This window comes from Helianthus annuus, chromosome 3 (assembly GCF_002127325.2).
Source record: "Helianthus annuus cultivar XRQ/B chromosome 3, HanXRQr2.0-SUNRISE, whole genome shotgun sequence".
NCBI lineage: Eukaryota > Viridiplantae > Streptophyta > Magnoliopsida > Asterales > Asteraceae > Helianthus > Helianthus annuus.
Window position 1 is genome coordinate 138,390,568 of NC_035435.2, and position 55,867 is coordinate 138,446,434.

Genomic DNA, 55,867 nt, shown 5'->3' on the forward strand with positions numbered 1-55,867 from the left:
ATCTTGTTCAGGAGGTATTCTTTGAACTCTCTCACTCTCTCACACTAAAAAATCCCCCAAACACCACCACCGTATTTGGACCACCACCATCAACACCCTCATTATCACCGGAATCAAGCCTTAGGTCACCTAATATGAACATACAACAGACAATCTACCTCCGGTGTCGTACACCATCACCATCCACCCAACCACGGTCGTCCACTATCACCCTCCACCACATCCACAGTCAAAACCCATAGCCATCCACCCTCACCTGCAACCACCTACCGTCACCCATAACTCCAACCATCACTCTCACCTTCACCTTCACCGTCCACCCAACCATCACCATCCACCCAAAACGGGGTTTGGCTCAGATTAACCGATAATCAAAAGGCTGCAAAAGAGGGGTTGCAGGTTTAAAAAACCTACCCTCCGTCGTCCTTGCCGCGCCATCGTCATCAAAACCGGAGTTTTTTTTTCATCATCGCCAGATAAACAAAGATCAAAATCGCCACATCCAAACATATCAAACCCACAAAAGTCCACTGATCAAAATCACCAGATAAACAAAGAACACAGGCAAAAAATCAAAGAAACCCAACCAAAAAATCAAACCATCAAACCCACATAGTCCACAGAGTTCATCAGACCCACATAGTCACACAGAGTTCATCGGACAAAAAATCAAAGAAAGACATAGACAAATCCCAAAACATTATCATCTTCGTCCTCAAACATCGCTACCATCATCATTTTACCAACGTGAAAAACAACACCCCCTCTTTAGGAGTAACTCGGATCTGACTGCTGTAAGAAAAAAAAAATAGAAAAGTGAAGAAAGATTGGTGAAGGAGGTTTACCGAGGGTTCCATTTGCCGTCGACGGTCTGCCGCCGGCCCCATTCTTCCTCTCCGGTTCTCTCCCTCATTCCCGTTCTCTCCTCCCTTGATCTCTCTCACTCTCTTCAGCTTCTTTCTCCGCCACAAATAACCACGCCGCAGCCACCAGGGGGTGGGTGACGGTAAAAAGCGACACCGGTGACCGGCTCCGATCACCTGTAATCGGACAAGAGAGAGAGACAGAGTGTGTTGGAGAGAGAGTGGGTTACGGTGTCTGAGTGTGAGAAAGGTAGAAGGAGCTCCATGCGGGGGGGGGGGGGGGGTGACGGCAAAAAGCAACGTCGGAGCGCCGGTAACCGGCTCCGATCACTTGTAATCTGACAAGAGAGAGGCAGGGTGTGTTGTATAAAAATGAAGATCTTTTGAAATGGAGAATGTGTTGTATAAAAATGAAGTCAGGGGAAGTCAGGGGATTTATGAAGAGAGAGAACCACAATGTGAGAGGAGAGAGATTTTGAAAAGGTCAGGGGGATTTAATGAAGAGAGAGATAGATTGGACATTTGAAGAAAATGACCAAAATACCCTTTATTCTGATTGGTGGAGAGTGGTTCTCGCGGTTCTTACAACTAGGGGTGGTTTCTATTTTAGCGGCTCCCATATGATAAATAAGATTATATATTTATATAGATAAATAAACTAAAAATCTTAAGATCATGAATTAAGAAACAAGGTGATTTGAGATTGCGATTGATCCATGAGAAGCTCATAAATATACAATCTTATAGTTTCAAAAAAAAAATAATCTTATTGAAATTGAAAGTTGTTACATAGATGAAAAAATCCTTAATTTTAATGAAAAATGAATTTTAAGTTACCTGATTGGAACACTTTGAAACTTGAATAACCTAATTGGAACACTTTTAAAATTTAGTTATTATTCTACAAAGTTACCCCTAAAAAATTGTGTTACACTCATCCATGAGTTATGTGAAGCTTATTTATGGAAATTGTTGCAAATATATATAACAATATTTATGAAACTAAAATAACATCAATATTTTTAAATAAAAAGTAACATGTGAATTATCGTAGATAAATTGCAATAATATAATTTATATTAACTGTTTTTATCGTTAATTCTAATTCGGAATATTTTGTTATTCATGGCGAAAATCTTAAATATTTTTAGTATCCGAATAAAACAAATAAAAATATACATATGTTCATAATATGTATTATAATGGAGATATTTATATATAATATGAAAATTAGGAGAAGAGATTTGATGATATTTTTGAAAACGTTTATTATAATATAATAGGGATTAAGATAAGTCTAAGTGATATTTATAAATTAAATTAAATTAAAAAAATTGTAAGATTAAGGGGGCAAATGCATGTGGCATTATTTATAATCCTTTCTTAGTATTAGATGCCATGTGGTATTATTTACACTCTTTTATTAGTATTAGATAATCTCGATCAAAATACATCTTATGTTACATTTAGCAAATTTAATCAACGTTTTTAAACGTGCAAATGAGATTAACGTACTTCAAATCAAATTAACAGAATAATATAAAAAATTACTCATCTCTCCCCACCCAAGTCGCCATTGTAAGCCCTTCTACATCGACGAGTGTCTCGTTGTTACACAACTCCAGCGAAATCCTTCCAGCGGACTGGTCCATGTCGACCATGGGCGAGCTCAACATGCAACATTGAAGAAGGTCGTAGTATTTTGAGTTTTTACTGTAAGAAATCTGAAAATCTAGTTGTTGTACAACTCCAGTAAGGCTTCGTTCTCCTCCTCAACCGATGTGGGACTTACAGACCGATTCAATTCAAAAATCAATTGTCTGGTAGTTGTAGAAGGTAAATAATTGCTTTTTCATTAATTTAATCTAACTTTTATTAATTTCATCGATTTCCACGGATTCACTTAAAATCAGCTAGTTTTGCCGATCTTCGAACTTAATTTTTTTATAAACATGTTATTTTTATGCAAACATAGTTAATGTGTTTTGTTTTAATCAAATCACCTAACCTATTATAAAGGATTTATCACAATGTATACAACCTATTTGTCTGTCAATACGTACAAAGCAAAAAGCTACGGTCTTTCATAAATATTTCATTTAGGATAATATTGATCAAATTGACTGTCATTATTACATTTAAATATAACGTAATTAGTTCTAAAAATAACAACAAACTTTATCCAAGTTATAAAAAATAATATTATAAAAAACAATTTACTTTCTTGTTTTGTACAAAAAAATATCAGGCTTTTTTTTTGAACGACTAATTTCTTTCATCTCAAGTCGTCTATGGGACTTGAACCCAAGACCTTCCCCTTCCCAACCTAGGTATTTTAAAGATTTTGCCTTTATCAATGCCATGGACCACCACCCATGGTTGTAAAAATCCCGACTAGTCTCCGATTAGTCGCCGATTAATCAATAATCGGAGGTTCACTGATTAATGGCCGATTAATAGCTAGGAACTCAATGGTGGTCTTATTCTGGCCAAATTTTAGCTAGATGCCGACCAAATTTTGACCAAGCCATATAAATTCCTTCCAATTACTTAAAAAAATGGGTTAATGAGTGGTTAAAACATGCCTACTTTAAAAAACTACATATAAAAATGTGTGTGTACATGTAACTAAAAATTACATATAAAAATCTCAATCTGATTAATTTCGATTAATCCCTATTAATCTCGATTAATCGCTAGTCAGTACCCCACCGCCCGACTAGCGCCTAGCGATTCTTACAACACTGCCACCACCCTATTGGTACAATCCAGGCTAATTACTATATATTAAATTTGCTAAACTAGTAAAACATATATTAAAAAAAGTCAATAAAACTAATTTCATATATTAAAGTTACAGTTGTCTAATGCAAGTAAATTAAGAAAAATAAAATAAAATGATGACTTCTAACCTCTTGGTCAAAAAGAAAAATAAAATAAAATAAAAGATGACTTCTAACCTCTTGGTCAAAATAAGATGCAATAAAAGGTGATAAATCATTATTTAAAAAAAATGCAAAAGTACGGTATTTTAGACAATTTTAAAGACTACGTTAATACACCAAAATTATCTTTTACAAGCCTAGACACTTTATTAGTATATATAACAAAAATTAGATTGTATTATCTATTATAACAATAAAATACAAATTTATACAAAGTTCAACCTTTTTTTTGTTAATTTTTAAACTTTGATGGACAAATAGATAATACAACCAATAAGTCAAAATTCGTTCACCATTATTTGTACGGTATTTTTGACAAATTTAAAGACTATTTCTTTAATATACCAAAATTATCTTTTACAAGCTTATCAACTTTACGATATAACAAAACTAGATTTAGTGAATAAACAAAAAAATATATTAGTAATAAACTTATACAAAGTTAAACCTTTATTTTGTTAATTTTTAAACTTTGATGCCCCAAGAGTGCTCCTAGAGGTGTACAAATCGGTTTTTTTTTTAAAACCCGGTTTCGGCTATTAAACGAACCGGTATTTTTCATCCAAAATGAAAACCTGTTTTTTTAATAACCGGTTTCGGTTACTAACCGGTTTTTCAAGTCGAAAACAATAACCGGTGTAACCGGTTGGGATCGGTTTTTAACCGGTTCTTTTAAAACCGGTTTTTCATACCAAGAATCCTAACCGATCTATAACCGGCGGTTTGGTTATAAAACCGATTTGGTTATTAAAAAACCGGTTAAAAAAAACCGGTTTCGGTTCTAAAACCGGTTTTTTGTACACCTCTAAGTGCTCCGGATTGATTCTGTTGATCGTTCGGGAAAAAAAATCAAAATTCGATTACCATTAATTGTACCTATTCCATTTTTAGACAAAAAATAAATTAAAAAACAGAATAGAAAAAGACATGTTAAATAAAATCTTGTTAAAAGAAAATTTAAAAAAGCTTGATTTTTCCGCCATTAATTCCATAAGTATAAGTGCAAACGCATGTCAACTACCTCTTCAATCTTCATACTCACACCCCCATCATCCTCATCATCATCTGGGTTGATGGAGGGTATAATAAATTTATCAAATTTGCAGTTTTAATAATAAAGTTTTGTTTTTTAACATCAAGATTAATCTCCAAGAAAATGGTGATCATAACCCAAGATATGATCCAGCAGTTCCAGAATCTAATGGAAGCATGTCAGTGTTTCTTTTTCATAAACCCTAGTTTTTGTTTTTGATTTAGTTTTTTTTTTTTTTTCATTTTTTTAAAATATTTTGTTCATATCTGTTGTTGCAGCTGATGAGCCACTCAAGATCACATTTGAGGTTTGATTTCTATTGTCTTTATCTTAGATTTGTTGATCTGAACTTGAAAGATTAGATCCCCTTTTGATTTCCAGTTGATTTTCTTGATCTAAATCCATTAATTTCAAATCTGAAGTCAAATTTAAATGTTAAATTTGCTTGGGGTATATTCGGGACACCAAGTGTTTGATGTAATGTCTGCTTACCAGTTGTAGCTCGATTCGTTTCGTAATCATGGTGTTGAATGAGTGTTAATAGGGATATTAAATTGATTCTGCAGAACTTGCATCAAGGATATCCAACCGAGACTATGATCCGGTTTCTTAAAGCGCGAGACGGAAACATCTCCAAAGCACATAGCATGGTTATATCAAACTCATTCAGGTTGAAACTTGAAACCCATTATCGCATTAGATGACTGCTGATGCATCTTCTCTTTTCAGCTTGTTGATTGTCTAAAATGGAGAACTGAAAACGAGATCGACAAAATATTATCGGTGAGTTTTGTTCACAGGATTTTACTTGTTCTAATGTTGTTTTCATGGCTAACTTTCTGTTTATATGTGCAGAAACCTATAATTCCTGCAGAGTTTTATAGATCGGTGAGGGACTCGCAGCTTATCGGGATGTCGGGTTACACAAAAGATGTATGTCTACTATGTGTTTACATTGAGTCCATTATGTGAGTTCTAGATCTAAAGACATCAATGTGATCTCAACTGATTCTTTTGGTTACTATTTAGGGGCGACCGGTTATTGCTGTTGGTGTCGGGCTCAGCACATATGACAAAGCATCTGTAAGTAAAGTTTTTGGACTCAGTATTCTTGAATTTATGATGTGTGTTTGTTTTTAGTTTTCGGTTAAGTGATTACTAATCCGATTTTAGATTGATCATATGATATTTCTTGGTGTGTATATTATAGATTCATTACTATGTTCAATCGCACATCCAGATAAATGAATACAGAGACCGTGTAATATTGGTGAGTTCGAAGTTTGATAATAGTTGCAAGTTGCAACCACATAAATATAAGCCAACTCTCTTTTTTTTTTTTTTTTTTTTTTTTTATTCTAGCCATCTGCAACAAAAAAGTTCGAGCGACACATAAGCACATGTGTCAAAGTTCTTGATATGACTGGACTCAAACTATCGCATCTCAATCAAATCAAGGTAAGATTTTGTAGTCTATTGAACCGGTTTTATCGACTGAAGCAATCACTGTGAAAGTGATACATCTTAGTTTGAAATGTGTTGCAGTTATTGACAGTTATATCTAGCATTGATGACTTGAACTACCCAGAGAAAACCGACACTTATTATATTGTCAACGCCCCGTATGTTTTTTCAGCATGTTGGAAGGTTAGCCATTTCTCTTCACCATTGATAAAAGATTACGCGTTTTTTTTTCTGTACACCGTAACTTTTGAATCTTTGCAGGTTGTGAAACCTCTACTGCAAGAAAGAACAAGAAAAAAGGTTCAGGTGCTTTCAGGCTGCGGTAAAGATGACTTGTTGAAGGTAACACAGGGGGTGTTTGGTTTGAGGATACATGTTTGATCGTGTTTGCGTATTTAACTATGAATGAAGAGAGGGTATGTGTTTGATACCCGTAAATTATGGAATGTTTTAACAAGATCTACATTTATATGTTCTGGACAGATAATGGATTACGAATCTCTACCGCATTTTTGTAGAAGACAAGGGTCCGGATCATCACGTTATTCTAGAAACTCAACGGATGAAGATTGCTGTTTCTCACTGGACCACGGGTTTCACCGGCAGCTCTACAATTACATAAATCAGCAAGCTGCAGGCATTAAGCCTCGAGCCCCGCTCAAACAAGCATCATTTCATGTGGGTTTCCCTGAACCCAACCCTACCGGCTGTAAAATCGTCCAAACTATAGAGACCGAGTTCCATAAACTGGAGAACCAGAATCAGTTTACTGGTGAACAAAATGAAGTCAAGACCAATGGATATGAACATCAAAAGGAAACGAATGCGTAGAAGCTGATGCGCGCCTTACATATACGATAACTATTCAGATATTTTGTAAGTTTGATTTATAGTACTATAAACCTGTCGCGTTCGAAACAGGAAAATAGTCTTTTTGATATCAAAAGTATTGAACAATGCACAATAAAGTATCAACATTTACCATCTCCATTGCTTACTTCTGGAATGTATCGCTGCTATATACTTGTTTATATATATATTTTTAGAGATGTTCAACAAAACCCGTCATACAGATGTATTATGCGATTCTCGTAGTTCTTTACTCAAAATTAGTTTAGCGACCACATATATAACAAAATAACTATGCAGTTAATCTCGCCTATATTGGTTATCGGTCCCCTGATGAGATATTGCTGCAAATATCGGTACCGATATTATCGGCGATATTGGACCGATATATCACCCATTTTCCTGACATCAGTACCTTTTTTCTTAGTTTTACCATTCGTCTTTATTCGTCTTTTTTCTTATTGCTGCTATTAGTGTTTTAAGTCTTAATTGTTAGTGTTGAGAATATTAGTGTTTTATGTCTTAATCGGTCCCTACTTGCTACAATTGTTAGTGTTTTGCAAGTTGCAAAAGGTTAATTTGTTAATGGTATGAGAATATACTGAATTGTTAGTATTAGTTTGCTATATATTTCAGCATGATATTAAAATTACCGATATCCCATTGCGATAACCAATATCTGCCGCATTAACTGCATAGCAAAATAATAATGGTCCATGTTTATGGTTCAAAACTGAAGCTCTAATACACACAGATCAAGTAGGTTTATTCAAATTGCAAAAGACACAAGCAAGCAAAGGAATCAGGAACAAAACACCTGAGTCCTGATAGCATTTCATAAAACAAAATTACAAGATGCAATAAGCAATTAACCCAACTGTCTGTAGCAGTTATAGGCAACTGCAACCGAAACTGCAGCACCAATAAGAGCCAGAGCCGCATACACATCTTCTCTCTCCCACGTCTCGAGCCATGTTGGCATGGTGACAACTTTGTGTGGTGTAGGTGCACCTTTGTTACCGATACTGATAGAAATCTGATTCTTGATACCCTTTTTCTTTTCACCGTTAATCTTCGATTCCAGATTGAAATTCACTGCATTTTCAGGTGGGTTCGAAACCCGACAACAGGCGGAACCACCATTTGCCTGACAACAACTGCCATCCGCCACCGGCGATTCATCTTCTATGCTTCTTTCCATGTCATCACCGTTTGCCATAACCCTTTGTTCTTGAGCTTTCATTTGGTCTTCTTCTGATAACCCCATTTGCCCCCTAGAGAAAATAAACTCTTTTAACAATCATCGACGATTTTAATCAATAAAAAGATCGATCTGTCACTTGAAATGCATCAGTCTGTCTGTCTATCTATACCCAACTACAGAAAGTACAAAAAACACCAATCCAGATATGTATCGCTTCACATGGTCATCACATTTCTTTGTCTATTTACCCATGTTCATATGTATAGTACACAACTGAATGATTACTAATAAAATTGCTATCAGCCTAACTATAACTAATTGTAATCGTAACTCCAAAACACACTGAAACAGAACATAATTACCTCCAAAGGCGGTCTACAATTTCACCTTTCTCAATGTGTTGGTCAAACAACACGGGTACATCATCAGGCATAACATATCCATACCTGTAAAAAAGATTATAACCCATTACGTTTCAAAATGAGTACGTGCTCACACGGGTAAACAGATACTTTACCAATGACCCGTGACTTTCTGACAGTTACTCGACCCAAATATGATCACATTTCCAGCATACTTATGGCCACCAATATGCGAACACGGACGAACAAACACTTTACTTTGATACCCACGCAACTCTATCTCATCTTTAAATCTAGAAACGAGCGCAGGCCCACAAACGCCACATCGTTTATCCCTCGCACCATGAGCACACACAAATATATACGATCCACTAAGCGGCTCAGGACTTCCAGGAAGCCATTCACCATCTTTAACAAGAACTTCTTCCACAAATGTGTCAACATCAAAATGAGTCAACCTCCTGCACAACAACATCCAACCGTCAAAACCAATCATTAATCACACGTAACACGCGAGTTACGCGATGATAGTATACAACTAATCACCTGTATCTGATCATGTCTGGAAAGATTAACACATCTCCATTTGAAGTTTCAGTTCCATCATGTCCCTCACATATAGTCAACCGAGTCTTCAAACAACGTTTGACCAAATAATAATCAGTCATCCGTAAGCAAGAAACACATAATTAACATGTTCTAAAACCCTAGGAACCCTGAAAACCCTAAAATGCACAAATAACAAACCCTAGAAACAGACCTGCCGCTTCAATTCACTCTTTCTAGACGAAAGTGCAGCCGACAACAACCTCGGCAACCGATCAAACTCAGCGGCTTCGATACGAGGAGGCCACACTTGCGGTTTCTTGTAGCATAAGAACACGTGTCGTTGGTAGTATTTGACGGTTCCTACGAGTGGACTTTGTTTGAAGTCGGATCGAGAGAATCCGAAGTCTTCATCGCCGCCGTCGAAACCGCCGAGAAACCCTTCGTTCTGGAAGCTTCCAGAAGCGCTGCCGATCTGAGAACTGTCTCCTTCACCTAAGGAAGATGATGTTGATGCGTTCAGGAACGTTAGGGGCTCGTCTCTGTTACTTGCCATCAAGGTGTTCGATGAAATTCCCCAAAGAAAATGACTCCGTGTTTTATTATTATTTATGTTGTCTTCAGTCTTCACTAGTTCACTGTGATTTAAATATCTTGTTACATGTTTAAGTAGTAACGCCCCGAATGCGGCATCCTCATGTGATCTATATATGTGTGGGTGTTCGAGGGACAAAAGTGAAAGTGCACTAATTTTAATGTTATTTTGCTAATTTCATGAAAACAACGTTAAAAGAGGGGATGGTTAATCATGCATCATGTGGTGGCGTTGATAGCCGAAAGACAAGTGAGTACATACACTAATCGGCTTTTGTCTTAATTGATGAGTGTTATGTGTCTTATGTCCAAGGCTTGATACAAAACTACTATCGAGCCGGGGGTCTCACTGGAAGCAGTCTCTCTATTTTTCTATAGGGTAGAGGTAAGGCTGTCTACATCTTACCCTTCTCAGACCCTATGTTAGCGTTGCTATTGGTGGGATTCATGATGACGACGACGAAAACGACGACGACGACGACGATGATGATGATGATGATGTTGTTGTTGTTGTTTAACTATTATTTTAACCCAGTCACACATCACGGCGGCAGTGTTGAAACTTAAAGTAGTTCGAATTCATACTGTCAGAAAACAACCTGACTTGTTTCTGAATGAAATCACACATAAAAATAAACACGAAAACTTGTAATATTGGACCTGACTCATTACTGAGAAAAATTTACGTCGAAATGTAAACCATGTTTGATTTATACGAAAAGTACTTAAAAATAAGCACACAAGAAAATAGTGTTTTTAAGTTAAATAATGGTATCGCGCGTTGCGGCGACACCGAAACGTAAAGTAACTCGAACTTTTACCGATTACTGAAAACGTAGACCAACTATTATATTTTACCAAGTATATAAAAATAAGTGTGTAAAATTCGCGTGGGTCAGAATAACATTTACAAAACTTTTACAACGTTAACTGGGTGTAAGTGTCTATGCTAAAAGGTAAAGTAAAAAAGAAAAAAATAGCAAAAAAAAAAAAAAAAACATTTGATTGAATTTCGCTAGAGTACTTTTCCCTTTGTGAATTGTTATATTTATAAATTAGGGTTGTAAACGAACCGAACGAGCCCATGTTCGTGTTCATTTGTTAAGGAAATGCAGGTGTTCGCGAACATATGTCGAACAAAAGTTTATGTTTATGTTTGTTTGTTAAGAAATTTAAGTTGTTCGCGAATGGTCACGAACACAAATAAACACAAACGAACATAAGTTAAAGACAAGGGTTTACATTTTTACAATTTTTTAAATATAATTATAAACTAATGTTTATGGGTGAATAATATAAAACGTAAGAGGGATGGTGAAATATTAAAAAAAACATTAAAAACTTTTAACAAATTAATATAAACAAACGAATGTAAATGAGTGTACATGAACGGACATAAACGAACATATTACCGAACGTTCACAAACACATTCGCACGAACAAGACCTTTGTTTGTGTTCGTTCATTTAGTAAATCGAAGAAAAATATCTTGTACGTGTTCGTTCATTAACTAAACGAACGAACATAAACGAACTTCACGCCAAACGTTTCAGAAATTCAGTTCGTTTACAGCCCTAGTTTTAGTTTTAATGTATAAAAACATTTTTTTTTTGTTTCAATAATTGGAATAATTTTATAGTTCAATGATTGATTTTAAAGATTTATTGAACTTGAATGTTTTCTCTAAATAATGTTTGCCCGAAATCGGTTAAAACGCGATGACATTCTCATTGTTAGTTGTTTATACAGGATTATGACTCTTAAAACGAAAAGATTTAACATCGCGTATCGAAACTTATTATAATATGTAATATCATAATCTAATGATCCCGGAGTTGCGAAAAGTTTCAGTCATTTGGGTGTCGTTTTCGGGTTATTTAAGAAAATAAACTCAGATTTGGTTGGACATATATACTGTACAAACCAACCAACCACACATAAATACTATAGTTTAGACAGGCTTCTCGCCGGGCAAATATGAAGGCGACGAGCCAGCGTCGACTTGTGCTTTCTTCCTGTGAAATATGCCGCTGAGATTGCTGATGAGAACCTTCTTCATCTTCTGTCTCGGGGATGAAGTCTGCTTGTGATTTGGGGTTGACGGTAAAGACTGTGTTTGCTGCATTTGTGTTTCTTGAAGTATGAGTGCCACTGCTTCTGCAGCCTTCTTCTGTTCCCTCTCTCGCCACCTTTTCAGCTCGCCTTCTGCCGCTTTCTTGCATGTCTCCGCCGCCTCTGCACGCTTCATTGCCGTCTCTGTTGCCGCCTTTAAATCAAGAATCTCCTTTTGGGTTGCTTCTAGTTTCTCTGATTCAATCACTTTCCTACTCAACGCCTCAAATTCTTCTCGGGAAATCACGATTTTAGATCCTGATGATTCGGAAGATGATGCATGTGCAGCATCAGTTCGTTCGGAAATTACCTTTATTTCGGCTTTTTTGGCTTCATCGGCTTCCGTTAAAGCAATCTTAAGCTTACTTTCAGCTTCTTCCAAAGCAACCCTCATGGCTTCTGCTTCTTTCTTCAACTCTTCAGCTTTCTTCTTCATTTCTTCTGATTCCCGTTTTGCATTTTCATTCTCCGAAATCATCTGTTGAAAAGTCAACATCGTTTCATTAGAAGCATCCGGTAACTTTGAGTTCCGATTCCCCACAACAGATTCGGTTTCGGTTTCTTTCTCTTTCAATTCTTTGTGCTCTTTCCTAATGTTCTCAAGCTCAGTCTTTAAACATTCCAACAACTTCTTTAACCAACTTTCTTCTTCAAACACTTTCTGCAATGAATCTTTAGCACCGTCAAGCCCTAATGTCACAGTTTTCAAAGAATCAAGATCCAAAGCCCTCGCATTTTCCATTTCCCTTTGTAACCTTTCGGTTCCAAGATCTTTTGACTTTTCTGGGTTGACCTGTTCCCGTAAAGCAAGTAATTTCTTCGCAGATTCTTTGAGTGCAGCTTTATGTGCCAACTTTTGAACGTTTTTCTCCGCAAATGCCTTTTCTTGTTCTTGCTCATTAGTTTCTTGAACCGACATAATCTCCTTCGAATCATGTTGTTCTTTAATAGCTGTCTCATGATCATGACGGATTCTTCTTAACTCATGTTTGGCAGCATCGAGTTCTGTAAACACAGCAGCATACTGTTGTTTGGTGTTTTCCAAATCTTGTTTTAATCCGTCATTAATGTTTGTTACTCCGCTTTCAAATTGCTTTGCTTGATTCATTGCGGCCTTCATTGCCGCCTCTTTTGCTTTGTTAGTAACCTCGAGCTGTTCTGTCAGATCATCGACTGTTCTTTTAGCCTGTTCGAGCTCAGTTAGTGCACCGGTTTTTGTAGTTTCGGCACTCTTTAACTGTTCCTTTAACTTGTAGATCTCTTTTTGTGCTAAATGGAACTTCGTTTCCTTCAACACCCTCTACGTTCATAAACAAAAAATTGTTACAGAAATTAGCCGTATTTTTGAATAATAAAACAGGCTAAATAGTGTTCGGATCACATGCCCCCTAATTACAAAATAATAAAAAATAGAAAAAAACTACTGCTTACATCAGCAGAACGAGCCTTTGTTTTCTTGATGGTGATTCTTTCACCTGAAAAAGCACCTTCACCGAAAAGAGTTACGGCATCCTTGACAGATCGGATTGGTGAACTAGTGTCAATCTCTCCAACCTCCACTTTTGGAGAATCGGTTTTGTTTTGACGGCCTTGCGCGGCCATACTGTTTATCAATTGAAACGAGAACAACAATACATTTACATTGAAATAAAATTGGAAAAAAATACTAAAACATATGCAGTAGCTACAAATCTTTCAAAAATCATCTTTATCACCTTTTTAAGGTCTTTCGCAGCCATACCTTTATTTTGTTTTTTTTCTTTTTCAGAATATGCAGTTATGAATATGTATAATTTTCACGAACCATCTTTATCATGTTTAGAAGTTTAATGTAAACTTGCAAATTTGAAATTTTTTAAACCGGTTCAAACTTCAAACCACCAAATCGAACCCTTTTTCGAAACTGTATTAGCCATCAAGCCTAGAATTTCTGTTAAGACCGGCAAACCAAACAAAGACCGCCCCGTGTGTTTATACGTCTTAGCAAACATCTAAGTAAGAATAATAGGCAGCAAAAACTAATATTTTCACCAATGGGGCCCACACAATGTAAACAAAATACTAGGATGTTTATGCTAGTCCTATGTTAATAAAACATAACTGAATATTGACATCAGTTTTGCCTTGTAACTTAAATACATTCATTCATTCCTCTCATTAATACAAAAAAGAAACTGTAAATCATCAACAATTTGTGTTTTTCAAGCCAATATTCAAACAATTTAACCAGATACATACGATGTAGACACAGAAAACAGCCATGGGAAAACCATACCTGATTAATTAGGAATAATCTTCAGTCAAATCAGCTGTTAATGACAATCAAGCAAGCTCAAGCACCCTGAAAATTAAAAAAAAAAAAAAAAAACATATTAGCAAGTGTACATGTTCAAAAAAAATACTTTAAAAAAAGTAAACATTATTACATAAAAGAAACCAGCCACATGAACTTTAAAAACTTTAAGAAAGACTTTTTAATAAATCATCATAAAAAAACAAAAACTTGAAAACCCTGAAAGCAAACAGAAAGATGATATAATTATATGAACCCTAGGAAGGAGTGTGACTGATGATGAAATACGAGTTTCAAGAAGTCTTTAATGTTAAATAAATGCAAACACTGTCATGATCAATAACCATTGTTCAGTCATCAACTTATTATATATGAAAAAAAAAAAACCTTTTTGATTCCAAATTAAAATAAACCCCACCAGCATATGATAACGCAAGATTGCAGCAAATGGCTACAATATTGTTCGAAACCGATTGTGCAGTGATAAATAATAAAAAAGATGATATTTTTAATCACCCAATGACGAGAAAATGCATAGGGGTGGAGAGATTACCGACGAAAAATCAAGGGTTTGGTAGCAGGGGAAAATGTGTGTGAATTTTCGAATAAATAGTGAGAGTGGAAAGTGGAAAATGAAAACAGAAATTTATCAAGTCAGAGTGAGAGAGCGAAATCAGGTTGAATCAATAGGAGGATAATGACAGAAGGGTTGTACCATATGCATTATTCATTGTACAGTGGAGCTTAGGTCTTTTTGAGGTTTGCCTAGGCATTTGTTCATTATTATTCGTACTACAAGGCAGTCACCGACGAGACTATTTTTGAATTATGGTATTTTTTTGGTTCCCAATGTTTCAATACTTCCAAAATTTTATTCTCATATTCCTAAGACCATTGGGTATGGGGGAGGATAGTCTCCAAAGGACTATCCTCCACATAAACGCCACGTAGGCAAAGGAGAAGGATCTTCCCCTTGGAGACTATCCAAGGGTGTGGGGATGCTCCTCCTTCATATTTTTTATTATTATTATTTATTTGATTTAATTAATTAATGAAAACAAAGTAAATAAAAATAAAAAAAGTTACATTTAAATAAAACCTAAAAAAAATAACCTAAAGTTACATTAAATAAAACCTAAAAAAAACCTAAAGTTACATTTAAATTAAAAAAAACACATTTAAAAAAACCTAAAGTTACATTTAAATTAAAACTACACTCCCCCACTCCATTTTTTCCTAATTTTGTCCTTCATCATTTGTAAAATAGGACGGTCTTCCGGTGGATAGGAGCTAAGGTCGGTGGTCATTATTTTCCATTCCTCTAACTCCTGCGCTTCTTGTTGCTTTTTTAGCTTCTCCTCGGCTAGTTTTTTTTTAATATTTACCTTCTCGGTTTGCCTGTCGTTAAAGATTTCCTTGAATGATTTTAACTCCGCCATAACACCTTCCAACCTCGAACCACCACCACTTCCTGATGCGGCTTGTTTCCTTTTTTCAGCCGCTATTTTTTTACTTTTGTCCCTTCCTGGGGGACGTTCTCCATCTTCAATCGGCTCCTCCTCATAGTCGGGCTCGTCGTTGATATTTATTTGGCAACGACCGGTTGATCCTCCAACGCTATAACTTCCTGACTCGGAAGTTTTAGACCGTTTCGCTGCTCGTTTCGCTTGTGCAACCTCATTTTGACATCCCTTCCATTTTGGGTGATCCTTTACAACTAGCCAAGCACGGACATGTGGGAAAGAAGCTTTGTTCTCATTTTCGTATAAACGCACCGCTTCATTGAAAACATTTTCGTGGTTCCACCCACTCGGTTTGTTGGCGCGCGTTGTGTTATAAAACCCACAAAAGCGGTTGATCAACGTATTCATCTTGCGCCACTTCGAGCTGATAGAATCAATGGTTCTGTACTCGCCTTGTTCCATAAGCCCGTGGAATGTATCAAGGGCTTCTTGCCAAAACGAATCGCTTAGTTGATTGTTACCTACAAGTTAGTAACAATAATAATAATATTTTGTAAGAAAAATATAGTGTACAAATAAATATTTAACAAACAACAATAAAAATATACATATAATATTTAATAATAACAATAAAAATATAATGTACAAATAATATTTAATAACAATAATAATATAAGAATAATAATATTTTACCGACTATAGGAGACGTTCCAGAGTTAATAAATGCTTTCGCCAACGCCTCTTCCTCAATTTTTGTCCATTGTTGCATTTGTTTGCCCGGTGCGTCTTCCTTTTTACCCTTTCCCTTTTTATTTTTCTTTTTTGAAGGTTCAGGTTGTGTTTCTGGCACAACCTCTATCTCATCATCTTGTTCCTCGATTTGTGTTTGAGGTGCTTGTGGCATGTTGGGTTGTTGCATTTGATATGGGTTGAACGACATGTTGGGTTGTTGCATTTGATATGGGTTGAACGACATGTTGGGTTGCATTTGCATTGGGTTGAACGGGTATTGGTTGAAAGCGTTTGACATTTGTTGGTAACCCGCAAAAGCGTTGTCCATTACGGGTGTGTAGCCGGATGACGAAAATGGGTGTGAACTTGAGTTGAGATTATTTGGGTTGTAGGGATCCATAATTTTTTTAAAGGTTGAGAGAGGTTTTTTTTATAAAAATGAGAGAAAAGTGGGAGTAGTTTGGTAAAAAAAAGTGGGGTGAAAAGGGGTTGAATTTATAGTGGTGGGGTAATTTTTTTTTTTTTTTTAAAATGTTGCAAGTTACCGTTTGAAGGGCCCACCACATTCAAAATTGCCGGCCCGTCTCCAACGTCCAAATATGGACGGAAATGCCATGCCGGGCCCCAAGGGGGCAGTGTTTGACGGACCTAAAGGGGTGGGACGGCCCACTGCCGTTCCCCACACCCAATGGTCTAAGAGTATGTGTAGTGATTTAGCCAAATAATACCCCTACTGTAAGGACCTTCAAAAATGTCCCTAAATAACCCATAAATGCAAACTCGGACCCCTGAAACCTTAGTGTACATGAAAAATCAAGAAAATCAAGAAAACTGGGTTTCAGGCAGGCCGCGTAAGGGTTAAGCATGTCCTTACGCGGGCCGCGTCAACTTGAAATTCATCCGGATAAGTATCCAGGCCACGTATAACCCATCTGTCAACCCTAAACCCATGACCCATGCAGCCTATACGTAGACTAGGCGGCCACGCGGGCCGCGTAAGATTTAACTAATGGTTTACGCGGGCCGTGTAAAACCCAAATTCAGGCTATAAATAGCCCAGCTCAGGAGCTTTCATTCTGTTGTCGAAACATTTTCAATTATAAACGAATTCTCACTGTTAAAGCTATAATTTCATAATAGCGAGGTGCTGCTACGATACCGGGTATTAACTCGATCGCTATTACGATTCAACATCCGATGGATTGAAACTATCCAACGAATGTTTAAGTGCTGCTCAAATTGAGTTTATACTTTGTCATTCGTCGTTAATTCGATGGATGTTTAAGTATCGCACTTTGTCATTTGTTGTGAAGGTTTAATCTCGTGAATTGTCGTAAATGTTGTATTAGTTACTAACCCAATTCGTGTGCATTATTATTTAAATTAGGTTAAACAGGCTAATCAGTAGATTAAACTCCGTCCGTATAAATCTGCAAGGTGAGTCATTCTCTTTTTTTTCAAATTATTCCCAAAACTATATTTATTTCAAAGTTATAATTATAGGGATTAAGTCTTTGTAATCACAAAGTTACAGCCGGTATGTGGGGTTTTGTATACATTACTTGATAACCGTCACTATTGGACAACGGGTTAGCCAAGGGGTGATATGACCATAGTCACAGACACCAATTGGACAACGAGATAGCCACTAGGTGGTCGAGTGACAATACCGTGGGTATATGGTTGATAAACAGAAACATTGTAATCGCTCTTAATACTGTAAAATTATAACAAAATGTCGTTTTAACAAAAAGAATGATTCAATCAGTATTTCCCGCTGACAAAACCTTTTTCAAACATGTTTCAGGTGATCTGTTGTGATCCAAGAAAAGTGACGTGAAGCACTACAAGCTTAAGGAAGTGGCTCAATATAAATAAATAAAGAAACATGTTTGTGAAATAAAGATTTCCCAGTGAAATCACTTTATTGTAAATTACATGGTTTTATCCCTAAATTATGTAATAAAGTAAACGGGCATTTTTAGTATTAAAAGATCCTGTATTAAAGACTTCCGTTGTCGCCTAAATTAAATACCACGGGGTTCCTGTCCCGCGGCTCTTGACCCGGTCAAACCGGGTCTAGGGCCGTGACAGGAAAATGTGGTATCAGAGCCACTAATTTAAGCCTATTAAAGTATTTGGGGAATACTTAAAATTTATGATTGCCATTCTGTGATTATGTGTTTTATTAACTGACTATGTTTTAGTTACAGTATGGGTAAACAAAAACTTTCAGCTATCTATCATAAATTAGATACTTCACCTAAAGAAAAAGGAACTTCCTCAAAATACCCAGCAGATATGGAGGAAGGAATATTTGTCCGTAAGGCACAGTTTGAAAAGTCACTTTCTCCCAATAAAAGAAGTTTAATTATTAGGAAAAGTCAGGAGAAAGGAAAGAAATCACAACCAAAGGAAGTGAGGTTTAATCCGGAAACCCAGGAAATAGGCAATAATCCACCTTGGGAAGACAAATTAGATGAAAAATGGGTAGATCTTTATATGTTAGCAACAGTAGCAGCAAATACCAACCTTTAAAACTATCAGGACCCTGAATCAGTATTAGCACCTATATTACCTACAAGCCAGAAGCTCTAAAGAAAAGTTATCCCGTAAATAAATAAATCACGATAAACCCTAGTGTGTTTTAAATTTCAGTTGTCCTTTGTATTAAATTAATCACCCGGTATGCAATAATACTTAAATGTTTATTTGGGAAATTTTGTTATAAAATTTTTAACTTAGCATTTGGTGTATATGCTAAACAGCATGAATGAGTTATCTGAAGCCCTTCAGAATCTCAATCTCTATCCTGTACCAATAGAAGTTTCCAACGACTTCACTGGTTACATTGCTGATTTGGAGGAACCTATGGAATTTCAAGCTCCACCTCTGGAGAAAGCAAAGCCTAAGAAAAGAAGAAGATATGTAGGATGGAGGAAAGTGCGCAGGAGGAAACCAGCAACTAGGAAAATTCCCAAAATAGAAAATCCTATGGATAAAAGAAAAGGGATCGAGATCGGAGAGAGTTCTAGGCCAGCAGAGATAGAAATCGGGGAAAATGTTAGGCAAACAAAAATAAAAATCGGGGAAAGTTCTAAGCAAAGTGAAGAATTTCCATTCCAGGAGGAATTAGATCTTCTACTGGCAAGCTGTGATATCACTAGACCTATCACCAACAATCTCTACCCTTATCCTGCTAAAACCCAACTTCCAATGAACTTGGAACCAACTATTCTAGACCCTCTAATCCATACCCAGCCTTTAGGAGAAATGGACGAATGGTGGACTAACGACTGGCAGTTTCAAAACCTTCTTAATAATCCTTATACCTTTTTCCCACAGTTCGACCCAGAACCTATACCAAACCCACCGATGAGTAATGAGAACCTAGCCGAACTCCGCCATTTTGGCGAGGAGCTGATAGGTACAGGGAATAGGATCCGGGAAATGGGAGAACAAATCTCCTGGAAATACGACGAGAGGGAATGTCGTTACTAAATTACCACCTAACAGGGATAGCATGAGGTGGTGTGGTGATAGTGTATAATAATAATAATAATAATAATAATAATAATAATAATAATAATAATAATAATAATAATAATAATAATAATAATAATAACAATCTTGTAAAATGGAAATAAAACGTTATAAGATAACAAGTGTGTACGGATGCCTAATATAATCTATAGAAAATGGAAATCGAGAAATCGACAACTTTGGCTATACGTGTGTTGTAAAAATTTATGTGCTTACGTGCAATTGTTTTGTTTAATTATCGATTATTTGACACTAATAATTTACACCTATAATAATTACCAGATGGAAAACGCTGGTAATAAACCAGTTAATGAAGTAAATCAATCTGAGCAAAATCAGGAAAATCAATTTATGACTAGACAAGATATCGAGAATATCGTTGCTCAAGGGATAGCCAATGCTATTCCAGCAATTCTGGCTGCTGCCCAGAAACCTGCTGAACCTCAACAAATCATTCCTAGTAAACGTACTCAAGAAGATAACTTCAGTAACAGCATAAACGGAGGCGGCAATCATGATAATCACGACAATGATCCACGGCAGGCCCCACTCCTTAAGAAAATGAAAGCTGCAACGCCTGGTTGCACTTACAAAGAATTTCTTGCTTGTAAACCAGCTGAATTTGCAGGCAATGAATGGGCGACTGCAACACTGCGTTGGTTGGAGAAAACCGAAGCAGTAATTATGATAAGCAAATGTGCTGAAGATGACAAGGTTATGTATGCGTCACATCTTTTCAAAGAAGGGGCACTAGAGTGGTGGAATACGGTACTTCAAGCTAAAGGAAGAAATATGGCCTACGCCATGAATTGGGAATAATTTAAGCAGTTAATGGAAAGAAAATTCTGTTCTGAATATGAAAAGGAACAAATGGCAAATAAATTCCTAACCCATAGAATGGGGGTGTAGATTGTCGAGGATATACATCGACCTTCTTCGAATATGCTAGAGTGGTACCAACACTGGCTTTGCCAGAACCGGTACTCATTTCTCGTTATATTTGGGGATTAATTGGCGAAATCCGTAATATCGTTAAAGCTGTGAGACCTCGCACTATTGACGATGCGGTAGAATTAGCTAACACCCTAACTGATGAGCTGGTACGCACAAGAGAAGAAAATCGGAAGAAGGAGTTGGCTCAGGAAATTTCCCAAGGATTTCGTATGGGTAATAATAATAACAAGTTTAAGAAAAAGAGGAACCGGGCAATCTTCCACTCCGCCTTTCTGCAGGAATTGCAGAAAGAAACATTTTGGAAAATGTAATGAAGCCTGCAACTTTTGCAAAGTTGTAGGACATCGTGAGGAAGATTGTAGAAAGAAAACCAGAATCTGTTATAACTGTGGAGAAGCTGGGCATTTCAAAACTGAATGTCCCAAATTGGTCAAACCAGCAGACAACAAAGTCAAGACAACTGATGGAACTGCTAAAAAGAATGCGAGAGCATTCCAGCTGAGTACACAAGAAGCAGAACTTATTCCCGATGTGATCACTGGTATGTTCCTGGTTCACAACGTGTATGCAAAAGTATTATTTGACTCTGGTGCAAACCAAAGTGTTATCAATACTTCATTCTGCCAAGTTCTTAATTTACCCTTAACCAATCTTAGGCAGATTTTTACAGTCGAAACGGCAGATGGAAATTCTGTTAACATAGATAAAGTTTTGCAAGAAGGGAAGATAGAACTTTTAGGCCATAAATTTTCTGCAAACCTGTTACCTATGAAATTAGCCAGATTCGATGTCGTGTTAGGAATGGATTGGTTAGTAGCCAACCATGCTCGAATCCTTTGTGATAAGAATTCTGTAGAAATTCGTACCCCCACATGAGAAGTTAATTACAGGAGATAGACATCGAAAGCCACTGAAATTCATTTCAGTAATGAAGTTGGCTAGTTATTCAAGAAAACAAGGAATGGTGTATATGATTTCCGTAATCATTAACACTAAGAGTAAGGAACTTCAGGAAATCCCAGTAGTCTCAGAATACCTCGATGTATTCCCAGAAGAACTACCTGGATTACCACCCAACAGGGAAGTAGAATTTAGGATTCATCTAATTCCTGGAACTACACCGATAGCCAAGACACCTTATCGATTAGCACCCACAGAAATGCTAGAATTGAAAAAGCAGTTAGATGAATTGCTAAGTAAAAGATTCATACAACCTAGTTCATCCCCATGGGGAGCACCAGTGTTGTTTGTGAAAAAGAAAGATGGATCGATGAGAATGTGTATCGACTATAGGGAACTGAATAAGGTTACAATTAAGAATCGATATCCATTACCTAGGATCGATGATCTTTTTGATCAACTCCAAGGAGCTAGATATTTCTCTAAGATTGAATTACGCTCCGGATATCACCAATTGAAAGTACAAGAAGAAGACATACCTAAAACTGCTTTCAGAACTAGGTATGGTCATTACGAGTTTACAGTTATGCCCTTCGGACTAACGAATGCACCTGCAGCATTCATGGACATGATGAATAGAATCTGTAAACCATACTTGGATAAATTCGTAATTGTCTTCATTGACGATATACTTATTTATTCCAAAAGTCAGGATGAGCATTGTAAGCACCTGCATGCACTTTTAACATTATTAAGAAAGGAAAAGCTTTACGTCAAATTCTCAAAGTGCGAATTTTGGCTGCAAGAAGTGTAATTTTTAGGTCATATGGTGAATCACGAAGGTATTCACGTAGATCCTTCTAAAATATAAGCAATCACCAAATGGAAAGTCCCGCAATCAGCCTTGGAAGTTAGAAGCTTTTTAGGATTAGCAGGATATTACAGGAGATTCATTAAAGATTTTTCTAAAATAGCTGTACCATTAACTAAGCTAACCTGTAAAGCAGTTAAGTTTGAATGGGGACTCAGGCAAGAAGAGGCTTTTAAGATTCTGAAGCAAAAACTAACAAATGCTCCAATTTTAGCCCTTCCACAAGGAACGAAAGATTTTGAAGTTTATTGTGATGCTTCTAAGCTAGGATTAGGATGTGTATTAATGCAACGCAAAAAGGTAATTGTGTATGCATCAAGGCAATTGAAAAAGCACGAAGAAAATTATATGACACATGATTTAGAATTAGGATCAATAATTTTTGCTCATAAGATTTGGAGGCATTATCTGTACGGAAGTAAATTTACTGTCTATACGGATCATAAAAGTTTAAGGTACATATTTGGGCAAAAAGAATTGAACATGAGGCAAAGAAGATGGATGGAAATCCTAAGTGACTACGACTGTGATATTCAATATCACGAAGGGAAGGCAAACGTAGTAGCAGATGCCTTAAGTCGTAAGTATCATGAGAAGCAACGACGAATTCGTACTCTTAGGTTAAATCTACAATTAGATTTAATGGAACAATTGAAGAAAGTTCAAGAAACAGCAATCAAAGACGATACTGAAGGAATGAAAGGATATATAAAGGAACTACAAGGAAAGGATGGAATTTGGAAATTCCATAAGAAAAGAATTTGGGTACCTAAGCAAGGAGAATTAAGAGACAAGATTTTAGAAGAAGCTCATAAATCTAGGTATACCATGCACCCAGGAAACAATAAGATGTATCAAGATTTAAGAAACAATTTCTGGTGGATAGGTATGAAAAAGGACATAGCTAGATATGTTTCTAAGTGTCTAACTTGTTCACAAGTTAAAGCAGAACATCAGAAACCTTCAGGACTACTACAACAATTAGAAATACCTGTATGGAAATGGGAACTCATAACAATGGATTTTGTTACTAAGTTACCCAAAACCAGAAAAGGTAATGATGCGATTTGGGTAATTGTAGATCAATTAGCCAAATCAACTCATTTTCTACCCATGAAGGAAACCTTTAGCATGGAGAAATTAGCCAAGTTGTATGTAGACGAAGTAGTATCCTTACATGGAGTACCACTCTCCATTGTATCGGATAGAGATAGTCGTTTCACTTCCCATTTCTGGACTAGTTTTCAGGAAGCAATGGGAACCCGACTAAATTTAAGTACTGCATATCATCCACAAACAGACGGACAAAGTGAAAGAATGATACAAACTTTGGAAGACATGCTCCGGGCACGTGTGACAGATTTCGGTGGAAACTGGGATGATCACCTACCTCTAATTGAATTCTCCTATAACAATAGTTATCATTCAAGCATCAAAGCTGCCCCATTTGAAGCACTGTATGGACGTAAATGTAGAACTCCAGTTTGTTGGACAGAAATAGGAGAAAGTCAATTATGAGGTCCTGAAATTGTGCAAGAAACCACTGACAAGATTAGGGCTGTTCATGAGCCGAGCCGAGCCAGGCCAAGCTCGGGCTCGGCTCGATTATAAACCAAGCTAGCTCGGCTCGGCTCAGATTTGAAACCGAGCTGAAAATCTAAGCTCGGGCTCGGCTTGGTTTTAAACCGAGCTAGCTCGGCTCGGCTTAGTTTGGCTCGATTTTATAAAAAAAACTAATATATACCTCTTAAAATTTAATAGCCTAAAATATTATTCAATAATTTAAAAGAATATATTCAAAATAAGTTCAACCTAATATAATTCAAACCAAAATCAAGTTTAACAACGCAAAATAAGTTTTAATTTCAATAAAATACAATATTAGTTCATTAGTATGGTAATCAATCTTCAAATATGCCATAAATATCAAATTACAAACCTATATACATGTAAATAATAATCAGTTTTTTTGTAATATATTATAATGTATATAAAATTAAAACTTATTATAAGTAAAATAATTCGAGCTAAACCGAGCTGAGCTACAAAGCGAGCCGAACCGAGCCAGCTCGGCTCGTTACGAGCCGAGCCGAGCTAGGCTCACTTTCTAACCGAGCCGAGCTGGCTCGGCTCACTTTTAAACCGAGCCAAATCGAGCGAGCTTTTTTCGAGCTAAATCTGAGCGAGCTTCGAGCGAGCTCCGAGCCGCGAGCTTTTTGAACAGCCCTAGACAAGATAACTCAATCAAAGAAAGACTAAAAACGGCTCGAGATCGTCAGAAAAGCTATGCAGACAATCGCCGCAAGCCGCTCGAGTTTCAAGTCGGAGACAAGGTACTTTTAAAAGTTTCTCCTTGGAAAGGAGTCGTACGATTCGGTAAGAAAGGAAAACTGAGTCCAAGGTACGTAGGACCATTTCCAGTAATTTAACGAATAGGACCAGTAGCTTATCGTTTACAACTACCAGAAGAACTAGCCGGAGTACATGATGTGCTTCATGTATCCAATCTCAAGAAACGTCTATCAGACGAATCCCTGGTAGTACCTCTTCCAGAGATAGAGGTAAATGAAAAGTTGAAATTTGTGGAGAAACCTATGCAGATAGAAGATAGAAAGATCAAGTTTCTTAAGCATAAACGACTGGTACTGGTCAAAGTCAAGTGGAATTCGAAAAGAGGATCCGAATACACCTGGGAGCTAGAATCAGAAATGAAGCGCAGATATCCACACTTATTTCAATAAATCTCAAGGACGAGATTTTAATTAAGGTGGGGAGGATGTAAGGACCTTCAAAAATGTCCCTAAATAACCCATAAATGCAAACTCGGACCCCTGAAACCCTAGTATACATGAAAAATCAAGAAAATCAAGAAAACTGGGTTTCAGGCGGGCCGCGTAAGGGTTAAGCATGTCCTTACGCAGGCCGCGTCAACTTGAAATTCATCAGGATAAGTATCCGGGCCACGTATAACCCATCTGTCAACCCTAAACCCATGACCCATGCAGCCTATACGTAGACTAGGCGGCCACGCGGGCCGCGTAAGATTTAACTAAGGGTTTACGCGGGCCGTGTAAAACCCAAATTCAGGCTATAAATAGCCCAGCTCAGGAGCTTTCATTCTGTTGTCGAAACACTTTCAATTATAAACGAATTCTCACTGTTAAAGCTATAATTTCATAATAGCGAGGTGCTGCTACGATACCGGGTATTAACTCGATCGCTATTACGATTCAACTTCCGATCGATTGAAACTATCCAACGAATGTTTAAGTGCTGCTCAAATTGAGTTTATACTTTGTCATTCGTCGTTAATTCGATGGATGTTTAAGTATCGCACTTTGTCATTTGTTGTGAGGGTTTAATCTCGTGAATTGTCGTAAATGTTGTATTAGTTACTAACCCAGTTCGTGTGCATTATTATTTAAATTAGGTTAAACAGGCTAATCAGTAGATTAAACTCCGCCCGTATAAATCTGCAAGGTGATTCATTCTTTTTTTTTTCAAATTATTTCCAAAACTATATTTATTTCAAAATTATAATTACCGGGATTAAGTCTTTGTAATCACCAAGTTACAGCCGGTATGTGGGGTTTTGTATACATTACTTGATAACCGTCACCGTTGGACAACGGGTTAGCCAAAGGGTGATATGACCATAGTCACAGACACCAATTGGACAACGAGATAGCCAATAGGTGGTCGAGTGACAAATACCGTGGGTATATGGTTGATAAACAGAAACATTGTAATCGCTCTTAGTACTGTAAATTATAACAAAATGTCGTTTTAACAAAAGGAATGATTCACTCAGTATTTACCGCTGACAAAACCTTTTTCAAACATGTTTCAGGTGATCTGTTGTGATCCAAGAAAAGTGTCGTGAAGCACTACAAGTTTAAGGAAGTGGCTCAATATAAATAAATAAATAAACATGTTTTGTGAAATAAAGATTTCCCAGTGAAATCACTTTATTGTAAATTACAGGGTTTTATCCCTAAATTATGTAATAAAGTAAACGAGCATTTTTAGTATTAAAAGATCCTGTATTAAAGACTTCCGCTGTCGCCTAAATTAAATACCACGGGGTTCCTATCCCGCGGCTCTTGACCGGGTCAAACCGGGGCTAGGGCCGTGACACCTACCATGGGGCATTATTTGACACGTGGCAGTCCAGTCAGCATGGGGCATTATTGCAAAAGTGGCGTAGTGGGAATAATGCCAAAATAATGCCCCTTCCAATCATTAAACAAAAAAAAAAACATACTAGTTTCTCATTGGTGGGTCAAACCCAGTCAACCATTCCACAAACCATTGTAGGCGTTTTATATATAACGCTGCAGCAATTTTTTTTCAAAAATAATGCCCCGAAAGCCTAGTGTAATGGGGGGGGGCGTTTTTTTCAATTTTTTTAAAAAAATACCGCCCCACTACGGGTGGTCTAAGTTATAGGATTCGTATAGAATATTGTTGCATAAATGATGTGTGTAAAATGCAACATATAAATCACATCAATTAAGGCATAAAACTAACCCTTTTTAAGTACTAATGTTGGAAAAAGAGTGTTTTTGTCTTCCTTTTGTATTTTCAGGATGAAATGAGCTCAAAATCACAAAAGAAGCAAAAAGACAACTAATTCTACCATAAATACAAGAAAAGGAACAAAAGTATACTGCCCGGACCCTCAACGGCACCTCCAAAGGCAAAGAAGAGAAAACAGAGTCTGAACACGCCCCGTGTCCAGCGAACACGGGGGCGTGCCCAGGAAGCAGCAGAAAAGACAAACCAGTAGAAGCTTCCATTGCCCACCACGGGGCCGTGTCCAGCGGGCACGGGGGCGTGGTGAAAGTACAGCAGGCGCATTAATTGTAATTGCGAATTACAATTAATGAAGAGAGAGAATGTCAGACGGGCACGGGGCCGTGTCCAGCGGACACGGGGCCGTGTCCAGCCTTCTGTTCAGCCTATAAATAGAGGAGCTTGGTTTCATTCTCTCTCATCCCTTGGCACACCACCTATCTCACACTTCATCCACCACCCACCACCACCATAACACCATCATCCACCACCATCATCCATTGTCCATCGTAGAGTGTGTGAGTCGTCTCGGGATCCAAGATTGATAGTAAGAGTTCTTGACAATCAAGGCCATGTTTGCCTAAGTCTCTTACATCACTTGGTGAAGACAAGTGTTTAGTATAATACTTTTTATTTTTAATCTTTTGCACTTTTTATTTGGTTTTGTATTAATGACTTTAATAACTAGTTACTTATGTTGAAGGTGATCTTTCCTTATCGTTTGTCCGTGGTGTCTTGGCATTATTTTACTGTCTATATAAAATAAAAGATTATCACCATTCATATCTCCACGGTCTATATGGAGGTATGTTGGCTACCTGGTCGGGGGTTAAGGGAACAGTTTGGTAAGGGTCTTGCCCTTGTTCAACGTTTAGAGGTCCTGCTTGGGACCTGGGTCAATTTTAGTAGGATCTCCTTCAATGCCCATAGGTATTGGATGGCGGGGATCCAAACTCTTTGACCCCCTCATAAGTTAACTACTATTAATACTATAACCCGGCTATTTAGGACTCTATCCCTGCTGACTCAGACTACTTAGCCGAGGGTAACGTCACCGCCAAAAGCGGGGCCTACCACAATTTGCATTAATAACTTAATTCATTATCTTTCAATAATCCGACCCTTTAGGATTGTATCCTTGCTGACTCAAACTACTGGGTTGAGGGTAACGTCGCCTTCAAAAGAGGGGCCTACTACAATAACTAAGATAATCTCTTAAACAAGTGCAAAAGTGCGAAAATAATCAAAGGTTATACTAATACACATGTCGGATCCAAGTGATTCATCTTGTCTATCTATTTTTATTTTATTTTATTTTTCAGCATTTAGTTAGTTTTTATTTTTCTTAGTTTAAAACATTTTTCTCACTTTTTGATTTGATTAGACGTTGAGGATAAACCGGTATTAAAAGCTCTTGTGTCCTTGGACGACCTCGGTATCTTACCAACACTATACTACGTCCACGATGGGTGCACTTGCCCATATGTGTGTTTAGTGTTAGTAAATATCGTGTTTTATAAATTTAAAACTTGGCTAAAAGTGTAAAAAGGGGCTTAAATATACATCTAAAATATATACACACCGACACGCACATCAAGTTTTTGGCGCCGCTGCCGGGGACACAAGGATTTTAAGAAAGCTTAAAATCGACGGCCTAATCAGTTTTTCAAAACCTTTTCAAAACGCGCGCACATTTTTCTGCATTTTAGTTTTGTTTGCATTTACAGTAGCCTGAACACGGGGCCGTGCTCGCTGAACACGCCCCGTGCTGCATATTTTTAGAGTAGATACCCAGATACAGAGTCTGAACACGGGGCCGTGCTCACTGAACACGCCCTCGTGCTCAACGTGACCAGTAACTTTATTTAAAACGCCCAGATACAGACCCTGAACACGGGGCCGTGTTCACCCAACACGGGGCCGTGTCCAGCTTCTGTTTCCGTCTTTATTTTTGTTTTCTGGTCCCGAGACTCAGTTGTGATCTGTTGAGTGATTCTTATGGATCAATATTCAAGAGGTTACAACTACACCTATGATGAGGATGATTATAGGGGTAATTATTGCACTAATTGTTGTAACGCACGCTCGGTTCAATATAATACTTCATATCAACCATCCAATTCATACAACCATTATGAGGAGCCCAGGTACGAGCCATCAACTTCATACACATCCTATGAAGACCAAAGGTATGAACCTCCTCCCTCATACTCATATTTTGATGAGCCAAGGTATGAACCTTCATACTCATACTTTGAAGACTCAAGATATGAGCCACCACCTTCATACTCTTATTATGAGGAACCGTGGCGTGAACAACCCACCTCATATGAGTACTATGAAGAACAAAGTTTCGACCCTTATCCATCATATACTTACAATGAAGAACAATGGTGTGAACCATCTACTTCATATGAGTATTATGAGGAACCAAGGATCGAACAACCGGATTCAAGCTTTGAGGATCCAAATTCTTTTTCTCTCACCGAAGTAACTAATAGGATATTGGAACAACTTAAAACTATCGAACGTTATATAAAAGAATCTCGCGCAAGGGAAGAGGAATCCCGCGCAAGAGAAGAATTAAAAAGTAATAATAACGTAGAGGTAGTTGAAAGTGTAAAAATGGAAGAACAAGAAAGTGAAAAACCGACACATGAGTTAGACAACGAAAAAGGTGGGTCCGATAATGTTAAAATTCAAGAAGAGTCTAATTTTGAGGAAATTATTCTCTTGTCACCTACTTTCGAAAATCATTGTTTAATAACCCCTCATGCTAAGTTTTTAAAAGAGTTAAACACTAGTGCTAAAATCAAAGACTTAGTAAGTGTTAAGTTAACTAATGATCAAACCTCGCTAATAAAAGAAGATCCTTTTGAAATTAACATTACACCGGTTCCATGTTTCTTTCAAAATTCATTTATTAGTAATATCACCATCGATAAAGATCTTTGTGTTAACATAATGCCTAACTACATTTTTGAAAAATTAAGTGTTAGTGATTTTACTCCACTTCAAATTCCCATTTTTCTATCCGATCGAAAAGTAATGAAATCAATCGGTGTAGTTGAAGATGTTTTGGTTCAAACAAATCAAATGGTAATACCAACCGACTTCGTCATCCTTGATGACGCCCCCTTAGTCTTGGGAAAACCTTTTGTACAAACTCATAAAGCTTTGAAAAACCGGAAATTCAACAATCTACCTCTTCAATTAGGGGCATTCAAAAGGAGCATAGATCTCGAGCGTTCAATGAAATATCCTTTTGGCAACAATGACCCCCTAATTGAAGATGAAGCAGAACCACCCGATACAACCAACGAAGAAGACCACTTTGTCGAAGAAGAGATAGCCATAGAACAAACCTTTAAGGTTCTTAATCTAGATGAGCCACAAAATAAGGTGTCTTCTAAAGACCCACCCGTCGAGCTCAAAGAACTTCCTAAAGGTTTGGAATATATGCTTTTCTAGGCAAAGATGGTAGTTTACCTGTAATTATTTCATCTAAATTAAGTAATATAGAAAAAGAAAAATTAATTAGCCTGCTTAAAAAACACAAAAACGCGATCGCTTGGAAGCTTGTAGATATTAAAGGAATAAGCCCTTCCATGTGCACGCACAAAATTTTAATGAATGATGACTACAAAACGGTAATTCAACCACAACGAAGAGTGAACCCCAATGTTCAAGAAGTGGTTAAGAATGAAGTCATCAAACTACTCGACGCCGGACTAATCTACCCTATCTCCGATAGTCCGTGGGTAAGTCCCGTTCAAGTAGTCCCAAAGAAAGGAGGTATGACGGTAATAACTAACGAGAAAAATGAATTAATACCAACAAGAACCGTCACAGGATGGAGAGTTTGTATAGATTATAGGCGATTAAATGAAGCGACAAGGAAAGACCACTTCCCTTTACCCTTCATTGATCAAATGTTAGAAAGATTATCTGGTCATAAATTTTATTGTTTCTTAGATGGTTTTTCAGGTTACTTTCAAATACCGATAGCACCAGAAGACCAAGAGAAAACAACTTTCACATGTCCCTACGGAACTTTCGCATATCGACGCATGCCATTCGGTCTATGTAATGCGCCTGCAACATTCCAACGTTGTATGGTCGCCATTTTCCATGATATGATCGAAAAGACAATGGAAGTCTTCATGGATGACTTTTCCATCTTTGGAGACTCATATGACCAATGCCTCGATAACCTTGAACGAATGCTATCCCGATGTGAGGAAACTAACCTCGCCCTTAACTGGGAAAAATGCCATTTCATGGTGACAGAGGGAATAGTACTCGGTCATAAAATCTCAAGCGAAGGAATGGAAGTTGATCGAGCAAAAATAGAAACTATTTCTCGATTACCTCCCCCATCCTCCGTACGAGCAATCAGAAGTTTCCTAGGGCACGCCGGATTTTATAGAAGATTTATCAAAGACTTTTCAAAAATTTCAAGGCCTCTAACAAAATTACTTAAAAAAGATGCACCCTTCATCTTTGACAAGGAATGCAATCAAGCATTTCTAACCCTCAAGGAAATGCTAGTCAATGCACCTATCATGATAGCGCCAGATTGGAAATTTCCTTTCGAAATCATGTGCGATGCAAGTGACTTTGCTGTTGGAGCAGTCTTGGGACAAAGAAAAGAAAAGCATTTCCACCCAATTTATTATGCTAGTAAAACTCTTAATGATGCACAAGAAAATTATACAACTACAGAAAAAGAATTACTAGCAGTGGTATTTGCTTTTAATAAATTTCGTTCCTATCTTGTTCTTTCTAAAACAGTGGTCTATACAGACCATGCAGCCATCAGGTACCTCTTCAAGAAGCAAGACGCAAAACCCCATTTGATCAGATGGATTCTACTCCTCCAAGAATTCGACATCGAAATCAAGGACAAAAGAGGAGCAGAAAACACTGCTGCAGATCATCTCTCGCGCTTAGAAGACCCAGCTTTGGAGACAACCAGAGACGAGCAAATCAACGAGAAATTTCCCACGGAATCCTTGGAAATGATGGAAAGTAGACAAGAACCATGGTATGCCGACTACGCTAATTTCCTAGCTAGCGGTATAGTCACCAAAGGATGGCCACATCATTAAAGGAAGAAATTCTTTGCTGATGTAAAGCATTACTTTTGGGAAGACCCCTATCTTTTCAAAATGTGTGCCGACCAGCTCATCCGAAGGTGTGTCCATGGTAATGAAGCACGAAGAATTCTCCGTCATTGTCATGAAGGTCCATACGGAGGACATCATGGTGCCACAAGTACCGCACGAAAGGTATTTGATTCGGGATTTTACTGGCCAACCATTTACAAGGATGCACAAAACCTTGTAAAGACATGTGATGCCTGCCAGAGATCAGGTAATATTTCTTCCAAAAACGAAATGCCTCAAAATGGCATTCTCGTCTGTGAAATCTTTGATGTGTGGGGACTCGATTTCATGGGGCCTTTCCCACCTTCAAAGGGAAACAAATATATACTTGTGGAAGTCGATTACTTGTCTAAATGGGCGGAGGCCGAGGCTCTTCCAACAAATGATGGAAGAGTAGTGGTAAAATTTCTAAAAAAGCTATTTTCTCGCTTCGGGACACCAAAGGCTTTAATAAGTGATAGAATACCCATTTTTGCAATCATCAACTCGAAAAAATATTAACAAGATATGGGGTCTATCACCGGGTCTCAACAGCATATCACCCTCAAACAAATGGGCAAGTCGAAGTGACTAATCGAGGTTTAAAACGAATACTTGAAAAAACCGTAGGAATAAATAAAAAAGAATGGGCCGACAAATTAGACGACGCTTTATGGGCTTTTCGAACTGCTTATAAAACCACTATAGGCACAACCCCATATAAACTCGTCTATGGAAAAAGTTGTCACTTGCCAGTAGAAATAGCTCACAAAGCCTATTGGGCAATAAAAAACGTAAACTTAGATTTGGAAAATGCCGGTAAAAATCGATTTTGTCAAATAAATGAATTAGACGAGCTAAGGAATTATGCATATTCTAACTCCGAAATTTATAAGGAAAGAATGAAAAATCTACACGATAAATATATTAAATCCAATGAATTTCGGGTAGGAGATCAAGTTCTATTGTTTAATTCACGACTTCGATTATTTCCTGGTAAGTTAAAATCTAGGTGGTCAGGACCTTTTTCCGTCACCCATGTTTTTCCACACGGTGCAGTAGAAATTAAAACTCGAAATGGGACACCATTTAAAGTCAATGGCCAACGGCTGAAACTCTACCGAGGATCCATTGAGGATGAGGAAGAGGAGATCTCACTTCAAACGGTTAACGAATAAACTCATACCCGACATGTTACAGGTAAGTGTACGTTTAAAAACCGGTAAATCTTCTAACCATTTTTCGGAAATAAGGGGCATGCACACGAGCACACATAAAAAAAAAATTTCAAAAACTTTGCTCGGCACGGGGCCGTGTCCGCTGGACACGGGGCTGTGTCGAGGCAACTGTCGGGATAAAACCCTCTTTTCCTATCAGTTACACCATTCCACACGCCCCGTTTAGCCGAAAACGCTCTGGTTTGAGGCGATTTACTGCAGTTTTTCAACGTCACCACCGAATCTAACAACGTCAAGGTATGATTCTATCCTCTTTAGTAGTTAGATTAGTTACTTGCATGTAGTTAAAACATCAAAAATTGGGGAAAAATCTAGGGTTCTTCATGTTCATCCGGATCGAACTCAAAATTTTTGATGAAATTTGTTAGTAGTAGTTTAGATTAGTATAGTAGGAAGTAAATAGACAAGTATTATTGATAGATTTGTTCGATTTTCAACTAAAACCCCAAACCCTTGTTCTTGAACCGAAAAACACGAAATTGAAAGGGTAAACGGTTTGTTTTGGGAAAAACGACACTTAGGGTTTCATTTTCGGGGGAAACCGCTACTATTGGGCTAAAAATCTTCAGGTTTTCGAAACCGGGACGAAAAATGGAATTTTTGGGTTACAGACGCCTGGACACGGGGCCGTGTGTAACGCCCTGCTTTTTCATACCTTCCATAATTAGAAAACTCGCCTTGTAATGCTATTTTTGGAAATCTTGTATTATTGTAGTCTTCTTTTCGTTGTAAAATCCGAGACTTGGATCATAAATAAAATTCGTATTTCTTTAAATTCACCATCTACATATTCATACATTTTCATACGTTCGAATTCATTGTACATCGAATCCTTATTTGTAATTCATACTTATACGATACTTATTCACGATGCATGTCCATGCTCGTCCTTAAATTGTTGATACCTAAAAACCCCTAATAATATGCTTATTTATACAACGGTTAATCATCTAATATGTGACATATACTTGTCACTTACAAACATGTTACATACTTGTACATTACACTTTTTACCTAGTTAAATCATGTTTTATTTCATATTTCACCTTGTTACAAGTTAGGGGAAACATTGTTGCATATTATTACACAACTTAATTAACAAAATTACTCATTATAATGTTTTAAAAAATAAAAAAATAAAGAAATATGGCAGCCCCAATTCAGCAAAATTCAGCCCCATATAGTTGGGTTTTGTGGGCTAGTTTCAAGGTGTAACCCCTTCTAAACACTTACAAAGCCCAACCCATTGAAACCCTAATCCTCCCCCCTATAAATACCACTTATAACCAGCATCCCTACCACTTTTGCAACACCAAAAACTCTCAAAACATCCTCCAAACCGTAGCTGAAAGCAAGGGTTCGAGCAGATTGACACCCCTTCACGAAAATGAGCATAACTCACTCATTTCTTAACGAAATCACTTGATTCTTTTTCCTACTTAATTGGATAATCATGGGGTTCGATTCCTAGACTTCTCCTTGGAGAAATCAGACCTGGAAATACCCCGAAATCATCCATAAACTTTCTGTTTGTTTTTATGTTCATCAAAAACTTGTTTATACCTATGTAACTGGTGTTCAACACATCTCATACCTATGTCCTAATGCTTACAACTTATCCCATGGTTGGTTAAGCTTAAAAACAAGGTTGAGACACTTAAAAATCAGAGGATTAAACCTCATAAAGTTGGTGTTTTGTTTAGGGTTTTTAACCCACAAGTCATGTCAAACTTTGTCTTTGATACATGAGTGATTATGGAACAACTTGGGTTGTCCAAACATACAATCCTCACATGATTTGATGATTTCTCTTAGTTAGTGTGTATATTTCCTATTCTTTATTGTATGTTCATGACCCTCCTTGATTGTTTTTTTTACATCAAGTGTAGTGGTGAACCATAAGAGGTACCTAAATGGAAGCTTGTTCTTCCTACCTCCTACATGAATTCTATGACACAATAGAGGTACCTAAATGAAGATTTATCTTCTACCTCATGCTTGATTATTGGACTAAATAATACATATAATACTTATACATATGTTTACTATTCGAACCCTTGATGGTGGACTTGTGTTCATTCATCGAAATAGTAGAATACATCATCCAAGACATAAGACTTGTTACGATTCTAATGAGTATACTACTCATGAAAACATTAACCCTTGAGGTTTCATAGTGTCAAGAACAAGTACTTGGTGTTAAAGGACGATTACTTTTGAATACATATATTCTTGTGTTTTAACTTCCTAAATCCCTAAACGGACATATTCAACCTTCTAACCTCGTCAACTTCGTCACATTGGATAATCGGAAAGCTTATACAAATTTTGTGAGTATACTCGCAATCCCCTTTTTATGTTTACCACTTTTTGGGGTGTAACATGTTTTACTATTAAACTACACTTAAACTTATTCTTTATGCAATGCACAAAACAATCCTTATACATGAATACTATGTTATGATACTTGATGCTTACGTGGACCATACTTATGTGATATGTTTTAGTCATTAGCTCTCACGAGCCTCCCTTCGACATGTATAGCGCTATAGGAGTAACGCACCGCCCCCCTTAAACTTGGGTCATGTTGAATTAATTAAACTTTCTTGCGTAAACAGATGTTGGCTAGAAATATTGCATGCCACGCTAGGTTGATCTCGTATAGACTAAGTTGCCATGTGGATTCGTTTTAAACTTTTATACTTATACTTTTACTTATGATTAAACTTGTATACTCGCCTTTGCTTTTGCATTGAACTTTATTTTAAACATGTTACAGGCTGAGGATGATGATGCTATGAAATGAAGTAGCGTTGATGCCTAGATACACATATAGACGTTTAGGTTTAATCGTTCTATCAATTTTGCTTATGTTGTTATATACTTCTTTGAACTTGTTGTATTTGAATTTTTTTTGTAATGTTGACAATCTACTTTATGAAATGAAATCGATTTATTAAATACTGTCACAAATAGCGTTATGTGTGATGAGCAATCTTTCTTCGTCTCACTCCGATGTTTCCGCCATCGGTTGGGGTGTGACAGATTGGTATCAGAGCCATAACTATAGGGAATTAGGAAAAGTAGGAATGCTTTAGCCTAGTCTATAGTTTTAGAGCCTTATTCTTATGTTTTACTTGAAACTACTTGCATGCTACCTTATTTGCTCTTATTTATTCTCTTTTGATCTTTTAAGCATATATGTCGCTTATGTGTTAACACTTGACATGCTATACTTGCTTTATTATGTGCTAATACATGTTTTATTGTCCCACTCATTATGTGCTATTCTTAATATGCTTCATTGTGAGTTTATATTTGTTGTTTATTCCTTTAACATACTCTTTCCCTCATGCATTTTACTCGACTATTCTAAATCCGTAAACACTCGAGACGAATTCACCAAAATAGGCGTGAAACCCACAATTTGGTGAACGACTCTCAATCTACATATTCTTTTTTACACGAGATATCGCCATTAAGCTAGGAGTGAAATCCACATCTTAATGGTAAAACTCAAATTTTAAATTCTAGTGGACCCTCGTCAACATGTCGAAATTAAATTTTGACCCGACGAGTACCAACCACACTTAGGATACGAAATCGTCAAGTTAGGGGTGAAACCCGCACCTTGTCGACTAGTTCCACTCCTTGGTATTTTTTTTATAAATCCCGTCAAGTCTCGAAATTTCGATTGATTTGGGACATGTAGTAACCGGAAGGGTAAATACCGTTAACCGACTTGTCGGCGAGAGTATTTTACCTATTAGGCCAAAGCATGCTCCTCAAATTCAAAAGACTTTTCGACCACTTTGGTTAGTCAAAGTTCCGTTTTGGAACCATCCAATTTTTGATCAACATGTGTTCCTAATATTTATTTTTTACGATGCAATCTTTCAAACTCGAGTATACTTTCGATATTCTCTTTTCATGCACACAACATATTGAACCTTTTCCATACATTTATATATATGCATGATTTCATATAATATAATTTCATATTCCTTGTAACGACGAGTGGAGACATATCATTAAGATTGGAGTGATTTCCTTACCTTGACGACTAACTCCACTCCCCTTTTTCTTAAAAAAAAACGACATCACCAACGAGTTAGGGGTGATTCCCTTACCTAGGTGATCTTTACCAAAACGTCTCTTCAAAATATCTTATTATGCAAACTCGATCATATTTTATACCCAAATTGTTTATCATTATTCAAAATACCCACTCATACCGATTTCAAAATGCATTGTTTTATCAAACGTACTTCTTATTCTACAATCTATTTTCACTCAACTCATATACGCGAAATTCATAATCATGTCTTAAAACGTTTTATTGCTCGAACTTCAAAACCTTACGAAATGCTACCTATCAATTTAATCGGCTCAATGAAACTCTTGCCCATGAACTTCATATTCGACTTAATCACTAAAACATGCTCACCTTCTAATTTTAATCAAAATCCAACCAACCTTTCTCAAATACTTATAAGATCTTATAGAAGTTATATGATTGTTTTACCAAATACCCTTTTCAACATCAACAAATCATTTGTTAATTTTTTTAATCACTAAGTCCTTTTGCTAAATTTCTCTTCTAAGGATCCTAGTTTTCACAAGAACCTCCTAAATTCATAATTTCTTCTTTGATGAAACGAACTTACTTTTTAACGAAAACCCTTTCCTACACCAATTTTCAAAACACGTGGGCAAGAAGACTTCATAGGGACCGACCATTTTTCGGATTACTTAAACCCTTTTAAACAAAATTAGCATTTCTATTTGTTACAAAATACCTTATGCATAACCAACGAGTACTTTATGTTCCTTTACATATACAAACTATATTCTACCTTTCAAACCAGGCTCAATCTAATTTTGATTCGATAAACTCAACGTTTTGTTGGAACAACTATACATGCACATCGTCATACACGTTTTAGTCGATATCTCGCGATAACACCATTTATATCGTTCGTATCTACATACTTAGCCTTTCTAATCCGCGATGCCTCAACGTACACCATATACGCAATATTTATTTTTCATACCTACACCTATGTTCATACGTTTTATGCTTGTACTCATACACATACTACTTATACGTTTTACGCTTCTGCTTGTACACATACTACTTACACGTTTTATGTTTATGCTCATACATGCATGCGTATTCATACTTAAACTTATGCTCATACTTTCATCCTTACTCATGATTCATACATTCGTACCTATACGCGAGCGTAACCTGAGGGATTCGCTTGCGTGGGTCCCACACATACTTAAGCATATTGTACGTACACATTCTAAACTTTTTATGTATACCCCGATTCATACACAACTAGTATAAGCTATGCGGATCATGCGACGATCAAAATAATCACGGGTGCACACGGGATTATAGTGATAGGCGTATGAGAACCATAGAGTGTGCTACTGCGTATGGTAATACACGGAACGTAACATGACACCGAAGACGAAACGGACGTAACATGGTCAAAACATGGTGGATACGCCGCCGGTATTTCCTATATATAAGTGTTTTCACCATGTTACCAAAATTTCGTAAGACGTGCCATGGGAAATTCAGTGTTTTACAGACCTCTTGGACCTAATACAAGCTTTAAGCAACTCACAAACACATTATGTCCGATTATCCATGACGAGACTTCATCCTTAACATGCTACTTTCATCTATCTAATGCCCATATCATTCGTATACTTGCGTTCATTTAGTGTCAATCGTTCGCCCCATGCTCCTATTTCCTTCCTTTCATACGAACCTCGTTCACAATCAAGCTCGTTTAAGCATTCAAATCCTAACTTATCTTATTACCCTTAGAACTTTCTAATTTTTAGCCATTTCAAATCGTTTTACCTATACCTGTTTACCCCTGCTTATGCCTCAAACCCATTTCGGCTCGACAAATCATTTTACAAACTTAACTTTATCTTCCCAAAATCTCGTACTTTTCAAAACGTTTCAAAATCTCGAGTCTCGAACTGTTACCAAAACTCTTTAAATCTATCTCTTAAATAAATTTCGGGACGAAATTTCCTAAAGGAGGGGAGACTGTAACGCCCTGCTTTTTCATACCTTCCATAATTAGAAAACTCGCCTTGTAATGCTATTTTTGGAAATCTTGTATTATTGTAGTCTTCTTTTCGTTGTAAAATCCAAGACTTGGATCATAAATAAAATTCGTATTTCTTTAAATTCACCATCTACATATTCATACATGTTCATACGTTCGAATTCATTGTACATCGAATCCTTATTTGTAATTCATACTTATACGATACTTATTCACGATGCATGTCCATGCTCGTCCTTAAATTGTTGATACCTAAAAACCCCTAATAATATGCTTATTTATACAACGGTTAATCATCTAATATGTGACATATACTTGTCACTTACAAACATGTTACATACTTGTACATTACACTTTTTACCTAGTTAAATCATGTTTTATTTCATATTTCACCTTGTTACAAGTTAGGGGAAACATTGTTGCATATTATTACACAACTTAATTAACAAAATTACTCATTATAATGTTTTAAAAAATAAAAAAATAAAGAAATATGGCAGCCCCAATTCAGCAAAATTCAGCCCCATATAGTTGGGTTTTGTGGGCTAGTTTCAAGGTGTAACCCCTTCTAAACACTTACAAAGCCCAACCCATTGAAACCCTAATCCTTCCCCCTATAAATACCACTTATAACCAGCCTCCCTACCACTTTTGCAACACCAAAAACTCTCAAAACATCCTCCAAACCGTAGCTGAAAGCAAGGGTTCGAGCAGATTGACACCCCTTCACGAAAATGAGCATAACTCACTCATTTCTTAACGAAATCACTTGATTCTTTTTCCTACTTACTTGGATAATCATGGGGTTCGATTCCTAGACTTCTCCTTGGAGAAATCAGACCTGGAAATACCCCGAAATCATCCATAAACTTTCTGTTTGTTTTTATGTTCATCAAAAACTTGTTTATACCTATGTAACTTGTGTTCAACACATCTCATACCTATGTCCTAATGCTTACAACTTATCCCATGGTTGGTTAAGCTTAAAAACAAGGTTGAGACACTTAAAAATCAGAGGATTAAACCTCATAAAGTTGGTGTTTTGTTTAGGGTTTTTAACCCACAAGTCATGTCAAACTTTGTCTTTGATACATGAGTGATTATGGAACAACTTGGGTTGTCCAAACATATAATCCTCACATGATTTGATGATTTCTCTTAGTTAGTGTGTATATTTCTTATTCTTTATTGTATGTTCATGACCCTCCTTGATTGTTTTTTTTATATCAAGTGTAGTGGTGAACCATAAGAGGTACCTAAATGGAAGCTTGTTCTTCCTACCTCCTACATGAATTCTATGACACAATAGAGGTACCTAAATGAAGATTTATCTTCTACCTCATGCTTGATTATTGGACTAAATAATACATATAATACTTATACATATGTTTACTATTCGAACCCTTGATGGTGGACTTGTGTTCATTCATCGAAATAGTAGAATACATCATCCAAGACATAAGACTTGTTACGATTCTAATGAGTATACTACTCATGAAAACATTAACCCTTGAGGTTTCATAGTGTCAAGAACAAGTACTTGGTGTTAAAGGACGATTACTTTTGAATACATATATTCTTGTGTTTTAACTTCCTAAATCCCTAAACGGACATATTCAACCTTCTAACCTCGTCAACTTCGTCACATTGGATAATCGGAAAGCTTATACAAATTTTGTGAGTATACTCGCAATCCCCTTTTTATGTTTACCACTTTTTGGGGTGTAACATGTTTTACTATTAAACTACACTTAAACTTATTCTTTATGCAATGCACAAAACAATCCTTATACATGAATACTATGTTATGATACTTGATGCTTACGTGGACCATACTTATGTGATATGTTTTAGTCATTAGCTCTCACGAGCCTCCCTTCGACATGTATAGCGCTATAGGAGTAACGCACCGCCCCCCTTAAACTTGGGTCATGTTGAATTAATTAAACTTTCTTGCGTAAACAGAGGTTGGCTAGAAATATTGCATGCCACGCTAGGTTGATCTCGTATAGACTAAGTTGCCATGTGGATTCGTTTTAAACTTTTATACTTATACTTTTACTTATGATTAAACTTGTATACTCGCCTTTGCTTTTGCATTGAACTTTATTTTAAACATGTTACAGGCTGAGGATGATGATGCTATGAAATGAAGTAGCGTTGATGCCTAGATACACATATAGACGTTTAGGTTTAATCGTTCTATCAATTTTGCTTATGTTGTTATATACTTCTTTGAACTTGTTGTATTTGAATTTTTTTTGTAATGTTGACAATCTACTTTATGAAATGAAATCGATTTATTAAATACTGTCACAAATAGCGTTATGTGTGATGAGCAATCTTTCTTCGTCTCACTCCGATGTTTCCGCCATCGGTTGGGGTGTGACACCGTGTCCGCTGAACACGGGGCCGTGTCCAGCCCACTGTTTGCAGTTTCACTCTGATTTTCCTTGTTTCGTACTAACTTTTTATGTATTCTTTTCAGATGTCTAAATTCACAAGGTTTAACGCAAGTGAACTGGACGCTAGGGCACAATACGAGGTTCTACAAACAAGACCGGAAGAGTACCCAAGGCGGGCGTGTACCGACTTGCTAACCATGGTGAATTAACTTGACCGCTTCAACAACATTGTGAGGGGTCCACTGCATGTCGCATTAACCACCCGACTACGGTCGGTACATCAATGCACAATGGAGTTCTACAGCACCTTCATTTTCAACTCGAGATGTGACCCGTTTGACCATGACGCAGTCACATTCCGATGTGGAGGGACCACGTTCACAACCTCCATGGCACAGTTTGGATCTATCATAGGGCTATACAGTGATGAGGAAGCGGGGAATGAAGAGAATACTGGGGGATTACGAGACTTGGATGCAACTGAACGCCAAGCCGCATGGGCTCAAATAGGTGAAGGAATCTACAACCCAAGCAGCACCAAAAGCACCAAACTGAGGGACCCGCTATACCGTTACATCCACAGGCTCCTCAGGTACTCGCTGAACCAATGCCACGACAGTAGTGGCGTTGTTGGGTTGAAAGATTTGGTCGTCCTTCACTGCATCCACAACCAGAAGCCTCTCGATGTTCCGTACCTCCTACTGCGAAACATGCACCTAAATCGCCTTGCTCATGCTCCTACACCAATCTTCTTCGGGGGATGGGTGTACCGTCTTTTCAAGCATTTCACGAATATCCCAAGGTCCTTTGAGAGGAGTCCATGGTCGGGACGGGTCGATTACCACATTTGCCGAGCCATGAACTTGCTTTACGAAGCAGAGGACGGGACGGTGAGCTTTCAAAGGACGCAAGGCTATGCATGGAACCCGCAGGAGGCTCTAGTTCTTCATGCACCACATCCCCATTTTCAGTACCCACCCCAAGGCGATCCGGGCCAATCCTCCTCTCAAGGAGGTGGTTTTCCTAACTTTCAAAGTTTACATGATCTTTTGCAGGAAAACCTCATGTGCTCAAGGAACACCTACAATCTCGCCAACAACACACACCACCGGGTTGGAGCTATCGAGCGCAACATTAACGATATACAAGATGATATCGGTAGCATCCGGGAGTACATGACGAGGCATGGGGGTGGAGGTGATGGTAGTGATGAAGACATGGAGTAGGCGGCTTGGAGGAACAAGGGGCTGGTTGGTGATGAGCCCACAGGTTTAAGTGCCCTTCTATCTATCAAACAATTCATGGCCTGCGTGCCATTTGTCGAACAATTTACTTTCTCTAACTACTTTTTATCTTTGTTTTATTTTTACTTTATGCTTGGATGATATTTGACGATGGTAATTTAGGATGGTTTGTGCTTGCTTGGTTGATATTGAGTGATTAAACAGGTGCAATGCAAGGGTTAGAGTGCTAAACATTAGCACTTGCAGCCCCAGAATGGAGAAACCGGGAGAAAAAACCTATTTTTCAGGCTCACAGACTGTCCACACGGGGACGTGTCCAGTCGACACGCCCCCGTGTTCATCTCCCAGATCTGCTGTTTGGCTACTGACCTGCAATTTTTTGCCAGACACGAGGCCGTGTCCAGCCGACACGCCCCCGTGTTCACCTTCTGTAAGTTTTCGTTACTGGCAGTTCTCCACGGGGCCGTGTCCAATGGACACGGGGCCGTGTCCAGACTGCCAGTAACATAAATCTTTGCTTTTTAACCCACTTTTACACATTCTAATCAACCAGAAACTTTTATTTTGGACACATTGAGGACAATGTGTAATTTAAGTGTGGGGGGGATGCTAAAACCTTGAAATTTTGCAAAATCCTAAACACAAGCCTTACACAAAACTCTATTGGAACCGCTAAACACCCCAATTTTTTTCAAAAACTTTTTCATTTTTTTTATTTACTTGTCTTAGTTTAAGTTGGGAATAACAAGTTCTAAAAAGGTTATATTTTTACAAGTTTACAACCGATAGCGTCGTGATAACAAAGAACCAACATAAGAAAATTATGAAACGGCATAACAAGTCTAGTTAAAAATTCGATTATATATACTTGATCACATTAAAAACCCATTCCCACAAAAGTGAGTTTTGAGCCTTTATTGAGCATAAAAATATACATATTTAGACTAAATGCTCATTTTTCGTTTCTTGTGTGAATAGCCGCTTGGTTCTTACAAATCTAGAACTTGCCACGACGATACATTCCCGGTCCTTACCAACTTAAACCCAAGTAAGTAAATGATAGAGGCATTAGGACTAACCAATTTTTCTTTCAAAACCATTATTTTCATTTTTTTCTCACCTACCCAAAATCCCCCTAGATAGCCCCTTTGAGCCTAAACCTTTCATTTCATTACCCCAAAAACCCTTTTCACCCACCAAAAACCTTTTTTATTTTTCACCCTTTATTTTAGTAACAAGCTCGGTTTTTCGTAAAACTCGCCTTTTTATGTGATGAAAAAAAAATGAAGTCAAAAACAAACAAAAGCTATATAAAAGCTTGTTTGGAGAAATACTTCAAAATAAAAAGTCGCTAAAGACAAGGCATTTTACGAAAACCGACGCTTTTACGATTTTCGCCCTTTTTACTAACCACTAACCAACCACCCACCTTTAACCCAAGCCTAACCCTTTACCCCAAAAAGTCCTCTTGATATTTACAAAGGTAAAAAGTTAAAAAGGAGGAGGATTGATTGCTTGGCAAGCCTATGGAAGGCGTAAGTTCCATGCCGCTCTCGAGTGATTCACTAAAAATATACACCTTCGGCCGAGTGTTGAGTGATCTCCCGTGAGGTATGTGAACTTGTATATAAATGGAATTTTAATAAGGCATGCTATGCCCAAATAAGTAATTTATCTTATGAAACGTTCAAAATAAATCATAACGAATAGGATTGTAAATAAATAAAAATAAAACTTATAAAGACCTTGGATTCCCGACACTCTAGGACAAGCTAAAAAACTTCTCTTCTACCTATTCCATTTGGGAGTGTAAGCCACATTTAAAGAGTTTTGCTTGAGGACAAGCAAAAGTTCAAGTGTGGGGGTATTTGATGTGTGTAAAATGCAACATATAAATCACATCAATTAAGGCATAAAACTAACCCTTTTTAAGTACTAATGTTGGAAAAAGAGTGTTTTTGTCTTCCTTTTGTATTTTCAGGATGAAATGAGCTCAAAATCACAAAAGAAGCAAAAAGACAACTAATTCTACCATAAATACAAGAAAAGGAACAAAAGTATACTGCCCGGACCCTCAACGGCACCTCCAAAGGCAAAGAAGAGAAAACAGAGTCTGAACACGCCCCGTGTCCAGCGAACACGGGGGCGTGCCCAGGAAGCAGCAGAAAAGACAAACCAGTAGAAGCTTCCATTGCCCACCACGGGGCCGTGTCCAGCGGGCACGGGGGCGTGGTGAAAGTACAGCAGGCGCATTAATTGTAACTGCGAATTACAATTAATGAAGAGAGAGAATGTCAGACGGGCACGGGGCCGTGTCCAGCGGACACGGGGCCGTGTCCAGCTTTCTGTTCAGCCTATAAATAGAGGAGCTTGGTTTCATTCTCTCTCATCCCTTGGCACACCACCTCTCTCACACTTCATCCACCACCCACCACCACCATAACACCATCATCCACCACCATCATCCATTGTCCATCGTAGAGTGTGTGAGTCGTCTCGGATCCAAGATTGATAGTAAGAGTTCTTGACAATCAAGGCCATGTTTGCCTAAGTCTCTTACATCACTTGGTGAAGACAAGTGTTTAGTATAATACTTTTTATTTTTAATCTTTTGCACTTTTTATTTGGTTTTGTATTAATGACTTTAATAACTAGTTACTTATGTTGAAGGTGATCTTTCCTTATCGTTTGTCCGTGGTGTCTTGGCATTATTTTACTGTCTATATAAAATAAAAGATTATCACCATTCATATCTCCACGGTCTATATGGAGGTATGTTGGCTACCTGGTGTAACGCCCGTTCTTAAAAATCAAGTTTTAACGTAAAATATACGAAAAACAGCCATGTAATTTGGATTACATATACGTCGGAAATACGGGTTTATTAAAACTTTTACAAATCATAAGTCATTTGACATAACGTGATCAGATTTCGTCGTTTAAAATTAATGACGATGCAGAGTGCGGAAGCGTGTATCTTTTTCGTGTTCGGTTCCTCGTTGAGCTTGATCATCTTCCGGCATCCAAAAGTACCTACATTTCATAAACATGAAATGCTTTAGTCATTCGGGGTTTAAAAACATGTCTAAACGAGTCCACGAAGCGAAACTAATTAAAATATACTTTTATTACAGGGTCCACCGTAAATTACGGTGGGTACCGTAATTTACGGTAGCCCCTGAATGTCAAATATTCCACCGTAACTCAGGAGTATTCTACCGTAACCATAGTAGCTCCACCGTAACTTACGGTGGCACCGTAAGTTACGGTGGCCCCTGCATCCAACCTTTCCATTTGCCGTTTTAGATACGAAATCTTTCGTATCTTTCAAACCGCTTGACAGTTTGACCTACCGTTTCTTCCTGCGTGATTGTAATTTAACTCTCCACCTTATGGAGTTAAAATCCAACATCCGGTTTAATAAAACTTCAGACTTTTAAGTCTTCGGCTTATTACCTTTTTACCGAATTGTGACCCGTTGATTTTTCTCAACAAACAAGTTTGTTGAGCCTTATTTCTCATAAACCAATCAAGTTCAACAATGTTTAACATAATGGGTTTCAAATTATAGGTTTATATACCTTCTTAAACCCATTCTTACCCATATGCTCATTTTGACCCGTTAAGGGTATTTAAGCATATTTTAAGCACCAATCTGTTTCACTCGTTTCTAAATACATATGTCCATATTTCTTATCGAATGACCTTCCACCACAACTATAATTGTGGTGGATTCAATGTGGTGATTTGATCATTCCAAATTTTACACTTCGAATCACTATTTTACGGCAAAGACTCTTTACAGAGACATTTGACCAATATTTTACATCTTTTGCTTTTTATACTTAATCGAAGTATTTATTTCATCTTATCGCTTATTTCCAAACAACCTTTATGGATTGTTTGCTCAATTTCGCTTACAAGGTCGTTTTAGTCAATTTTAGTCCTTCTTTTACGACGAAGGACTATTAGTGCATGTTTGATCCCAAATTCCGACCTTTTAACTATATTTTGTTTAGAAATCAAGATGTTTCTAAAACACCTTAAGCATAACTTAATTCATTTGCCTTACTTAAAAGATGACCGAACATCTTGTTTGACCTTGTCTAACTATTATAGAATTCCAATTTCTACATGATGAGTTGTATCACTATACATACCTGGCTCGGGTCAATATATTGACCCATCTCAATACCTTGCTTCAATGGTTGCTAAGTGGTAGCGATGTAGACATCCATTTGCTATTTACTTTCTGAAATCACACAACTTGACAACCCATTAGTCGATATTGTCAAAGGGTGACACTTTCCCCTTTTGACCCGTTCGGTCTAAATGACCAACTACCATTTTCAGATTGTCAAGTTATCATTTCGCCCTTAATGATTATTATGATTCACCTTATATGTTAACCATTAAAAGTTCATGTTTCATTCATCATAACATGTTCGAATTTCAGATTTAAATCATTCTTAGCCATCATCGCGTTTCCTTATCATATTTGATTATTTTGTTCCGTACGACTACACGTCGGAACATCATATCTCAATTAAATGTTTGTCTTTTTCGTAACTAATACGACGAAAGAATATTCTAATTTTATGACTAGTGTAAGATATACTTACCTCGCATCCATGCCATGCTTTTCCTTTCGTTCTTGATCCGTTTGACCCGCTTCATCCACAAGCTCCCACCTAGCTTGTCAAGCGTCAAACTATTGTCATCATTTACAAGGCGGTTAAGTTAGTCATTAACAATCACGACTATTCCACCTCACTTATTTTCTATGTCGAAGCTACTATTCGACTTCATGATTAGTTAACTTAGTTTATCAAGGTTAACTACTTTCAATCACATGGTTTACAACATTAAGTCTAAATCAACATGATGATTAGAACTCTTCTTGTTTCGTATTTCATTTAACTAGCCATATTATTCAAATAAGCGTTTCGTTCTAAATTTCAACATTTGGCTTTCTCCTTGGCATTTTATCAAACACCTAAAGTGCATAGTTTTACATATTTACTAACTAGTTCATAACTAGTTATTTTCACCAAGATTTACATCAAAAATCAACCCTCCATGTCTAGTGTTCATGAATTACACCTAGTACTAGTATCATAACATCAATTATTCATCAATTTAACACTCTAATTCGAGTGTTCATCATAATATACAAAACCCACTTGGCTCATACTTGGGTAATTGGCTAATCACTAGTTTGTGGCACAATTCTACAAGTTTGCATCTAGGGTTTGTTTCTAGTCATAGATTCAACCCAATATCAATCATGTATACAATATTCATCACAGAAATTTCGATTTTTGGTGTTCACCATGAATTCAAAACATCACCAAATTACAAAATTTGACATACCTTGTGATCTCCTAGCTTAGGTGATCATGAATTTGTGTTCATGCAATGATTTGGGGCTAGAATCCATCCTTAATTTGATGTAATTGATCAAGTTAGGGTTTGGCTCCTTGGAGCCCCTCCTGGTCGTACGCATACACACACACACTCTTAGTGTGTGTTGTGTTTTATTATTTGATTTAATTAAAACAAGTTTCTTCACTAGGCAACCTTAGTCCCCCATGTTTTGTTTTGATCATTTGAAGCTATAACTTACCATTTATCACTTAGCCTCATACTAGTAACTAGGTTAATTATCCCTAGTTAACTTAATAGGTTCGGGAAGTTATAACCCGTTATATTTTAAGTCCCATTAACTCGGGCCTTTCATAACTTTATTTTCTCAAGCATTTATTCACTTTTGATTTAATATTAGGTTTATCCATTAAATTCCTAATATTCACCGGGTTTACTTTTACCACTAACGGTATTTTACCCATCTTTTAGTGTTAACGGAGTCTGATTACCAAACCCATTTTCGGGGTGTTACACCTGGTCGGGGGTTAAGGGAACGGTTTGGTAAGGGTCTTGCCCTTGTTCAACGTTTAGAGGTCCTGCTTGGGACCTGGGTCAATTTTAGTAGGATCTCCTTCAATGCCCATAGGTATTGGATGGCGGGGATCCAAACTCTTTGACCCCCTCATAAGTTAACTACTATTAATACTATAACCCGGCTATTTAGGACTCTATCCCTGCTGACTCAGACTACTTAGCCGAGGGTAACGTCACCGCCAAAAGCGGGGCCTACCACAATTTGCATTAATAACTTAATTCATTATCTTTCAATAATCCGACCCTTTAGGATTGTATCCTTGCTGACTCAAACTACTGGGTTGAGGGTAACGTCGCCTTCAAAAGAGGGGCCTACTACAATAACTAAGATAATCTCTTAAACAAGTGCAAAAGTGCGAAAATAATCAAAGGTTATACTAATACACATGTCGGATCCAAGTGATTCATCTTGTCTATCTATTTTTATTTTATTTTATTTTTCAGCATTTAGTTAGTTTTTATTTTTCTTAGTTTAAAACATTTTTCTCACTTTTTGATTTGATTAGACGTTGAGGATAAACCGGTATTAAAAGCTCTTGTGTCCTTGGACGACCTCGGTATCTTACCAACACTATACTACGTCCACGATGGGTGCACTTGCCCATATGTGTGTTTAGTGTTAGTAAATATCGTGTTTTATAAATTTAAAACTTGGCTAAAAGTGTAAAAAGGGGCTTAAATATACATCTAAAATATATACACACCGACACACATCAATAAAAAATGTTAGAGAATATTTTTTTGTCTCCATGTATATGCATTGGGCCAAATAAACCTAACGTTAAGTGGGTTAAATTCTAAACCATAAAAAATGATTTGTAAATGAGCCTATATTAGAATTGGTATTTGTTTACTATTTAAAAAAATTAACATATATATATTGAATTTTTTTAAAAGTCACGTTTCCCTCGAAATCACAGGCCTTGTGCGGAGTTCCTCCGGGCACACCATCATAGCCGCCACTATGTATACGAGTCGTATAATATTAGACGTCCCGTATAGAATGTTATACAATGTTATACAACATGTATAATGTTATACGACACGTATAGAATGTTATATGACCTAATATTTTCTCTATCTAAGTATCTATGCGAGCCGTGTAAAGTCGTATAGCACTATACGACCCAATATTTGTCATGTCAAATTATTATATACGGGCCGAATAACCTTATACGATCCGTATAGATAGTGTGAAAATAAAATTTTTAGGTATGACTTTATTAACACCCTGTGTTTTTAAAATTTACCTTCAACAAAGTTTGGTTACCTGGATGCATTCATTGACAAAGAGTCACTCATGTCCATGGTCGCAGATAACACTGGTGACCTAGTCCGTCACCAATTGTAAAGGAAACTCACCGTCCAAAGATCCACTATGATTAAATCCCGACTCGCACATGACATTTTGTCACAAACGATACTTCAATCAACGACCTACCATAGAGCATTGGCCCTTTAGTAATTATCATACTTTTTAGTTTCTTGAACGGCGAACAAAATATATGAATAAACAAGAAAAAAACAACTAATGGAAAACTGGCCTAAAAAGTCAAGAATTACATTAAACTAGTTAATACCCCGCCCACGTTGCGGGACGATGACTGAATAACAAGCGAGTGTTAGGCAGCTCATTGAGACGAAAAACAATTAAATCGAGTCAACCAATTAAAACAAAACACTTTTATAGTTTTGATAAAAAAAAAAACGAAAACAATGGCAATATTGTAACTTTTAACTGAAGGAAAGTTGTATTTTTTTACTGGGGTAAAATCGTAATTTGCCAAAAGCTAAAGTGATGGTAGTACTGTAAATTTGAACCAGGGGCAAAATTGTAAATTTTCTCAGGGGCAAATTAATAATTTTGAACTTGGGGTAATAGCGTAATATAAATTTGAACTAAGAGCACAATCGTAATTTTAAGCTAGAGGCAAAATCACAATTTTATTTTGAACCAAGGACAAAATTGTAATTTTGAGTTGGGGGCAAAAACATAATTTTATTTTGAACTGGGGAAAAAACGTAATTTTAAACTGAGGGCGAAACCATAATTTTTTAAACAGGGAAAAATCACATTTTTGAATAGAGGCCAAAATCGTAATTTTTAGCTGGGGGCAAAAACAAAATTTTATTTTGAACTAGGGGCGAAAAGGTAATTCTAAGCTGAGGGCAAAACCACAATTTTATTTTGAATCGAGGTAAAAATCATAATTTTGAGCTGGGGACAAAAGCGTAATTTTATTTTGAGCTGGGGGCATAACTGTAATTTTAGAGATGGGCAAAAACGTAATTTTAAAATGGATATAAAATAATAAACTGGTTGGTCCAATAGAGGAGTGCCAGGCAAAATCGTAATCTTTAGATGGGGATGAAAGCGTAATTTTATTTTGAGCTGGGGGCAAAACGGAAATTTTAAACAAGGGCAAAAACGTAATTTAAAATGGATATAATATAATAAACTGGTTGGTCTAATAGGGGAGTGCCAGGCAGCTGCCTGACACTATTCCCCCATTTGGTAAATGTATGTATAGGAAATACACCTAGAAAACATTAAGAAAAAAAGTAAACAACCAAAATGGTCCCTAAGGTTTGGATAGTTTTATCACTTTAGTCCAAAACTAAAACCTTTTAAATATGGGTCCCGGTGGTTTCAGGTTTTTTTGTCTTTTTCATCCAAAATCAAAATCTAGTTCGATTTTTCAGTTAACATCCATTTTTTTTTGTCTTTTTCCTCCATTTTAATAAAGAGCAAAATGGTCATATTTTTTAATTTTAATAATAAAAACGTTAAAAGATCATTTTGCCCTTTATTAAAAGGGAGGAAAAAGACAAAAAAAGTGGATGTTAACTAAAAAATCTAACACAGATTTTGATTTTGGATGGAAATGGCAACAAAATTGAAACCATAGGGACCCAGATTTAAAAGGTTTGAATTTTTGACTAAAATGGCAAAAGTAACCAAATCTCAAGGACCATTTTTACATGTTACTCTATAAAAAAAACATCACCTGAACGTTGGCATAATTAGTAAAAGATCAGAATATTTACCTAGTTACCTAGTTTATTAGAATAAATTGTTTATTTCATAGATGACATATTGTAGAAGTTCTATAAAAATCAAAAAAACTTTTTTTAAATAGCCGTAGTCAAAAAGAGAATCATAATTAAAAGTGCATCATAGATATTAATTATGTTGTGACTTGGAATAGAAAGTAATCACCTTTTAAGGTTTACTACTTTGTTGACAACAAACCTAAATTTTAAATACATTTTATCATAGACAATTTTGAATGTGGTTGATTTTCTATGACATCATAATAGTTAAAAATTCTTTAACAACGTTATAATGTTTTGGACTTTTTAGGTATGTTTTATTCACTTTTTATTCTGATTTTATGACATAAAGAAATGAGTATCTTATTAATAATAATAAATTATAAAAAATTGAAATATTGTAAAGTTGCAAAAGGCGAAAAGCAGAGAGCTCACAAAAGCAGGAAAAGACGAAGCATTTGTGAAATTTAGAAAGGAGGGAGTGGGGTCAGCCGGTCAGATAGAGGGACCGAGCAAGAAGACCCAAGAGTAAAGATACAGCATTTAAAATACTTAAAGTTAGGCTACATGGATGGTTATGACCCTCATCGCTATTATGATCTTTCAACATCAGCGGGTATGTTACTCACTTCTAATACATCATTTAAAACCATTATCTTAAGGGTGTGTTTATGAACAATACCACTATTTTCTTATTTTAATTTATTTTTGTGAAAATGAAATATTGAAAAAGGAAAGGAGGCCCATGGTTGTCATGTTTTAATTCATGCCAACCAATGTTTTAAAAACCGATAAATACCATCCGGTTATACCGGTATTACCGTTTCCAGATGTAAATCCGGTACGAAACACCCCGGTAAATAAGTGAAACGGCATAAGGTTTGTACCGGCGGTAAAATACGGTATACCGGTTTGAAACGTAATACCGGTACCGACACAAGGTTATTTCAGTTTGCGTTGATACTTATTTTCAATATATATGTTACTTATCTTATGTAATTTTTATATATTATGATTATTCGTAACTAAAAGTTCTTATTTAATATTGTATGAAACGAAAATAGTTAATGTATTCAACACTCAAATGAATTAAATATATCGTACACTTTCATTTAAAAGAACTTGTTGGAAAATTGAATGGTTTTCAATTATCTTTTGGATTATTTTTTATTATGGATTTACTTTTGGATAATCTTTTAATACGTAATGATTCATTTTTGGATTAACTTTTGAGTTGATGTTGTAATTTATGAAATTATAGAGTTAGTTAGTCAACCCGGTTGAACCGCTCGGTACAACCCGGTTGAACCGCTCGGTACAACCCGGTTCAACCGATTAAACCATTTTTTAGCCTAATCCGGTTTGATCTAAAAACCGGTTTTTAAAACATTGATGCCAACCATGATGGATTAGACAAGAGGTTGATGTAGCAATCTATTAATGGTCCTATGTGGCATTGATGACCAGTGACGGACCCATGATTTTTTTCCTGGGGGTGCGGAAATTTTTTAAAGATTTTAGACCCCTAACTATATAAAAAAATCGGTTCATAGCGAGTCGGATCGGGTCATGTAAAACAAGTAAATACAAACAAACAAAGTTTCATAGCGGGTCGAATCAGATCAGGTCGGGTCCATTTCAATTTTCAAACAATCAAACCCTAGTTCCTAACTTCCTATCACATTAACAAACAAAAAAGCATCAACATTCAAATCATCCCTACTTCTATTTCTCTTAATCATTAAATAAAAGAACAAAAAAACTTATCTAAAACATGCATCGGTCTTTAATTAGAAGAATCCGACGAAAAAAAGTGGCTCAACCCCTTTCCTCTTGAGAAATCGCGACATAACTTCACTACTCATTGATCTTTCCTAATCCTATCACATACAAAATAAACAAGGATCTTCAAGTGTTCAACCATAGCACATGTTCCTTAATTTTCAATTTAAAATTTTGAATTTCAAGCCCTAGTATTGTTATTTACCAACCAACAATCATATAATCAACAAAACCACCAACGATTTGGGTTTTCTTTTATTACGCGGACTGATTTTGTTTAACAAAACTAGTAGTTGGAATTGGGCTTGAATGGGTATTAAGTTATTGGGCTTGATGGATTGAATTTAAGTTTTATTAAAGGGGTTAGTGGGCTAACTTGTTTACATAATTTGATCGGGTTTCAATCTGTGTTCACAATTTTTTTATATAAATTCCTAACATTTTTTTCTAAGGGGTGCGGACGAAAATTTCCAAGGGGTGCGGTCGGGATTTTTCACGAAAAATACCACTAAATTTTTTTTTTTTCAAGGGGTGCGGCCGCCAACCCACCCAACAAAGTAGGTCCGCCCATGTTGATGACCCAACCTATGCCCCCCACACCCTTTAGCCTTAAAGGGTTTACGAAACCGCACAATGAAATCCGGAGTAAAATGTTGTAAGGGTGGTAGAGGTGTAAGTGGGGAGAGGTAGCGGGGTGTGTACTGTGTAGTCCCCGCACGGGCACACCGCCGCCACCCCATGTTTAAGTGCGGTGAACTTTTGAGATCAGTGAGTAGTCACTGCATTGGGGAAGAAGAGAGAGAGAGAGGGGGGTTAATGGTGGGTCCTACTCTCCTACTCTCTTCTAACCAATCACGCATTAATCTTTTTTTAAGAAATACTTGTTTGGGCGAAACATGGGTTGGTGTCTCGAGTGTTTGCTAATGGTTTGGGCTAGAGTACATTCCTTGAGTCCCTTTTCCTCCCTAGTTCATAATTACTATAAGCATATAATTGAAAAAGTTGTAGTACATGGTGTTTCACAAATAATGAAAAGTTAATAGGAGAAAAAGATCATAGATTACGTAATCATATTATGTATCAACTTTAAAACAAAAAAATACAAATATATATAAGCTTTATTCAAAATTGATTTTGCGTTGGTGTTAAAATAATACTTGCAACGTTATAATAATTCATGTTGTGACATTGTGTTATAAAGTTGTTACATATTGTTACATATTCAGTTGATGAGGGTGTTAAGTGTACAGATTATAAAGTGAAAGGTTGCATTGGAAAGTTCTGGAGACTAAAGTGTGAAATCATAGATGACGGGCTGAAGTGAGAATCTTTCACCATGGTTCGCATAGATTAAACAATGACAACCATGCACCTCCATTTTCTTAATTAGTTAAATATATTTTACCCAAAATAAATTAAAAAAAATGAAGATGTTGATTTGGGTCATGACCACACCATAAGATGATAGATTTGAATGGTGAATGAGAGTAAGGTGATATGACGCTGACATAAAGGGTAATGATGGTCTTTACTCTTTAGGGTCATAACCACACCCTCTGGTCTAATTCAAATAGCTTCTCTTATCTCTTGAGAATGAAGTAATATTTGTCACATCTCATCCTCCTCATAACCTGT

At 36.8% G+C, this 55,867-nt stretch overlaps 4 protein-coding genes across 4 annotated transcripts; 1 reads left to right on the forward strand and 3 right to left on the reverse strand.

Moving 5' to 3' along the window:
• Positions 1 to 4,823: 4,823 nt before the first annotated feature.
• Positions 4,824 to 7,302, forward strand: LOC110929980 (SEC14 cytosolic factor). The gene is made up of 11 exons (XM_022173177.2): positions 4,824 to 5,019; positions 5,120 to 5,148; positions 5,408 to 5,491; positions 5,571 to 5,624; positions 5,697 to 5,774; positions 5,871 to 5,924; positions 6,052 to 6,111; positions 6,204 to 6,299; positions 6,387 to 6,488; positions 6,567 to 6,647; positions 6,789 to 7,302. The coding sequence occupies exons 1-11, from the start codon at positions 4,965 to 4,967 to the stop codon at positions 7,134 to 7,136; spliced, it is 1,041 nt and encodes a 346-aa protein (XP_022028869.1). The 5' UTR covers positions 4,824 to 4,964; the 3' UTR covers positions 7,137 to 7,302.
• A 556-nt stretch (positions 7,303 to 7,858) lies between these two features.
• Positions 7,859 to 9,914, reverse strand: LOC110929979. The gene is made up of 5 exons (XM_022173176.2): positions 9,481 to 9,914; positions 9,267 to 9,352; positions 8,876 to 9,181; positions 8,721 to 8,804; positions 7,859 to 8,428 (listed from the first exon to the last, which is right to left on the reverse strand). Exons 1-5 carry the CDS (start codon positions 9,820 to 9,822, stop codon positions 8,023 to 8,025), a joined length of 1,224 nt encoding a protein of 407 aa, XP_022028868.1. The 5' UTR covers positions 9,823 to 9,914; the 3' UTR covers positions 7,859 to 8,022.
• Positions 9,915 to 11,634: 1,720 nt separating this feature from the next.
• Positions 11,635 to 14,991, reverse strand: LOC110929978 (WEB family protein At5g55860). The gene is made up of 4 exons (XM_022173175.2): positions 14,819 to 14,991; positions 14,248 to 14,313; positions 13,404 to 13,575; positions 11,635 to 13,272 (listed from the first exon to the last, which is right to left on the reverse strand). The coding sequence occupies exons 3-4, from the start codon at positions 13,572 to 13,574 to the stop codon at positions 11,812 to 11,814; spliced, it is 1,632 nt and encodes a 543-aa protein (XP_022028867.1). The 5' UTR covers position 13,575; positions 14,248 to 14,313; positions 14,819 to 14,991; the 3' UTR covers positions 11,635 to 11,811.
• Positions 14,992 to 15,476: 485 nt separating this feature from the next.
• LOC110928082 lies at positions 15,477 to 16,788 on the reverse strand. The gene is made up of 2 exons (XM_022171298.2): positions 16,422 to 16,788; positions 15,477 to 16,249 (listed from the first exon to the last, which is right to left on the reverse strand). The coding sequence occupies exons 1-2, from the start codon at positions 16,786 to 16,788 to the stop codon at positions 15,477 to 15,479; spliced, it is 1,140 nt and encodes a 379-aa protein (XP_022026990.2).
• Between the last annotated feature and the right edge of the window lie 39,079 nt (positions 16,789 to 55,867).

Bases quoted from the DNA above. Each gene is read 5' to 3' on its own strand.
- LOC110929979 (XM_022173176.2), bottom strand. From the start codon at position 9,822: ATGGCAAGTAACAGAGACGAGCCCCTAACGTTCCTGAACGCATCAACA. The intron at 9,353-9,480 runs GTCTGTTTCTAG...CGTTGTTTGAAG, and splicing joins AGAGTGAATTGAAGCGGCAG to ACTCGGTTGACTATATGTGA. The intron at 8,429-8,720 runs GTAATTATGTTC...TATTTTCTCTAG, and splicing joins ATTGTAGACCGCCTTTGGAG to GGGGCAAATGGGGTTATCAG.
- LOC110928082 (XM_022171298.2), bottom strand. From the start codon at position 16,788: ATGGACAACGCTTTTGCGGGTTACCAACAAATGTCAAACGCTTTCAAC. The intron at 16,250-16,421 runs GTAAAATATTAT...ACTAACTTGTAG, and splicing joins TGGAACGTCTCCTATAGTCG to GTAACAATCAACTAAGCGAT.
- LOC110929980 (XM_022173177.2), top strand. From the start codon at position 4,965: ATGGTGATCATAACCCAAGATATGATCCAGCAGTTCCAGAATCTAATG. The intron at 5,492-5,570 runs GTTATATCAAAC...TTCTCTTTTCAG, and splicing joins TCTCCAAAGCACATAGCATG to CTTGTTGATTGTCTAAAATG. The intron at 5,925-6,051 runs GTAAGTAAAGTT...TGTATATTATAG, and splicing joins GCACATATGACAAAGCATCT to ATTCATTACTATGTTCAATC.
- LOC110929978 (XM_022173175.2), bottom strand. From the start codon at position 13,574: ATGGCCGCGCAAGGCCGTCAAAACAAAACCGATTCTCCAAAAGTGGAG. The intron at 13,273-13,403 runs GTAAGCAGTAGT...TTATGAACGTAG, and splicing joins CAAAGGCTCGTTCTGCTGAT to AGGGTGTTGAAGGAAACGAA.